General features: G+C 36.5%; 1 protein-coding gene across 1 annotated transcript; it reads right to left on the reverse strand.

Moving 5' to 3' along the window:
- Positions 1–13,194: 13,194 nt before the first annotated feature.
- On the reverse strand, positions 13,195–14,457 carry LOC127080254 (uncharacterized). Its single transcript, XM_051020582.1, has 2 exons — positions 14,286–14,457; positions 13,195–13,709 (listed from the first exon to the last, which is right to left on the reverse strand). Exons 1-2 carry the CDS (start codon positions 14,455–14,457, stop codon positions 13,195–13,197), a joined length of 687 nt encoding a protein of 228 aa, XP_050876539.1.
- Between the last annotated feature and the right edge of the window lie 57,632 nt (positions 14,458–72,089).

Genomic DNA, 72,089 nt, shown 5'->3' on the forward strand with positions numbered 1-72,089 from the left:
TCCAAGTACTCCAGCTAGCATACCCAGAGCCTCAGCAATCGCAGCATCGTCTCTACCTCTTCCAGCCATCTCTATTCTGAAAACCCAACAAGCTAAAACAATAAGTACTGATAGGGTTACACAACACCTATCCCGTACAGGGAAAACAGAATAATTACGACTCGACTCGACCGACTATGCTCTGATACCACTAATGTAACACCCTTCTAAAATACCCCAAATATTAAATTAAAATAACAACATATAAATCAGAGTAGTCATGCAATTAAGGGTGTCACACAATATTTTCACACCATTCATCAAAGTAGCTTGTCATGCTCATTATTTAACTCAAAACATAAAGTATTGCACAATACGCAGCGGATAGAGATCAAATCGATCATTCAAAACATGTAACATACTACATGTAAACTGGTTCAACAAACATCAACAACACAATTAAAATGTTCCCTCCCGATGTTACATCTATCAGAGCATGACCCACTAAGGAGACTACACTAGACTCCAAGCATTAGCTTCTATTCAATCACTGCTCGTTACCTGAAAAATAGTTGTAAGGGTGAGTTCCTCAATCGATATAATAAGCATTATAGAATATAATGTCATGTTAAGTAATTTAACACATTAATCACCCTAATCGTATCACACATTCAGTAACGGCACATCAACTCAAATATCATACTCAATATCAACCCAATTCATACTCATGTTCAATGCCAACTCAACACACGTATAACATTGGAATACATCCATTCATATTATACACTACACATATATTATGCAATGAGACTCCATGCATGCGGTACCGACTATTCGTGAACATCTAGTTCAACCTCACCGATCAAATCCAGATACGGCTACCAAGCTCACTAGTCCCACTCATTTGAGACCTAGTGACTCACATCACTAATTCCTCACCATGGGAATTAGCTACCACCCCAAGGGCCATGCTATGCACGCTAATTCACCTAGCATGCAAACATCAAAAACAGTCCAAATAACTAACATCACTAATTCCTCACCATGGGAATTAGCTACCACCATAAAGGCCACATTATGCACGCTAATTACCTAGCAATGCAACATCACAACAATAATCCCCAATGGACCGATGCTCACTCTCTAAGCCATAAAACAGTCCATTCGCAACACATGCATAACATACACATTCACAACATTATGCATACCATCATACATTATCAACACATGTATCAACACATCATATCATGTCAAATAATTAAACACAGTATTAGCACACTCTACTAATACCTATACTGCTCAAAACAGCGGGAAATAATCCCTACTATATCACACACCGATATAGGCAACCATCAATTAGGCACACAACATTTAGATTAACCATTTTTCCACTCTGCAACAGTGTTAACCGGTTAACGTCCTGGGTTAACCGGTTAACGCAGCACAAACACACTTTCTGGCAAAACGCAACAGTGTTAACCGGTTAACGCCCTGGGTTAACCGGTTAACGCAGACAAAACAGCAGTTTTTCACAATATATAACAGTGTTAACCGGTTAACGCCCTGGGTTAACCGGTTAACGCAAGACAGAAAGTTGTTCCTGCGCTAACACAAAGCAGAATGCAGAATTCTCCGCATTTTCCGCCGTTGGAGGACTTCCGGACCTCCGATTCTAATTCCGTAAAAAGCTACACATCCAAAAATTTACGACACACACCATTATCGATTCAAGTACAGTTTTCACACAACTTATTCATCACAATTTCTCAGCATTCCAAATCCCAATTAGGGTCAATTCAACGGTTTATCACTACCCATTACATGCTAACCCATAATACCCATTAAACGACGATAAACCCCCCTTACCTGAGTTAATCCGGCAATCTCTAAGCTCCAAGCTTTTCTCTTCCCCAACCTTTGCCCTTGCTCTTCCTCTTTGCCCTTTCTCCTCTTTCTCAATCGCTTCTCTGTTTCACGTGAAAACTTTCTTTTCCAAATGAGACTCTTTTTCCTTATTTCACACTTATATATTTTCCAATAATTATTATTCCAAAATAATAATAATTCAACAATTCCAAATAATAATAATAATAATAATCCAATTATCTAATTAAATTAATAAATATATTATTAACTTAATTCAAATAATTATCATATTATTATCGGGGTGTTACAGCTTTCGAGTTCGGTTTATTTCAGTCCCGTGACTTACTCTTGGGCCTTCTTACAATGAACTCTTTTCTTTTTCCGTGCTCGCATATACTTGTATGCATTTCAATTACCCTCAAATCACTTCAAATCATTTTCATAAATAAAACGTGAAGAAAAAGATGATCCTGGAGGGAATATCCAGTTATAATCCCGAATATTAGGCTCAAGCTGTAAGAGCTTGCAAGCCATAAATATTCGTCTTCCCTTCCACACTCTAATATTCAAATCTTTTCCTGAATAAAGTTGGAAGAAAAAGATTATCCTGGAGGGAATATTCAGTCATAATCCCGAATATTAGGCTCAAGCTGTAAGAGCTTGTAAGCCATAAATATTCGTCTTCTCTCCAAATTGGTTATGAATATCTAAACCATTTTCTTAATAAAGTTGGAAGAAAAAGATTACCTGGATGGAATGTCCAGTCGTAATCCCGAATATTAGGCTCAAGCTGTAAGAGCTTGCAAGCCGTAAATATTCGTCTTCTCTTTAACACTCCAAATATTCAAATCATTTTCTAAATAAAACGTGAAGAAAAAGATTATCCTGGATGGAATGTCCAGTCGTAATCCCGAATATTAGGCTTAAGCTGTAAGAGCTTGCAAGCCATAAATATTCGTCTTCCCTCCAAAACATTCGTAAATATTCGAATCATTTTCTTAACAAATATTGGAAAGAAACAGACTGCCTGGGTGGAATGTCCAGACGTAGTCTCGAGTATTAGACCCAAGCTGTAAGAGCTTGTAGGTCACAAGTACTCGTCTTTCAAACTTCAAGATACCTAATTCCTACCTTAATACTTTGCCAATAAAGATGGAAATGGAACATGGTGTATACCGTGCACTCCTGAGGCTAGGATTCGAGATGTATATCTCGCTCATCCAAGTTCTCGCCATCACTCAAAATACATCCAACCAATCAAACTCTTTTCTCGCCGCCGTGCGATTGATCTCTTAAACCTTTTCACAAACGAAAGGTACTTTGTTTCAAAGCAATGCAAGGCAATGTTTTTCCACCTGTTTTGGGTAGTCCAACAATGTTTTCGTCGATTTGACACAAAGTAGCTTTCGCTAAAATCGACCAACAAACAAACATTTTTCTACCCAGAACTACGTAAGCCTTGATTTCTCTTTTGAGATACGTAGGAGCAGGATTTGTAAATCTTGTCAGGCCCACTAATAAAAAACTTAGGTTTAGTCCTTCGTCAAAAAAATTCAAAAACATTTCTTCTCTCTCTTCTATTCTTTCTCTCCCTCATTATAACTTGAGAAGACTAACATAAGCTAACATTCAAAAAGAAACTAACTAAGCGGTTCCCGTTGAATACAACGGACGTGAGGGGTGCTAATACCTTCCCCCTGCGTAACCGACTCCCGAACCCTAATTTGGTTGCGACGACCAATAATCATTGTCGTTTTGTCTTGGGTTTTATCGATATTTCCCCTTTCCTTTTTAGGAATAAATAAAGTTCGGTGGCGACTCTGTTTAGTCCATCAATGCGAGCGTGCGATCGCGCTTCGCTTTAAAATCGTATCCCCATTTTTCGAGGTGCGACAGTTAGCAACATTGTCAAGTGTAGGTACTTTACATATTTTCACACAACGCCTAAGTATGTGTTTGGATCGTTGGTGAGATCTAGGCTCCTTAGCTTGTGCGATAACACCATTGTTATCATAATAGAGACCAATGGGATCCACAATGCTAGGGACTATGCCAAGTTTATTGATCCAAACAGCTTCCTTTGCTGCACTTAAGGCAGCAATATACTCGGCCTTAGTTGTAGAATCAGCAACTGCATCTTGCGTTGAACTTTTCAAGCTCACAGTGCCACCATTTAAGAAAAACACATAACCAGATTGGAATCATTCATATTAAAGCGTCTCAGTACTTTGTCTATGTACTCTGACTTAGGCTAAGCATTTCATGATCTATCTCTATAGATTCTGATAGGCTGCTTCACCCAGGTCCTTCATAGGAAAGCATTTCCCCAACCAAGACTTTACTTGTTGCAGGGTAGGGATATCGATTCCAATGAGTAATATGTCATCTACATATAATACCAGGAATACGATCATGCTCCCACTAACCTTCTTGTAGACACAAGGCTCATCTTCGTTCTTGATGAATCCATACAGTTTTACTGTTTCATCAAGGCGAAGATTCCATGAGTAGGTCACAGGCTCATCTTGATCCATGAGTAATACATCACCTTGATCAGATATCCATATATCTCAGGTAGGTGACGTATCCTGCCTGACCTACGCTGGTCTTGTTCTACTTGAGCAGGTTGCTCTTACACAACTACTTGTGTTTCCTGCTCTAATTCCTCCATAGGTGTATCGATGCTTTGTGATTCTTGAATTTATTCAAGCTCTACTTTCCTCCCACTGGTTCCTTTGGAATTAAAATCCTTTTCTAGGAAAACTCCAGTTCGAGCGACAAACACTTTGCCCTCCGAAGGATTGTAGAAGTAATATCCTCCTGTTTCTTTAGGATACCCCACAAATAAGCATTGGTCAGATTTGGGCTCAAGCTTAGTTGAAATTTGTCGTTTCACATAAACTTTGCAACCCCAAATCTTCATGTAAGACATACGTGGTCTCTTACCACTCCATATCTCATATGGTGTCTTTTCAACCTTTTGGATGGAACTCGGTTAAGTGTGTAAGATGATGTCAATGGTGTATGTCCTCAAAAGGAGTTTGGAAGATTGGTGTGACTCATCATGGATCGGACCATGTCCAACAGGGTTCGATTTCTTCTCTCAGATACACCCTTCCATTGGGATGTTCCAGGAGGATTCAGTTGGGATAGGATCCCACACTCTTTCAGATGGTCATCAAACTCTAGGATTAAATACTCATCACTTCGATCTGATCGAAGAGTTTTAATATTCTTACCTAGTTGGTTTTAACTCGTTAGGTTTCACCCTTTTGTATTAATGTTATTAATAGGCATTTCAAGATCAAGAACATATAGTCCATTGCAGTAGCATAGAATATATCATTCAAATAAATTGAGCAACAATTGTTCTTTATTATAAATGAAAAACCAAACTTGTCCAAACAAGCAATGGAAATAATATTCCTGCTAATTGCAGGTACATAATAACAGTTCTCTAACTGAATTATTAAACCACTAGGTAAAGTCAATACAAAAGTTCCTATGGCTAAAGCAGCAACCTTTGCTCCATAGCCAACTCGTAGGTCGACTTCACCTTTTGCCAAATCTCTACTCCTTTTTAGTTCCTGCACATTTGTACAAATGTGAGAACCGCATCCAGTATCTAATACCCATGATGCAGAAGTAGATAAATTAATAACAAAAATACCTGAAGTTGAAGTCTCTACTCCATTCTTCTTATCTTCCAGGTACTTTAGGCAGTTCCTCTTCCAGTGTCCGGTCTTACCGCAATGGAAGCAGGTGCCTTCTTTTGCTATGCCTCCACTAGGCTTCAAAGCAGCAGTGGATCTGGGATTGGCAACTTCCTTGCCCTTCCCCTTATCACTTTGCTTAGTGGGCCTTTTGTTCTGTCTCTTTCCATTTCCGATCATCAGAATGGACTTCCCTTTTGACTTCAGATTCTGCTCGGCAGTTCTTAACATGGCGAGAAGTTCAGGAAGAGATTTGTCCATATCAATCATATTGAAATTTAGGACAAATTGACTGAAACTATCTGGCAACGATTGCAAGATCAAATCAGTTGCAAGTTCCTTTTCGAGGGGAAAACCCAATCTCTCAAGGTTTTCCACATACCCAATCATCTTGAGTACATGGGGACCTACAGGGGCTCCCTCAGCTAACTTGCTTTGAAAAAGGGCTTTTGAAACTTCAAACCTCTCATGCCTTGCTTGCTCTTGATAGAGCAACTTCAGGTGTTCGATCATATCGAACGCTGACATGTTCTCATGTTGCTTTTGCAATTCTGAGTTCATGGTAGCTAGCATGAGACAAGCAGTTTCATTGGCATCATCAACATACTTCTTATAAGCATCTCTTTCTGCCTTAGGTGCAGAACTAGGAGGTTCCTCTTCAGGAAGAGGTGTCTCCAAGACATACAGCTTTTTATCATGTTTGAGGACAATCCTCAGGTTTCGGTGCCAATCCAGGAAATTTGTCCCAGACAATTTTTCCTTATCAAGGATTGATCGCAGGATGTTGTTAGAGGTGTTTGCTGTCATGGTAATCTACATAAGGATTAATGAAAATATAAGTATCATTGACATATTCAATTAGGCCTTTAATTAAATATGCTCCCACTATTTTACTCAAAACAAATGACCCTCATCATTTGATTCGGAAAATCCCGTTGGAAGATTTTCTAGTGGGTCGAGATCCATATTTCACTTCGTTCTAAGTCCGCGTAGGCGGATTACACAAAACTAGGTTATTTAGGTAGGAACTCCTTCCAATTGTATCTCATACAACTCTCGAAAATTTCAATTGGGTGAATAACTCCTTATTCCAATCCATCATATGGATTATTCCCAACTCTTGCTTCTAAACATATATAAGAAAATTATAATCAAGTTTGACTCATCGTTTTAGCAGTTGGATATTACAATTATCCCATCGCACCTTAACTAATACAAAACATGCACCTCGCGTAGGCGAAACCTACATTATTCGATATCAGTCTTGATGAGTGCTAAAACTTGGAAAGCAAACATATATAATATTCTCATAATTTGTTTAGTTAAGTTTGACCCATTGTTTTAACAGTTGGATATTACAATTATCCCATCGCACCTTACTAATATATAGATCATGCACCTCGCGTAGGCGAAACCTACATTATCCATTACTAGTCTTGATGAGTGTTAAAACTTGGAAAGCATAAACTTAATATTTAATTTGAGGGAATTGCAATTTTTCTGATCTCACCGGCTTGTTTATCATATAAACCGTCTCTCACATGCATCAACATACATTCACATGCATCAACATACATACATACATAATGAAAAAGTTATGGCCCCTAGCGCAATTTTCTCCCAAGCCAATGAGAGAACCTAAGCTAACCTACAACGATCTAAGCTTCTCCAAGCAAGATCTTCAAGGTTGTCCTCCTTTGGCACTGACTTCTTTGCTTTCTTCATATCATTACATTACATGAAAGAAACTCGTTTTACATACGAGGGAGTGAGATGAGAAAAGAAGTTACATTTGGGAGATTAAGAGAGAGGCACGACACGCAGGTCGTATTTTAAAAACCCAAAACAAAACAAAGGAAAACTAAGGCCATAACCGATCACCACAAGACAATAATAAACACTTTATTATTATAATTATTATTAATTCCTTTAATTAATTAAAATCAAATTAAATTTCGACGACCGATCACACTACGCAGAGTTAGCCGGGGGTCCGCTGCCCGGACAGCAGAAACGGGTGAATTTTTCCTTGCGTTAACCGGTTAACACTGTTTGAAAACTTTTAGAAAATTCTTTTCTGCCTTGCGTTAACCGGTTAACCATATGCGTTAACCGGTTAACACTGTTTGAAAATGTCTTGGAAAACTGTTTTCTGCCTTGCGTTAACCGGTTAACCAAATGCGTTAACCGGTTAACACTGTTTGAAAATCTCAAAACATTTATTTCGCATTCCGTTAACCGGTTAACCATATGCGTTAACCGGTTAACACTGTTCCAAAAATGTTTAGAAGGTTGTATTCAGTTTCTCGTTAACCGGTTAACCATACGCGTTAATCGGTTAACACTGTTCGGAAAAGTGTTTAGAACGCACAACTCTTGTGCAGTCAAACCCCAATCGCATAACTCTCTGACAACACAACCCTTGTGCCGTTACTAACCCTGATGCACCAATTTCAGACCGTCAAACACATCTCGATTGTTAATTCAGTATGATTGATCAACACGTCATTGCTTCACCATACTAATGTCGGATCAAGAAGCAAACGACCATTGATCGCTCAAAGGAAAACAATCATCGAGGGTTTGAATGAACGAAACGAGAACATTATATCATATATAATGTATTTTGCATCAGGATTACATATATCTCATATATGTAACTTGATCGATCTCAATTTAACCTTTGATTCATTCTGTCTTTAATCATATTATTACAGAACAAAAACAAATATCAGATTCATGGTTTCGTAAGTGGCTCTGATACCACTGAAGGAGAATTGTCATCCAAGTCGCAGCGGAATTTAAAAATTTCTCCATTTAGTGATCCTTATGAATGGGCATGATCAGTGATAGAATCGTTACCTCTTGTGGCGATTCAAACCTTTGGTGCAGATCTCTGATAATGATCAAAACCTTTGATACAAATCCACGGGGAGATCACGAACGTTGAACGATGACAACGTCTCTACTCAGTCCACACGAACGGATTCCTTCAATCGTAGTGCTAGCTGTTATGAATGAATGCTTTGAGTGAGAGAGAGATACGAAATTCCAACTCTTCAGTTGTGTTTTCTGTCTCAGTCAGTTTCAATGCTTCTACCCAACGGGTTCTATTTATAGAACCACCTGTGTGGGCTTCAAGCCAAAAAGCCCACTTAAGTGCATTTTGGCCCATATCTCATAAAATGCCAAAATCACTTAAGTTATTGGTACCTTACCATATTTCGTATTCTACTTAAGTACACCGTACCTTACGATGTTCCTTAATTATTCTATCTCTCATCAATCCGTCCTTTGTGTGTGACCCTATAGGTTTTCGCGGCGTTGGCAATTATATTAAATCACGCATTTAACATAATAAACAGTGAGCGGTATCTAGCAACACATCACTGCTACCCAAGTCACGAAAATGTCATGTGATCTGACAAAACCTCTTGTGATAATAATTATGTGTATAATTACCCCTTTTCCCTTATGTCTATATTGAACACAAGGTATAGACCGTGTCACCCTTGTCCAGTTCAATATTGGGCCCATAGACATTTATCCTGTTACGCAGGATTGGCAAATTCCATCTAGGACACTCATGTCCCTCAGCATGCTTCGTGGAGTACCCATCAACTTTCTTTATGGTTATCCAGTTACGGACAACGTTGGATCAGCAATAAAGCACTCGACTCTACATCTAGGATCCATAGTGGTTTCAGGTCGAAGAGTGGTATACACTATTATCACCATGAGAATAATTTATGACACTTTGCATAACTTTCTATATAGTATTCTCATAGCGGGTCAATCCGGTATAAATATTACTCCTAATATTCATACCTATGTTTAAGACTTGATAACTCTTTATCCATGATCCATGAGATGTGATCATCAGTCTACAAACATAATAGTCTTAATGCTTTAATGTTATCCCACTTCACACTAAAGCTCGACTACGGATACTTTAAGAATAGTGCCCTTATGTTTAATGTGTTCTCATGATTAAGTCACACTTAATACATTAAACGGACTATCTATTCTAGGGACTTTATTAATCAACCATAATAAAGAAAACGCCTTTTATTATTAATAAATAATTCGATACAAGTACCAAAAGTATTGGCCTCTAGGGCTTACACCAACAGTGCCCTCATTTGCTTCTATGCCTTTCCTTAATTGATCACCTCATCATTCATTAATCCATTCACATCCAATTCAAACTAATTTCAACCATCATCCACCAAACATACATCCATTTCATTCATGATACAAGTGAGGATTTGGTTTTGAATCATCAACTTGAAGTCATTGGTTTCATCCACAAGCATGGCCTATAATCATCCTACAAAGAATCAAGGCTTGTTTTCTATCTACACATGTTCATTTGGGCTTCAAACATTCATCATGGTGCCTTGGAAGTCAAGAAAAACTCAAAGTTTCATATTTAGGGCATGTTGGTTGGTCATGTTTTGGCAAGTTTGGCTTACCATTTAGTCCAAACCTCATAACTTTTTCATCTTTCAACCTTTTAAGGATATTATTTGAGCCAAATGTCCTAAATGAATCCCTCTACAACTTTGTTACAAGGCCTAATACCTAAATCAATACATAAGGATCTTAAAATTGGGATTGACCAAGCTGGTCAAGTTCCATAGTCAGGCCTAAAAACATGTTCATGACCTCCACTTTACATCAATTCCATTTCCACATCACAAATCCTTTTGACCTGGTTCTTTTTGCAACATGTTAAAGATATGGCAAAGTTCAATTGGATTAATTTTCATTCAAAATGCATAAGTCAATTTTAATTGGCCCAAGTGCAAATTGGGGTTTCATCATGCTGCACACCACCAGACACACTAGCCAGATCATGCCAAATTATGTCTCAAGTCTTTAATCCGTGTTGTTTCATTTTTGGACCATAACGCATGCTGAAAACATTAAGGACACATTTGCAAGCCAATTCAAGTGTAACCAAGTCACATGGGGGAGTAAACCGAGCAAAAGTCAAAAAGTGAAAAATTTCCCAAAATGGTAACAAGCAAAAGGGACCTCAGCATCATTGGAACCACCCATCATTAACCAAAAGCATGCTAACTACAAAACCAAGTGTAAGGAGGCGAATTCCAGACCAAAGAGCAACCACACTTGGCCAACAAGTTCACACTTTTATCACTTTTCAGGTTCAATGGAAATCAGACGTTCCCACTCAAAAACTCTAACCTAATCACTCCATAAGCTTCCCTATAAATAAAGGACCATGCTACCTTCATTTTCCAAGTTTCCAAGCCAGAAAACCTCTATAGAAATCACATTCCCTTCCCTTTAAAAATAGAGTTATCTAGTTTGGTCTTTCAACTATTTTTGACACCACTTAAACACTTAAACACCTTCCCCTAACATCCCTGAAGCTACCTGAATCATTGGAAGTGTTTGAAATAACCTCACTTGAGCTCTCCATACTCATCGGAACCACTAACTGAAACTGATTTCAACAAGGTAGTTAACTTCATTATTTCCATCCAAACATGTTACCATTCCACTCCTTGTGATTCACTGATGTTAAGCCCCATGATTTGAGCTTTGATTGTTGAACATACACGATTTTATTTTATTTTTAGGGTTGACTATTTGTTCGAGTTCATATGAAATACTCCATACTAAGAGCCAATCAATGGCTCATAAGTATGAAGAAGGAAACGATGACCTTAGTTTAAGTGGAATCCATGTTTGATTCCACTAAAACACTCGAGTTGTAGAGGTTCAAATTTCAGAAATCCAAGGTTGAAGACGATGATTGGTTCGTTGCTTTGTGTGTTATTTTGAGTTTAAATTCAAAATTTTATGTGGTCTCGTTGTCATTGGTTGTTGTGTGTGACTTGGCCTCAGTGTGTGTGTCTGTGAGTTGGTAAGTCAACGCATGCGTTTGTGCGCCTCATCATGACCCTTCCTTTTGTTTACTTTTATTATTTAATTAGATCATGTGGCTATGATTTGTCCATGTGGTATCTCTGATTGGATTATATTATTTGTTTTCACGAATGTGTTTGTTAACAACTAAGAACACTTGGTTCAGGGGTTGGCGTATGGACCTGTGACCCTGGGGTCAAGGGTTTAACCCCTGGCGCCCCCTTTGCACATTTTTTCTCCCATTTTTATTTTATATGTTTTTTTCACCCTTTCTTCCATTTTAATTTCTTTTCCCTCTTATTTTATTTTATCCAAATATTGTTGTAAATACTTTTCATCAAACATTTGTTTTATTTTTCCATTAATCATTTATTCTTTTTATCATTTTATTTGGACATTTTTACCCTTGTATTTGATGATGGTTGCTGAGATTCTATTGATCATGGTACTTGATTTTAGGGTTGACCTAATATTCAACATTTCAAACATGTTAATGAATGATCAATGGATCATTCATGAAACTTTGAGGTGTTGATAAATTGCCCCTATTTGAACATGTTTAAACCATATGATGCATAGATGAGAGAAATTTGAATTTCAAATGAGGTACCATGATTTTTGCAATTTGAACCATGGATTTTAATGCCTTGTCTTGGATTTCAAGAAAACCCTAGCTCCTTGTTGATCATAAATATCAAAAGCCTTTGAATCCATGATGTTTTATGAAAATTGTAAAATGAATGTGTTATGATGCTAATCCATAATGCATATGAAAATGGTAAAATAAATGTGTTATAATGCTAATGCATATGCTTCAACGCACCTCATAGACCCATCTTCGAGGCATTGCAATACACCACAAAAGACTCACTGGGATTCGAAAAAATCAATATTGGAGCCAACATTAACTTCTTCTTAAGTTCTTGGAAACTCTCTCCACACTTAGCATCCCAAACAAAAGCATGGCCCTTTATATTTAGCTGAGTCAACGACAAAGCTAACTTAGAAAATCCTTCGATAAACTTGTGATAATAACCAACTAACCCAAGGAAACTTTGAATTTCAGTGACAAACTTCAAAGTCTCCCATGCGTCACAACCTCTATCTTCGATGGATCAACAACAATACCTCCACTAATTATGTGGCCAAGAAGACTCACTTCTCTTAAACAGAACTCACACTTAGACAATTTAGCATATAACTACTTTTCTTGTAAAATATTTAACACAACTCTCAAATGATCTGCATGCTCTTTATCTGTCTTCGAATAAATTATAACTTCTTCGATAAACACCTTCACAAACGTATCGAAATATTGATGAAAAGTTATATTCATATACTCCATGAATACTCTAGATTTATTATATGCACCTAAAGGTATTACTGAATACTCGTAATGATCCTACCATGTCCTAAAAGGTGTTTTTGGAATATCCTCATCCTTCACACGAATCTGATGATACCCAGACCTCAAGTCAATCTTACTAGAAACAGACACACATACAAACTGATCCATCAAATAATCAATTCTCAGAAGTGGATACTTGTTCTTGATAGTCACTTTGTTCAACTTTCGATAGTCGACATGCAAATGCATACTACCATTTTTCTTCTTTACTAATACAACTGGCGCATCCCACGGAGAAACGCTCGATCAAACAAATTTATTCTCAAGCAAATCTTCAAGTTTTTTCTTCAGTTCACTCAACTTTGAAGTGGACATCTGATACTGAGCCATCTAAACAGGACTAGTGCCAGGTACTAAGTCTATAGAAAACTCCACCTCACGCTCTTGCGAAAAATCATTGATATTGTCAGGGAAAACATCTGGAAAATCACAAACAACAGATAGTTCTCCAATAACTCCTCTACCTTTTACATCCAAAGAAGCTAACATCATAAGCACGAGAGCATCATTCTTCATAGACTCATTCACTTTCTTAGTAGATACAAACATATCTTTTTCTCCCATGAACTCTGTAAACATCACCTTCCTAGCATAGCAGTTGATATGAACACGGTCGAACTCCAACCAGCTCATCCCAAGGATAACATCCAGTTGTACTAATGGAAGACGAACCAAATCTATTATGAAATCTCTATCAAAAATACTTAGCGGATAATTCAAACAAACCATAGATATAGTTACCGAATCCATAACAGAGGTATTAATAACCATACTCATACTCATAAATGATAGCTCAAGATTCAACCTCATTGCACAATCCAAAGAAATGAACGAATGCGTCGCACCTGTATCGATAATAGCAACTAAAGGAATATTATTAATAAACATGCACCTTTGATCAATTTTTCCTCGATGGTAGTCGTTGAGCCAAACAAAGCAAAAACCTTTCCTCTAGACTTTTCCTGCTTAGGCTTATGACATCGAGTGCTAATATGACCTTGTTCTCCATAACTATAAAAAGTCACAAATAGTACTCCTACCCTCGGCAACTCGATGGCATGACTTCTTACACTTGAAGGAATTATGAATAGAACTCTTACACTTAGAAATTTGGTGCCCAGACTCGACGCATTTTTAGCATCTTAGAGAAGTAGGAGATCTTCCCCCACTTTGACTCTTATGCTGAGTTTTCATCTTGTCCTTACTATCTGAAACAATGTAAGGCTTCCCCCTTTTCATATCACTGGAACTCTTGTAATAAGAAGATCTCGCACGATTATCCTTATCATAGATACGAAATTTATTTACTGGTACGGGAAACTGATGACATGGTACCAAATAAACTATTTGATATCTGGGTGTAGTCCACTCAAATTTGATGCACTTGGATTCTTCAGCCCCTATCTAATTGTAATGAGGACATAATTTGGATAACTCCTCAAACTTCACAGCATAGTCCTCCATAGTCATATTTCCTTGTGTCAGCCCAATGAATTTAATCTCTTTCTTTATACACACATCAACAAGAAAATATTTATCCATAAATGCAGTCTTGAACATTTCCCAAGTAATCTCAGCACCACTAGCTTCCATTCTCTAATGTGAGTTAGTCCACCAATACTCAGCCTCCTCTGACAGCATATCAGAACCGTAAAGCACCTTCTGAGCATATGTGCAAGCCATGACTCTGAAGATTTTCTTGATCACTTGCAACCACCGATGAGAGCCTTCCGAATCATACCTCCCTTTAAAAGTTGGCAAGTTATTCCTATGAAACCTTCTAAATCCTCTACCCTATGCACCCTCAGTCTGCTAATTTTGTTGAGCGTTGAAAGCTTGCTGAGCCTGACCCATCACGTTGGCCATAACTTCTAAAGTGTTAGTGATATCGTGATCGTTTCTTCCAGCCATATCTCTACATGTAGGAAACCATGTTATAAGAAACAAAACATCAATAATACACACACATTAATCGACATCCCAGGGACTAGACAATATACAAAACCTGGTCGGACGGACCAACCTGCTCTGATACCATTATGTAACACCCTAATTTCCTCGTGTGTAGTATAACGAAATAAATCAAGTATATATCACATATGCACATTAGGATGTCACGCATCTCAAATCACAACATGTTCTGTGACACTTATAATTTATAATAAAACATCCAACACCTGTCATCGCATACTAACCTTCACTTAGGGTACCATCGCATCAGAATTTATCAAATAAGTATGATTCACAATCATATAAGTCTCATAAAAATATTTTATTAAAACTAAAACAATACAGTAAACGTCTATGCAAATCAATGCAAACATCAAAACGTCAAGAGTATAACATCAAACTCTTTAATTAACACAAAATAGAAATAAAAAGCCTCGTTCGTCCCGCCCAATATTACAAATTAGAGCAACATTATTCTAAGAACGCAAAATGAAAAAAAAGGAACAACACAATGCCATGCTCCAGATCTAAGCAGCTACTCGGTTACCTGCTTATATGTACTCCGAAGAGGAGCACATGCCATAATAACAACCGAGTGGTGAGAATTCACATCAATAAATTAAGCGGTTTAAACTATAAGGTAGAACATGTACAACTATACATATTTCACAACAATCACACAATAACATTCTCACACCCAACCCAACATCATATACAATCACAATTAAACATATGACTCATTATGAAACATGACTCAACTATGTAACTCGATGCATATGCATGTGGTACAATCTCAAGAAAAGGATCCTCGTTCGAACCGGGTCCTGCAACGAACCCTGAGCCATGCACCAAGCTCTCAGCCCCAACACCGAGCTTGAGACAAGTCACAAAATCCCGCATCAAACATGTGAACTCATCTCTTGCATAACAATAGCGACTTACGATTCATGTCATTCGAGTCAATGCAATTCAACAAAAACTACAACCTTTAAGGTCCACACCGATCGTAAACAACATGCATTGACAATAACATAATAATACCGCTCCAAATTATTATTTCACGGGTACAACAAAAATGCATAATCAATCATCACGAAATCATCATAAAATATGCACACCTCATCATAACCACATGTTCAAAAACATTCAAAACACTTCCATCATTCATCGATTATTTCGTAACTTCAATCAAATATATTTGATCATCAACTCACATCACAACAACATCAAATAGTGACAAATAGTGTCCAAATAACCAACAAAATTTGAAAAATCAGATTCTGCACTCCAGTACAAGCAAAACAATCAATTACACAAGTTACATGTGCATCACGACCATGGGCGTCATTGCCATGATGCCCGTCATGGACATTCAAAATGTCAAAATGCGTCTTTCGCAATGGAGATCAATGCAAACTCCCATTCTTTCACTCCCGACCATCAAAATCAACCAAAAATAATACATACATGACATATAATCATCCATAGAATATTATTTGCATGGTTTAGCACATTTAATCCATCAATCCCTCAAAATCATATTTACCACAAAACCTCCAAAACTCTTTAAAATGGTGGAAAACATCAATATCTGAAAACAAAAAAAAATACACATATATGCACCCGAAATTCGTCATTTAAAAACAACCAATAACATCAAAGCATTATAGAAATTCAGAATTCATCAAATACTAATTACCCTATTGGAGGTTAAGGACTCCTCATTCTACCCCTTATGTATTGTACCATTATTGAATAAATTCTCCCCCTTACCTTAGATTCTCTAGCTAAAATATTCAAAGCTCTTTCAATGGATGTTCTTCCTATGCCCTAGCCCCTGGCTCTTCCTCTTTCCACCAAATTCTATTTTTACGTAGAAACTCTCACAACTCTTTACTAACTTTTTTAGTAACCTAATCCCTCTCAAATAGTGAATTCTAAAATTACCCTCACTTACCTCCCCTTATTTAATCAATATTACCCAATAATTAAATAAATACATAAAATCATAATAAATCAAATAATCACAATAAATCAAAATCTGAGGTGTTAAAGAACCTGTATAAATATATAGTGCACTCTATCTAACTCTATCTTATTAATTTATGTCATTTATTTTTATTTCCTCTATAATTTCTACTTCTCCCTCTTCACCGCTTCTTTATTTATATTGAACTAATATAAACATTTTTCAATAATTTTTAAAAAAAATATTTTTTACTTCTAATTATCTCTATCTACCCCCCTCCTCTCCCTGTCTTTTGTGTCTAGAGTCACGTGGCCAATATGTTATCCAAAAAATAAATGAAAATAACATCTCTACTAATTGGAGGCACATAATAATAATTCTTTAACTTAATTATTAAACCACTAGGTAAATTTAATACATAAGTTCCCATGACTAAAGTTGCAACCTTTTCTCCATTTCCAAATTATAAATCAACTTTACCCTTTGTCAATTCTCAACTCCTTTTTAGCCCACCACATTTTTACAAAAGGGAGAATCACATTTGGATCCAATATCCATGATGCAAAAGTAGATATGCTTGTGTTTGATAATTTCCTTGCCTTTCCCTTTACCACCTTGTCTGTTGGGCCTTTTGTTCCACTTATTAAAATTTCATTATTGACCATGAGAATGGTCTTCCTTTTTTATTTCAATTTTTCTATGCATTTTGTAACATGCCTAACAACTTTTCCCAATTTTTGTCCATATAATTCATATTAAAATTTAGTACAAATTGGATGAAATTCTTCAGTAATGATTTTAAGATCAAATCAATCGCAAGCTCTTTCTTGAGAAGAAAACTTAATATATCAAGGTTATCTACATACACAATCATCTTGAGAACATGGTGACCTAGAAGGGGTTCCATTGGCTATATTCCTTGGAAAAAAGGGCTTTGGACACTTCGAGTATTTACTGCCTAACCTGCTATTTATATAGCATCTTCAGGTGTTCGATCATATCAATCACTGCCATGTTCTCTTGTTGCTTCTACAATTCAAAGTTTGTGGTAGCTAGCATAACAAATAGTTTGAAAGGCATCATCAACATGCTTCTTATGAGATCTATTTTAGCCTTAAGAATAGTACTGGACAAGTCCTCTTTAGGAAAACGTCCATCTAAGATATACAACATTTTTCATGTATTAGGACAATCCTCAATTTTCATTGTCAATCTAGAAAATTTATCCCAAACAATTTTTCATTGTCAAGGATTGATCATAAAATGTTATTTAAGGTGTTTGTTGACATAGTAACTATATTTAAGAAATTTTAAAGATATAAATATCATTAAAACATAATTTCATTAGGTCTTTAATTAAATATGCTCTCAATATTTTACTCCAACCAAATAACCCTCAACATATTATGTGTTGAAAGATTTTCTAGTGGATCAAAATCCATATTTCACATTGTTTTAAGTCATCAATAGACTGATTACGCAAAAATATGTTATTTAGGTAGAAACTTCTTCTAATTGTATCTAGTACAATTGTAAATTTCATCAAGCTGGTGAATAACTCTTTATTCTAATCCATCACTTGGATTATTACCAACTGTTTATTCTAAACATATCTAATCTTATTATAAATTTAGCAATTGAATGTTACATTTATCTCATCACACCTTACTAATATATAACATGCCCCTCATGGTAGGCAAAACCTACATTTTTTGAAACTAGTCTTGATGAGTGCTAAATATTGAAAAGATAAAGCTTAATATTTATTTGAGGGAATTTGTAATTAAGTTGATCACACAATCTTATTTATCATATAAGTTATATCTCACGTGCATCAACATACATAAAAAATAAAATGATATGATAATGACCCTTAGCATAATTTTTCCCTCTAGCCAATGGGAGAACCTAACGTAAAACTAAGAACAATATAAGCTTCTATAAGCTAGACATCCATGGTTTTTCTTCTTTGATCTTGTATTCTTCTCTTCTTTATTACATTTTATAAGATAATACTCGTGTTACATATGAGGGGCTGAGATGAGGAAAAAATTTACAAATAGAGTATTAAGAGAAAAGGCTTGACATACAAGTTGTATTTAAAAATTCCCCCCAAAAATAAAAATACTAAGGCCATAATTGATCACCACAAGATGATCATTTGATCAAACTTGTTGACCCTAGTGTAAATGATAATTTCTTCTATCTAGGTGATGATGATCATTTGATCAAATTTGTTGATTTTGGTGAAAATGACCATTTCTTCTATATGGATGCATATGATGATTTGGTTAAACTTATTATTTATTCCTATAGATGGTTGCAAACTATTCTATACCTAGAAACAAATACATCAAAGTATCCACCATTCTTAATTATATTTCTATAATAAACACTCTACAAATGGATATTATTGTTCTTCAAACCATATTTGGTTCAACAAGATATAGAATATATGTTTTCAAGGTTCCAAACCTTAGTATCTAAGTTTAAGGTTTTTGTTAAAAGATATAAGACTTTTGGTCACATAAAAAAATATTCTTAAAAGTTTCCCTAGAAGATGAAGAATGAATATTACTATCATTTAAGAGGCAAATGACCTTAACAAGTTAGCTCTAGAAGATTTTATAAGATCCTTCTAATTCATGAGATAGAGTTAAATAAGAATTAGTCTAAAGGAAAACCTATGTCTTATTCCATCATATATATAAAGGCAAGAAAGTTATGATAAATGCTCTCTAAGATATGGGGTTAAAGTAAAAAGAAGCAAATGGTGGAAGTTATACATTATATAATGATACATTTTTACTCTTTTCTAGAAAGGTTCAATGATACATTTAAAATAGGAGGAAAATAAATTCTCAAGGTATAAAATCAAGTACTTCAAATAATATAAAGAGAAGAAAATATGTGCATATAAGAAAATCATATACTATAACGGCAAAAATTCTAGCCACTTCAAAAACTAATGTCATAATCTCGGAAAAAAGAAGCCTAATAAGAGTGGTTCTAAGAGCGAGAAGAAGTGTATTGTGACAACATGAGACAACTTAAGTGATTCCTCTAATGAAGATGGGAGCGAGAAAATATAGTTTTCATGGAAAGAATATCTTTTGGTCTTAATCTGAAATATTCATCCGAAGATCATATTGATAATGAGGTATTATCTCAGTTATTACATAGTGAATTAATTTTATCATTAAATAAACTATTGAGTAATACTCAAAGGATGTATAATAAATAACAAAATTGAGAAAAAGTTAACGATATTTAATTAGAACATCACAATATCTTGGAAAATGAATGTGAAACTTTAAAGTTTGAGTTTTTCTAAAGAAAAGAATTTTCAAAGTCTACTCAATTAAGTGTAGTACAATTATTTGGAGCATGAAAATTATTTACAATATTCTATAAACAAGTGCAAAATGAGAAAGATTTTACTATTGCAGCAATTAGGAGTGTTCATGATCATGAATCTAAAAAAAAACCTTTTGGATTTTTTTTGAAAAAAATGTATTTTTTCTGATTTCTCCCCACATATAACTCCACAAGAAAATGAAATTGTAGAAAGTGAAATCGATCTCTACCAGAGATGGAAAGAACCATGTTGAAGGGAAATTATGAGGAAATACATAGTGAAAAACAAAAGTTTTTCTTTGGTATCCTTACGAATCAACATGATTAGTGATTGAATGATTACCTCTTGTGGCAATTAACCCTTAATGTCAAATTCAAAGAGCGATCATGAGAATTACACAAACTTAAACACCTATACTCGCTCCACATGACCATGATGTCTTCATTCTTAGAGCTAGATAACTCAAATGAATTCATTTGGAGTGATAGAGAAAATGAGATTCTTGGTTTTAGAAGTGCTAGAGTTTCACAAATCGAATTTTTGTCAAGTGTGAAAAACATCAGCATAATAGTTCTATTTATAAAAGAGGTTGTATGGGATGCATGTTGAATAATCACACTTAAACACATTGTAACTTATGATGTAATTTATTTCACTTAAGTATGTCATATATGTCGATGTTCCATATTTCACTTAAGTACACCGTACCCTACAGTGTTACGTATTGCATTCAAGTACACCATACCTTATGATGTAACATGTCTCTCTAATTAAAACTAATGCATTTCAAGACTTCACAATCAAATGAGCTTCACTTATTTATTTTGTCTCTCATCAATAGTTTTTATGCGAGTGACCAGGTAGGTTCTCGCAATGTTGATAGTTAAATTAAATCACAAATATAATATCATAAACAATTATTGATATCTAGCAACACATCACTACTACCCAGGTGAGAAATATGTTATGTGGTCTGATGAAATATTTCTATGATAATATTTATTTGTACAATTACCATTTTTACCCCATGTCTATATTAAACACAAGTCATAGATTGTGTTACCCTTATCCAGTTCAATATTGGTCCCTTAGACATTCATGTTGTTATACAGGATGAGAAAATTCCATATAGGTCACTCTTGCCCATCAATATGATAAGTGAAGTATCCATCAACCATTTTTATGGGCATATTATTATGGGCAATATTTGAAGGACAATAAAGTACCTTACTCCACATCTATGGCCCATAGGGGTTTCAGGTTGAAGGATGATATACACAATTATTACCATGAGAATAACTTATGACAAATGCATAATATTCTATGTAGTATTTTAATGGCGGGTCAATCCTATTTAAATATTATTCCTAACATTTGTACATATGTAAAGACTTGATAACTTTTTATCCATGATTGATGATAATAGATCACTAGTATATCCACATAATAATCTCAATGTTTTAATTCTATCCCACTTCACAATAAAGATTGACTGCTCATACTTTAAGAAAAATGTTTTTATGTTTAATATGGTCTCAAGATTAGTTCATATTTAATGTTTCATCAAACGGGCTAGCTATTATAGGATATTTATTATTTGGAAAAATAAATATAATAAAGAAATATGTTATTATTATTAATAAATAATTTAATATAAGTATCAATTTCTAATAAAACTACTGGTCTCTAGGATATATACTAACACATGTTTCATGAGAAGAATGTCGCAAAAAACTTTTGGGTAAAAGTTATAAACTTTGCATTTTTCATAATTAAATTTATACAATGCCTTTTTTGAATAAGAATTCATATGAATTGTGGAAAGGAATAAAATAAACATTTCATACTTCCATCAATTTCTTCCTATATTATTTTTATATTTTAAATATCAAGGATCACTTCATCATGTTTTAAATATCAATGATTTTAATGCACAAAAGTGTATCTTTTTAGGATTATATACTCTCAAAAGCATATAGAGTATATAATTAAGAAATATTGATCGTAGAAGAATCAATACACGAAATGTTTAATAAAAAAGAGTTTGATCATAACAAGTTAAAGGTAGTATAAGATTTTTTAGATAACATAGGAACCAAAATTAGTTCCTTATAAGGAATATCCCTATAGTAAAGTAAACAAACCTCCTAGTAAAGTGAACAAACCTCCTAAAAACTTTGGTGAAAATGAAAATCATCTCACCCTGAAGATTAAATAATTATAAAGAAAGAATTTATTGTGAGGACAATCTTCCTTCAAAATTTAAAAATCTATGGTTGAACTTATTTTTCATAATAGAAGGAACATCAACAAATGAAGTCATATCAAACGATGTCTGCATAATTTTTATTTGAGAAGAACTCAACCCATTTCATGGAAATAATGAATGGGATCTCATGCCACAACCTAAAGGAAAAAACCCATAGAAACCAAATGAATTTTCAGAAACAAATTAAAATTAAAAGATGTAGTGGTAAGAAACAAAGCTTGACTTGTAACTCAAGTTTCAAATCAATAGAAAGGTATATTATATTGAATTTGTTTTCACTCGTAGCTAGATTTAAAGCAATGTGATTATTATTTTCTTATGCTATTAATCATAATATTAGTTTTTATCAAATGAATGTTAAAAAAATGTTAAAAAAGATGTCTTAAAGGGATTTATTTATGAAGAGGCTTATCTGAAGAAATCACATGTCTTTGAAGATACTAAGTATCATGAACATGTTTTTAAACTAAATAAATCATTATATGACATGAAAGAGACTCCTAAAACTTGGTATGGTAAACTAAAGCATTTTACTTTTGGAAAGTTATTTTGTTACAGTCCAAATGGATGCAATGCATTTTAGAAAATCATCTAAGAATGAAATGTTGGTCGTTAAAATTTATGTAAATAATATTATCTTTGGATTTACTAGTTCTAAGTCTTGCCAAGATTTTATGAATAAATGGAGAATGAATTTGAAATTAACACGACGCTAGAAGTAAAAAAAAAAAATCTTTGAATCCAAATTTACCACCACACACGTGGAGTTTATATTCATCAAATTAAGTACACAAAGAAACTATTCAATAAGTTAACTCTGATGAATTTCAAACAAATGCTCACTACAATGCATTTGAATTGATTTGTTAAGTAACAAGGTAAATAAAAAGTATAGAGACATATGATTGGTTATCTTCTCGATCTAACAACTTCAATGTGTAAAATTTATTTAATGTATGCTTATGAATTAAATTCCAATTAGAACTTAGTGAGTCTCGCTTAAGTGTGGTTAAAAGTATTTTAAAGAGAGTACTAACACTAGTTTTGTATAATAAATAAAATTATTACAAGTTAGAAGGGTTCGTTGATATTGGAGATAGAATTAAAAGAAAACCCACTTGTGGTAGTGGTCAATTCTTAAGTGAAAACCTAATCTCTTGGTCAAGCAATAGACAAACGACCATTGTATTGTCATTAACAAAAGTTGAATACATATAAGATGTAACTGTAAGTTGTAACACTTAACTTTTGTGAATGAAGTTTCAAATTGAAGACTATTAGATTAAATAGAGTAACATTTATATTGTATGTGATAATACATTAAAATTAAATACTATTTTATTAGAGTCTATGTTCAAAAAAAGATTTTTTGAAATTTAGTATATTGATATTATCATCAATGAGATAATATCTTAAGAAACCTATTGTTGAAAATAAATTTATTTTATAAAGAAGAATTTAAATATTCACTTTGAAAAGTAATGAGTGATAAAGCTAAAAATTATAATACTTTAGTGAAAAATAACTCACATTCTTCGTATGGTAAACCTGATGTCTCCCCTTTGGTGAATACATCATCTTATGAGTCACGATATTGGTTTTACCATGATGGTAACTCAAACCAAAACCATAATCCTTCAGAAATTCGAGTCATCTTCTCCTCCTCATATTCAACTATTTCTGATTGAATCTTGTGGTCACTAAACACTTCAAATTTGGAACTAAATAGATAATGCCTCCAAACTTTTAACATAAAAGCACCATAGCTGACAACTCTAGATCATCCGTAGGATAATTTCTTTCATGAACCTTCGATTGTCTCGAAGCATAAGCCACAACTTGACCATTGTGCATCAACACACCACCTAGACCGATCTTCAAAGCATCACAATACACAACAAAGGACTCACTTGGATTTGGAAAAATCAAAACTGGAGCAGGCATCAATTTCCTCTTGAGTTCCTGAAAACTCTTTTCACACTGAATATCCCATATATAAGCTTGACATTTTTGAGTCAATTTAGTTAAAGGCAACTCCTACTTCGAAAATACCTTAATAAATCTTCTTTAATAACCATCCAAACCAAGAATTTTTTTAATTTTAGCAACAGACTTCAGAGTCTCCCACTATAACACATCATATATATTTGATGGATCCACTACAATACCACCACGAGATATCACATGACTAAGGAAGCTCACTTCTTTCAACCATAACTCACTCTTAGACAACTTAGCATACAACTTATTTTCTCTCAAGGTCTTCAATACCACCCTTAGATACTCCACATGCTATCCATCAGACTTAGAATATATTTCAAAATATCATCGATGAACACAATCACAAATTGATATAAATAAGGATGAAAAATCCTATTCATATATTCCATAAATTTACCTGGCACATTAGACACTCCAAACGACATGACAGAACAATCATAGTGACCATATTAAGTCCTAAATGCAGTCTTCAGAATATCTTTTGGTTTCACACGAATCTGATGATAACCCAACGACAAATCAATGTTACTAAATACACAAGCACCAACCAACTGATCCATTAAATCGTCAATTCTTGGAAGAGGACACTTATTCTTGATAGTAACCTTATTCAGTTATCGGTAGTCAATGCAAAATCTCATCCTACCATATTTCTCCTTGACTAGGAACATCGATGCTCCCCACGGTGAAACACTCAATCGAACAAACTTCTTCTTAAGCAACTCTTCCAATTATTTCTTCATCTCACTCAGTTCAGTAACAAGCATTTTGTACAAAGCCATCGCCATAGGACTAGTACCGGGTACTAAGTCTATAGCGAATTTCGCCTCTCGCTCCGATGGAAAATCACTGATATCATTTGGTAACACTTCTAGAAAATCACACACCACTAGTAAACCACTAATCTTAGCTTTGCTTTCAGCCTTCATAAAAGCTAATATCATAAACATCTTAGCATCATTTTTCACGAATTCATCATCTTGCTTAGCAGACACACAAACTCGTTACTTGCATAAAATTCTGGAAATGACATTAACTTATCGAAATAGTTGATATGAACATGGCTGAACTCTAACCAGTTCAGTCAAAAGATAACATCGAGTTTATTCAACGATAGAAAAACTAGATCTATCCTAAAAGTCTTATCATAGGTAGTCAACAAATAATTCAAACAAACCTACAAAGTATTTACTAGACCTAAAGCTGGAGTATCAACGATCATACTCCCAACCATAGAAGACAATTCTAGGTTCAACCTCTCAACACACTAAAGAGAAATAAAAGAATATGTTGCACCTGTGTCAATAATAGCAATCAACGAAATACCATTAATAAAACATATACCTCAAATCAATCTGTCTGTGCTAGTAGTTGTCATACCCCAAAATTTGGCCTACCTGATTTCATTTTTATCTAAATTTTGACCCTAAATTGACTTTCACACTCATGTCATATACATCGATTCACAGTTGAATTCTTCGAATAAGCATCGTTGATTCAAGGGTTGATAATTATGATACAAGGGTGATGTTGGCACAACAATGATGGTTGGTTCATTCCTTGTGAAACAAGTTTATGGAATTAAAATGTTTGGTATATGCTTTTGGTTATGTTGACTACATCATGACATTGGATATTGAAGTTACTTAGCAATTATCTTGGGCTTTGATTAGTTTGATTTATGGTCAAGTACTTCATTCAAGTGATTAAGAGATTCAAATTTAAGGTTCATTCAAACTCATGTTCAAGGAAAATTCAAATATTCAGAGATGTAAATTTGGAAGGAAACCTTGCTTTCTTGAAACACAACTTACATACACCATTCATTTCAAGAAAATCCATTTCATTTCAAAAAGCCATTTCATTACAAAAAATCCAAATTACAAGTTTACATACAAAATTTCACCTTTTGGCATACAGTTGACTTTTGGTCAACTATTGACTTGTTGGTCAAACAGTTGACCAAAGTCAACTTTCCCTAAACCCTGGTCTATTTTCTTATTCATGTTCAAGGCACTTCACTTCTTATGCTTAAAAGCCTTCAACCCTCCAAAACATCTTCAAGAGCTTGGATCCATGCCTTGCCAAATCCACATGTATCGCCAAATCTTCATAGGACAAGTTTCATGGCAAACATGTAACACCACCCCTACAAAATCCACATGTCTTGCCAAATCTTAACAGATGATGTTTCATGGAAAACATGTAACACCAACACTACAAAATCACATACACAATAAGAAAAAGCTAAGACCTTATACTTCATACATGAGCCAATGCATCATAACATGAAGAAAAAAAAGACAAGTTTCAGTTCTGGTAATCGGTTACGCAAAACCTAGTAACCGGTTACACCTGTATCAACACACCAGGAAACCATTTCTTCGTGTTGGTAACCGGTTATGCAAAATAGGGTAACCAATTACACCTTCTTTTTACAGACACTCAACACCTGCAGAACACTTGTTATCGCATTGGTAACCAGTTATGCAAAACCTGGTAACCTGTTACACCCGTGTTTCATAACCTCATTCAGCACCCCATAACACTTTTTTTTTTGTTTTGGTAACCGGTTACTTAAAACATGGTAACCTGTTAGACCTGCTATTTTTGCAATTTTCAGCTTCAATTCCCGCATCACAGTCCCATTTTAAACACTCCAAAGCAAGTCCAATTCACATAATATATAGTAGTTGATGCGAAATTATGCAACAAAAATACTAGCAACTTCCTATTTTGAACCCAAACATTACAACACTAGCATTCACCAATACTTGAACTACATTAACTCACTTAATCCTAACCTTACCAAACTCTCATAATGGTCCCTAAATACACTTTAATAACAGTTTAAACTAACAATTTAACAACTCACCAACACTGTTAACTCTTGCAACCAACTTACTCATGGAATCATCTAACCCTAACTGCTTCCCTAACTTCTAACAGAGCTGCCCAGAAAAGTTAACCAAACTATTGGAAAGTTCATCTATATAAACTCATCACTCTCTTCAATCTTCAACAACAATAATAATAATCACCATAATCCACTGCAAATTTAGAATCCACTCTCTCAATTCATCTCCCTCACCACACCAAAGCTCTACCACCATTGGAGCAAGCTTCACCTTGAAGTTTATCATCATTTGAGCTAAGCCTCCTACACTCTGCACTACTCTCACACTCATATAATCAACAACAATAGCAACAATTTTTTCAGTTTAGAATTTTATGGAGTCGATTCTTAAGAAGAGGAAGTTTATTATAAAAGAAGGAGTTTAAAGTATCAAAGTAGCATACCCCTGGTTTTCTTCATCTTCAGATTCCAACAATTTCCAAGACAAACCCCGTCTTACATGTCGGTGAATTATTTACTTCCACTGTTTGCTGAACTTTTGATACAATAATGTAGCTCTTGCAATGGAGAATAAAAGCCCCGAGGTTTGTTGATTTGATTCTTCTCCTCCATCATTTAATTTTTGTTTTAGAGGTTAGGGTTCATCACTTTTTTAATGCAATTCTGAAATTTGGTTTAGTATTGGATTAAATTGATGAGAGATTAAGAAAGAAGAGGTTGTGAGGATTAATTTGGTGGTGCTATCTAGTTATTCCAACGACGGAGTAAAATTCCAGAAAAAATGTTCTTGAGAGAGAGGAGTCAAAGTTCATTAGAAGAGGAAGATGAAGTTTCTGAGTTTTCTTCTTTTCCTTGGCAAATTTGGTTGGGCCTTAGTGCATAAAGCCACTATTTTGCTATTTACACACTATTTTCCTTTGCACACTTCCCTATTAAGCACAACAATTACACTTTGCATCGGGTCTCAATCTGTTAGGTCCAACACCTCTATTTCTAGGCCACTCTCCCTTTTGGCCTATACACCCCTATCTAGTAGTAATTTTTGTTGAATTGATACTTGTTTGCTTTAATCTCCTTTCTACAATTTTTCTACACCTTAATGCATTTCTACATTTTAATACACTTTATTTCATATTAATTCATGTTAATACTTTTTTCTACATTTTATCTTGATATGAAAAATACTTAGAAAATTCCATAATAATACTTATAGTTTAATTGAATTTTAATTGATTTTACTCATTAATCCATTTCTTGAAAAATAATAATAATCCTTAAGAAGAATTAATGTTAGTTAATTCTTTATAAATTAATATGCATGCTAATACTAAAATTTCTTTATAATTTTAGTCCTTAATAAAAATCCATGTGCTTGTAGTTCTTGATCATATCCCCGATCAACCCTCTTTGATCAATTAATCACTTGATTCATCTTATTCCCCTATCCAATCAAGTGATCAAAAGTCTCTTGATCACTTGATAGGATTAGACATTTGTACTTGCATCACACTGGATCCTAAGTCAAACACAAGTTCAAGATCGCATATTCAAAACATTGAAGACAAAGGGACATCAAGGATGGATCACTTCATCATCAAGTACAATAAAAAGATTCGTCTTTCAACATTTTTCGGTTATGATACGAATTGTGCATCACGAGCCTTAAGTAGTGGAGACGGGATGAAATGAAGTATTTCTATCCTTATTATGAATATATTTGGATACTGGACGTCTGACCCAGTTTTTCAAAGTATTCACCTCCACTCATAGACTTTAGTGCAATTCAAATTGGATAACTGTCAAGTCTTCTTCCTCACATACAACACTTCAATAATCAACATCAACAATACCCATCTCTGCATCATATTTCTCTGGTTTAAACACCACTCTTTTTCCTTCTCTTGGTTTAAACACCATTTTCATATTCTCTTTGGTTTAAACACCACATTTACTACTGCTTTGATTTAAACACCACATTTACCACTGCTTTGGTTTAAACATCACTTTCATACCCTCTTGGTTTAAACACCACTCTTTTGACTTTAACTACTTCTTTGGTTTAAACACCACTCTTTTGACTTCAACTACCTCTTTGGTTTAAACACCACTCTTTTGACTTCAACTATTGCTTTGGTTTAGACATAATTTCTATGCTTGATTGATTTAAACACCACCTTTATGATCCCTATTTTCCTATTGGTTTAAACACCACACTTCTATTTTCTTCTTCGGTTTAAATGCCACATTTATATTTCCAGTTGATTCAAACACCACTTTCCTTTCTTCTTCAGTTTACACACCACTTTTATTACTTACTTGGTTTAAACACCACTTCTACTTTCTATTACCCCTTTTGGTTTTAAACATCACTTTTATTCATGTTCTTGGTTTAAACACCACTTTTTGTTACTTCTATTTCCTGGTTGGTTTAAACACCATTATCCGGTTTAAATACCATTTCATAAATCTTTCCTCATTGCATCATTTCTTTAAAAATTCAAACGACACTTTTGCAGTCCAACGTAAGTTCTCTTTCTTTATTTTATTTTTATTCAAGCAAATCTTTCTTTTCTTTTATCACAAAAAAAATGTCAAAACAATTTCCTTTTCTTTTCATAAAAGAGATGTTATAATCTGTTCCTTAGCAGTCATACAAAAAGCTTAGAGCATCCGAATAAGGACCAGAATCAGCTAACGTCTATAAACTTCTAGGATGCAATTATAATTGTTCCCTAAAATCAACCAACAAATCGGTATTTTCTATCAAGAACTACGGAGCTCTGATTTTCTCATTGTACTATGAGAATATGTAGGCACGAGGGTTCGAATCCTCGGAGAGCACACCAATTAAAAACTTATTTTTCCCCTTTTATCATTGCAAGTAACTTTTAGATAGTAACACCCATCTGCAAAAAGAACAATCAAAACGGTTCTCGTTGAGTACCACAGGTGTGAGAGGTGTTAATACATTTCCCTTGTATAACCGACTTCCTTACCTTTTTTCTCTTCCTCTTGGGTTTTATCGATATTTTCTTTTTCCTTCGGGAATAAATAAAGTTTGGTGGCGACTTTGTTGTATCTTCGAGCGTGCGATGCACTTAGGTATTTTTCGCGACGCAGTCTAGTCAAAGCAAAAACTTTTCATCCATACTGAACCTTCTCGGGTTTCTAGCAGTGAGTACTAGTGTGACCTGGTTCCCCACAGTTGAAGCAAGTCAGTGAGCTACTCTTATAATCAGCCATAAGATGTCTAGTCTTTCCATACTTTAAGCATCTATTCTTAGAACTCTTGAAGTCATTGGCACGATGACCCGTGACCCCACACTTAAAGCACTTAATGGAAGTGGGAGTTTCTCCCCCACTTGGTCTTTTCTATATGGAGCCTTCTAATTCCCTTTGTCGGCAAGAGCACGATACAGTTTTCCATGATTCTGATTCTTCCCTTTCTTCTCACTAAGACTATTATAGTGAGGAGTTCATACTCTTCTATACTCATCATAAATCCTGAACTTATTCACCAACACAGAAAACTAGAGAATCTCCTAATACCCAATACCTTACATGATCTCGGGACGCAATTTGCTTTCAAACTTGATACACTTCGATCCTTCAACTTCCTTATCATTATAGTATGGACAAAACTTCACTAGCTCTTTGGACTTAGCAGCATACTCATCAATTGTCATATTTCCCTACTTTATCTCGAGGAACTCGACTTCTTTCTTACTACGCACGTCCTCTGGAAAATACTTCTCTGAAAATTCAGCCCTGAACATAGTCCAAGTAATCTCAGCACCATCAGCCTCCAGTCTCTGACGCGCATTATCCCATCAGTCTTTGGCCTCTTCTGATATCATATGAGTACCAAATTACATCTTCTTAGCTTCAGTGCAAGTCATCACTAAAAAAATCTTATCAATCTCTCTGATTCATGTTCGTGCACCCTCTGGAACATATTTGCCTTGTGGTAGTTTGATTGGTTTCAGATGTAAGCAAGAATACCCAAGGACTCGCCAAGGGAATCGAACGTTCCAGGCTCATCGGAAGAAGAAATTTGAAGGTATAGTAGCCCTGAGACGGCCACCCGTGTTGCCTAACACGGCCCGTGTCAGGAGAAGGGAAGCCAGGTGCAAAAACAGGGAGTTGACACAGCCCGTGTCAGCAACCCTGGAAGGGGCGTGTTGGAGCCAGGGCATCAGTCAGCCAACACGGTTGGTCATGTTTCTTGACACGGCCAATGTTGGCTTGGACACCTCATTTTCTATTTTTTCCTGTGTTTTGCCCTTGCTGATCCTGGATGGCATTCTGGACATTTGCTACATCAAATATTTGATCAGTAACAACCTTTTGACGCAGAAATCGAAAGAACGTTGCGGGCAAGACTTAGACAAGATCGATTGGCAAGACTGGAATCAGAAGAAGAACAACCTTCCATTCATTCAGGTTCAGATTCAGGTTCAGAGAGAGAGATCGAAATAATGGGGGAAAATCCACCGCCACCAGAAAGACTGTTGGGTGACTACGGAGGTAGAAATGCACCAACCGGCAGATTAACAATGTCAACCAACCAGTGAATGTGGCTAATTTCTAGTTACATCCTAGTACTATTAATCAACTTGAAAGGAAGCATTTCACTAGAAAGGTAAATGAATATGCAAACAAGCACTTGCATAGGTTTCTAACCATGAGCAACACTCTAAAAATTATTGGTCACACCGAAGAAGCTAATAAGTTGAGAATGTTCCCGTTCACATTAGCGGAAGAAGCTGAAGAATGGTTCTATTCTCTACCAGCCGATAGCATTACATCTTGGGAAGAAATGGAAAAAGCCTTTCTGAATGAGTATTTTCCAGCGTCGGTTTTTCTAAGGAAGAGGAATGAAATTCTGAATTTTAAGCAGAAGGGCGGGGAAACTTTGGGAGACGCCTACAAGAGATTAAAGAGAGTCCTGGTAGCCTGCCCAACTCATAATATGGATCCAACAGAACAAATTCAGATGTTTGTGAATGGTCTCAAAATAAAGACCAAACAGTTGATTGATACCGCAGCCGATGGCTCTACTAATTTCTCAACATCCACCGGTATCAAGAAGATCATTGAAGCTATTGCTGCTAATGAGCACATTGAGCTGTACGATAGATGTCAAAGTAAACCAGAAGGGGTTATCAATTTAAAGCTGGAAACTAATAAAATCCGTATCAAAGATACTATAGCTGCTGAAGTTGAGAAGAAGCTGAAGGCGATGAATATAGGTACCCAATAGGTGGCACAAGTCCAACCTGCTCCTATTGTCTGTTGTGAGATTTGTAATGGTCCACACCAAACAGTGTATTGTTTTGCAACTCCTCAACAAGTTAAGGAAATCAAACTTTTGAAGCAGAGTAATCCCTATTCCAACACGTACAATCCGGGTTAGAAGAATCATCCCAACTTCTCATGGAAAGACCTGAAAGGAAACACTCCTCAACACGGTCAATACCAAAATCAATATCAACAACAGCAGCAACAACAAGCCCCTAAGAAAGCTGATTGGGATATTGCCATTGAAAGAATGGAAGCTCATAATGTTCAATTCCAAGAAGAAACCCGAAACAATCAGAAAAACACCACTGCATCCATAAAAAATCTTGAAGTCCAGATGGGTCAAATAGCACAGTAATTAGCCTCGAGTTCTCAAGCACCAGGTGCTCTACCTAGTGCAACTGTGACAAATTCTAGAGAGCATAATAATGTGAGCACCGTGATAACAAGAAACAATACATCTCATGAAGTACTTGAGGAGATGGCTGAAAAGGAAGATCAATTGATCGAAGTGGATCTTGAGATCAAAGAAAATGAAGTTGTGAGGGAAGAAGTGGTTGCACCGAAACCAACGGGGCAAGAAAAAGTCATTGAGCCTAAGCCGGCCATTAAGCTTCCTTTTCCCACCAGAAACAAGAAAAAGGGGCAACATGAGAAAAACTTTGATAAGTTCCTAGAGTTGTTCAAGAAGCTAGAAATTAACATTCCGCTTTTGGAAGAACTTGAACAAATGCCTACTTATGCCAAGTTTATGAAGGACATCATTTCTAAGAGGCGTGCCATCGACACCAACCCGATTATTCTAACCGAAACTTGTAGTGCTATTTTGCAGGGTATGAAGATCCCAATGAAGAAGAAAGATCGAGGATAGGTCACTATGCCTTGTACCATTGGAGATAGGTCATTCAAAAAGGCTCTTATAGATCTAGGAGCAAGTGTGAGTCTCATGTCGTTATCCATTTACAAGAAGCTTGGTATAGGGGTTGTGCAAGATACCAGGATGACACTCCAATTCGCCGATCATTCGGTTAAGAAACCTTATGGTATTGTTGAAGATGTTCTAGTGAAAATTGATAAATTTATATTCCTGGTGGATTTCGTGATTCTAGAAATGCCTGAAGATGAAGAGATCCCTCTCATTCTTGGGCGACCCTTTTTAGAGACGGGAAGATGCTTGATCAACATAGAAGAAGGGACTATGACGTTGAAGGTTTATGATGAGGAATTAAATATTGATGTTCGAAACACCATGAAATACAAAGATGATATTTGCACCAGTCATACTATAGAGGTTTTGGATCAAGTGATGACGTATGACAGTCCTTTGAATGCACCACAGTTACCTTTGGAAAGAGTGTTGAGTTTGTCCATTTTCGACAGTGATAAAGAAGTAGACAACGTGGAATTCAAAGTGATGGCCATGATGGGCGCACAACCCCCTTGGAAAGGATCTCGACCACACCGGTGGGAAGATTTACGATTACCTCAAACTAGTGAGGAGGATAAAGAACCCAAGAAGGGAGCGAAGTTGAAACAACTTCCTCAAAATCTCAAATATGTCTTTCTCGATTCTGAAGGTAAATACCCAACTATAATAAATTCGAGCCTCAAGAATATCCAAGAAGAGAAGCTCATCCAAGTCCTGAAAAAATACAAAAATGCTATTGGATGGGAAATTGAGGATTTGAAAGGTATTAGCCCTACGGTGTGCATGCATAAAATTCTCATGGAAGACGACCACAAATCGGTGGTCCAACCGCAGAGAAGACTCAACCCAGCAATGAAATAAGTAGTTCGGAAGGAAGTGGTGAAATTGTTAGATGCAGGTCTTATATATCCTATTTCTGACAGCCCTTGGGTGAGTCCAGTGCATGTGGTCCCAAAAAAGGGAGGGACCACCGTAATAAGAAATGAGAAGAATGAGTTAATCCCTACAAGGAGAGTTATAGGTTGGCGCATGTGTATTTACTACAAGAGGTTAAACATAGCAACTAGAAAGGACCACTTCCCGTTGTCATTCATTGACCAAATGTTGGAAAGGCTAGTCGGACATGATTACTACTGTTTTCTAGATGGATACTCCGGGTATAATCAAATTGTAGTTGCTCCGGGAAACCAAGAGAAGACAACATTCACATGCCCTTATGGCGTGTTTGCATACAGAAGAATGCCATTCGGGTTGTGTAATGCTCCAGCCACTTTCCAACGTTGCATGACATCCATCTTCACTGACATGCTTGAAAAGCATATGGAAGTATTCATGGATGACTTTTCGGTCTTTGGATCCTCGTTTGATAACTGTTTAACTAACCTTTCTCTTGTTTTAGACAGGTGCCAGAAAACAAATTTAATTCTGAACTGGGAGAAATCTCACTTCATGGTACGAGAGGGTATAGTCTTGGGTCACAAAATTTCCTACAAAGGAATTGAAGTTGACCCAACAAAAGTTGAAGTGATATCTAAACTCCCGCCTCCGATTAACGAGAAAGGTATCAGGAGTTTCTTAGGACACGCGGGTTTTTACCGCAGGTTCATAAGAGATTTCTCTAAAATCGCAAAACCGCTGACCACTCTATTGGTCAAGGTTAAGGCTTTTATGTTCGAAGAAGAATGCACCACAACTTTTGAGACATTGAAAAACAAATTGATTTCAGCCCCGATTGTTATTTCCCTAGATTGGTCTCTTCCATTTGAGATCATGTGCGATGCTAGTGATATTGCTGTAGGGGCAGTTCTAGGACAACGAAGAGAGAAGTTGCTACATGTCATTTACTATGCTAGACATGTGCTAAACCCTGCATAGATGAACTATGAAACCACTGAGTAGGAGTTACTGGTCGTGGTTTATGCATTTGACAAATTCAGGCAGTACTTGTTAGGATCGAAGGTTGTCATTTATACTGACCATGCTGCTTTGAAATACTTGTTTGCTAAACAGGATTCTAAGCCGAGGATTCTAAGGTGGATCTTACTCCTCCAAGAATTTGATGTGGAGATTAGGGACCAAAGGGGACGTGAAAACACCATAGCTGATCATTTATCCCAAATGTCACCAATTGAAGAAACGGAAGAAAAGAGTCCGATAAAGGATGAGTTTGTTGATGACCACATCCTCGTTGTCATCGGTATCCCGTGGTTCGTAGACTATGTGAATTATTTGGTAGGTGGTGTAATCCCTAACGATTTTGATTCTAACAAGAAGAAAAAGTTTGTTCATGATTGTAGGTTCTACTTGTGGGATGACCCATTCCTATACAAGAGAGGAGTAGATGGGTTGGTCAGAAGATGCATCCCGGAAGAGGAACAAAGGGATGTCCTCAGAGCTTGTCATGACTCGGATTATGGAGGACACTTCAGTGGTGACAGAACAACAACTAAAGTCCTTCAGTCAGGTCTATATTGGCCCACATTATTCAAGGATGCCCAAGACATGGTCAAGGAGTGCGATAAATGTCAAAGAACGGGGAATATTTCTAAGAGAAATCAAATGTCGCAAAATGCTGTGTTGGAAGTTGAATTGTTTGATGTATGGGGAATAGACTTCATGGGACCGTTTCCACCCTCATTTGGAAAGAATTACATCTTGGTAGCAGTGGACTACGTACCAAAGTGGGTGGAAGTGGTGGCATTACCCACCAATGATTCTAAAGTGGTTGTGACTTTTCTGAAGAATAATATTTTTTCGAGATTTGGAGTGCCGAGAGCACTTATCAGTTATGAAGGTACTCATTTTTAAAACAAACTAATGGAGAATCTGCTAAAGAAATATAATGTTAAACACAAGGTCGCCAGTCCGTATCACCCTCAAACGAGTGGCCAGGTCGAAGTGTCCAACAAGCAGATAAAGCAAATACTAGAAAAGACTGTGTGCGCATCTTGAAAAGACTGGGAAGTGAAGTTAGAAGATGCAATATGGCCGTACAAAACGACATTCAAAACACCTATAGGTATGTCCCCATATCAGTTAGTTTACGGAAAAGCTTGTCACTTGCCACTAGAGTTGGAGCACAAAGCGTTTTGGGCATCCAAATTCTTAAATTATGACCTTACCAAAGCTGGTGAATCCCGAATTCTTCAACTCTATGAGCTAGAAGAGTTTAGGAATCAAGCCTACGAGAATGCCAAACTCTATAAGGAGAAGACAAAAAAATAGCATGATCAGAAGCTACAGAGAAAGGAATTTGTTAAGGGGCAGTTGGTGCTCTTATTCAATTCTAGGTTAAAACTCTTTCTGGGAAAGTTGAAATCCAGGTGGTCAGGTTCGTTCTTGGTTCACAAAGTGTTTCCACATGGAGCAATAGAACTTCAAAATCCTAGTAACGGGGATACATTTAAGGTGAACAGGAAAAGATTGAAATATTACTACAAAGGGTAGGAAAGTGGTTTGATTGAAAATATTCGTCTCCGAGGATAAAAGGGACGACCGTCGAGCCATGTGACGTTAAAAGTAGTGCTTCGTGGGAGGCAACCCACGCTGTTTAATTCTAAGAATTTCAGTTGTTTTGGTGTGGTTGAATTTTTTGTGTGTAGGTTCACAAAAATAAATCGCACAGGACGGAAGGAGAGGTTTGAGCTCAACCTATAGAAGACATTTTGCTAGAAGAGCAGGGAGAACAGATGAAAATAATAAGATTTTTTGGATGAAAAAAGGGGCCTGACACGGGTGCCCGTGTCAGGCAAGGCGCCCAAGGGTCAAGATTTTTCCAGTAGGCTGACACGGCCGCCCGTGTCAGCTGACACGGCCCGTGTCAGATCTACTGTACAAGGAGTTTGTTTATAGCGTCCTGACACGGCCGCTCGTGTCACGGGACATGGCCCGTGTCAGGCAGCACGGTGGAGAAATTTTGAATTTCAAAATTTGTTTTTTGTGGCCCCCACTCGGTTTTTTCACCAATTAAAATCCTTATTCCCCTCATTTAATCTCTTTAATCAGATTTTTACCTATTCTCTCTCCCATTTTCATTAAACCCTTCTTATTCCTCCATTCTCTTTCCGTTTTTCTCCATAACCTCACCAACAAAAGCTCAATCCTTTACCATATTACGTCTTCCAAATCGCCGAATCACTTCACAAAAGTTGCTCCACTCTCCGTCCTCTACAAGTACATGGTAATCTTTTCTCCTTTTTCCATACTTTATTTTTGTTCATAATTTTTTGCAGGAACCAATCATGCTGCCAAAGCGAATTGCTAAGGGGAAGCAAATGGAGGCTGAGCCATCAAGGCCTCGGAAAAGGACCATCCGCCATCCAATATCGCACGCCATAATTTTCGACAACCCGGAGCATGAAAGACGTTACTCATCTCACATCAAGCGTAAGATAACACCAACGAGGTATTTATGCTCTGACACTTTAGATCAATTGGGTTTGTCTGCGGAATTGGATAGGATGTTTCATGTGCTAGGAATGCTTGAATTTGTGCACTGTGAGGTGCCTACATATGAGCGCATTACTTTAGAATTTTTTAGCACTATTGAGTTCAAGATAAAGAAAGGATGGACATGTACCACAATGTACTCTGGTGGAATGATGTATTTCAGGTTATATAATGTTGACCACGAGTTAATAGTGGAGCAATTGGGTGAGATTCTCCGCTTACCCCTGTATGGCCCCGAAGTCGTTTTGGATAACTTTGATGCTAAAACCTTTTGGTTGGCCATGATGGGGCGAACCGATTATGTGGCAAAGGGGGATAAAGCATATGGATTCAGAACCCCTGTTTCAGGTATTCTCAGAAGGTACTGGCTTTCACGCTCTTCGGTAGGGGTGATAGTACAAGTGTGGCTACCCAGAGGGAGTTTTTCTTTCTGTTTTCCATGGAAAACCGAGTTGTTGTGAGCGTTGTAGTATTTGCAGCAGACTACCTCGATAGAGTGGGCAGGGAGACTCAGGGGGGAATTCCATTAAGGGCATAATTACACAGATTGCCTACCATTTCGGTTATGACCCTGCTGCACTAAATGAGACACCTGTGTTAGGTAAGATAAGTTGGACATGAACGCGCTGGTTCAAAAAGGTATGATATCCCAAATCACCAATTATTATGCTTTGATGAGTTTTAGTCAGTTTATCATGGCACTTCCTGACCCTGCAAGGATAAGTATTGCCAACACTGCTAATTGGCTATATGAGAGTGCCATCCAAGACGATATGGACGAGCACAATGCTGACCCGTTTGTTGCAGGTGATCAACAAGAGGAAGAGGTGCAGGAGCAGGAGCAGTTTATCCCTCCGCATGAGGACACCACACATACATATGTCGGGTCGTCATACATGAAACCGGACCAATGGTCGTGGGTGCAGACTGAGATCGGCAATCTCCGAGCGGAGAAAACACACCAAGGAATAAAGCAAGCTCGTTAAGGGACTGTTATGGATGAGATGCATGTGATGATGCAATGACTGATGTTACAATTTCCTCCACCGTAATGAGGCTGTGTGAGTCCCCCTATATCTTGGATTAAACATTACGGACAATGTGTGGTTCAAGTGTGTGTGTGTCTGTGTGTGGTGGGGGGGGGGGGGGGGGGGGGGGGGGGTTATTATTTGTTCTTAGTATTTTCAGCATTTTATTACTTTTGTTTAAATAATTAGTTGTGTGGTATTTTGTGTGTTATAGATAGAGGATATCCGTGTCGGATGAATGATGAGGCTTGGAGTGATTGGATGAAAGACACACCCCTCTACTTGCTCTTCTGGAAACCCCCGAAAGTTGATGTTGCTAATCTGAATAATAGGACGCGATTTTCTGTCACTAGACTACACATGAATACTCTGTACCCGAAGCGAAGACGAAGCTACACCACACTGAGAGGTATCTTGGAAACTTGTATGCTATACCAAACATGGTGAGAATTACAAAAAGCCAAACACTTATCACCATGAGAGCTTTTCAGGTATGTCTCTGTAACTCTGAGTTTGCGCAATAGATATTGGAATTTCATAACACACATGTACACGCTGAGGCAATTTTTTTTGTTTTAACCCCGAGCCTTTCCAGCCAACCTGTCATTATTACCCTTAGTTTACCCAATTCGATCCATATCTCCTTTTGTTTGTTTTTAAACCGCTGTAAATAATCGTAAGCCTAAACACTACCTTACCTTGCTTGGATAAGTGTCGTTGACTCCGGATCTATGGAAAATCCTAAGTTTGGGGTTTCTTAAATTTTTATGGACACCAATGAGAACTAGATAAGTGCAATTGGGAAAAAAATAGAAAAGTTCAAAGAAAGAAAAAGAAATGAAAAAAATCGTGAGAAGTAAAATAAAGCACTTATCTAGAAATATTGAGGTTGGCAAAAAGCGTGCTAAAAAGAGCGCATAAAAAAAGAGAGAAAAATAAGAGCCAATGAATCCTAACAAGAACGGTGTTCAAAAGAAAAACCTCTTGATTGAACGATGAAACACAGTGATGAGGATAACAACACGAACTCTGAGCCTAAACCACTAGTTTTCCTTTTTTTTATTAGTTTTCCCCACCTTGCACCTAAGCCCTGTTACAACCTTAAAAGCCCTCGAATAGCGTGTGTGGTATGTTTTTGTTATGAAGATATCTGTTATTCAGACCTAAGAGTTGACTTTGCATGCTCTGTTTTTGAGTGAAAACACTTTGACCCCGAGAGATTTGGCGAGAGTTGAAAAGCTACTGGTAAAAAAGGTGCATCGATGTGAAAGTGTAGCGGAACGTCGGAAGTCGGGGAAGAGTAAAACAGTGAATGAAAAGTGAAAAGGGAGTCACGAAAGATCACAGTAGTATTGTGGAAGAGAATTTGGGGGTGACCGTCCCGATGTCCCGTACATCACTTGAGGACAAGCAATGAGATAAGTTTGGGGTTGTGATCGGTCTCCAATTCTACTTGTTTTCTGACAATCATTCGACACAAATTCACGAAGTCGGTAACACATTATACTACCTGTTATTTTATTTTGTTTAGTAAATTAGATGTTTGCATTTTTATTTGGTTTTGATGATTATCTTTGGTTTGCGTCATTATACTTCATTTTATGTCTCCTTGTGGTAGTTTGATTTGTTTCAGGTGTAAGCCAGAATACCCAAGGACTCGCCAAGGGAATCAGACATTCCGGGATCGTTGACAGAAGAAATTTGATGGCACAGTAGCCCTGACACGGCCACCCGTGTTGCCCAACACGGCCCGTGTCAGGAAAAGGGAAGTCAGGTGCAAAAATAAGGAGCTGACACGGGTGCTCGTGTCAGTTGACGCGGCCCGTTTCAGCAATCCTGGAAGGGGCGTATTGGAGTCAGGGCATCAGTCAGCCGACACGATCGGTTGTGTTACCTGACATGGCCAGTGTTATCTTGGACACCTCATTTTTTATTTTTTTTCTGTGTTTTAGCCTTGCTGATCACGGAGGGCATTGTGGACATTTGCTACATCAAATATTTGATCAGTAACTATTTAGGGGACTTTTGGAGACAGAGAATGGGAACTTTTAGAAGATAAAGAATTGGTACGATCGAGATAAGCGATCAAGAGTTGAGGAGAACAAAGGTCCTTCAAGAGTGGATGCGATTGAAGATCACCAGGACTCCCTTATTCTTTTAATGTGTAAATTTTATATTGTATCTTATTTGAATAATATGAGTGGTTAAACCCCCCAATGCCATGGGGTGTCCGTGAATTGATCGTTTAATGACTCTGAATTGATAATTTCCTTAATACGATGTTTGTTTGTCAATTTCATTGTGCAATGTTTTTAATGCTTTCATTATCAGAAAATAAGGATTGTTATATGATTAACAATTTACCCCATTGCAATTGTTAAAGTTTTTGCATAGTGAAACTGTAGTAGATATCACCTAGGACTAGGGTTACCCTATGGTTATCGGTTATATCTCGTTATTTCAAAAAGATTGGTTTCATTTTAATCGCCTAAGGACTTAGAGATTAGAATGAATGACCAAAGGTTTCCTTCTGAGGTCTTAGAGGAAACAATTTTAAGATCCGGTAATTACAATTTTGAACTGTTTAAGAAGATATACATTCAAGGTCATTACGGGAGATATTCATACACCATCCTTGGCATAATATTATAAATTGTTAAAAATAATTATTCCTTTTCGTTTCTCATTCCATTATACAGTGACTTATTACAAACCCCAAATTATTTGTTTTGTTCAATTGAATCGCAATTTAAGCTCATATTGTTGCGCATTCCTCGAGATCGATATTTGGGAAACGTCCCTATTATTACTACATTGACAAAATAGTACACTTGCTATTTTCCCGATCACTGAGCCATTACTTCCAAAGCATCATCGATCACTCAGTCGTTTCTTCCTCCTGCCATATTTATGCACACCATTAAACGACTATTAGAATAAACATGCATTGACGATGTTCAAACACATGTCACATACTAGCCAATAACAACATGACAAAAACCTGGGCGAATGGACCAGCCGGGCTCTGATACCACTAATGTAACACCCAAAACTCTTAAACCTATGTAAAAAGAATTGCTCGACAATTTAAGGTGTCACAACGATAACCAACCAACAAAACTTCCAAAACATTTATCAACATGTAGTGAAAATCAACATAGTAACAACTCCAAATTCAACTTCTCAAATAAAGTATTAAACTTCAACATCACGATTCAAAACCAATTCAAAACATAACAAAATGTCACAATGTAGGTGTTTAATTGGCTGCATTATATGGTAAAACACTAATGTCTTGACTGATGTCATGACATGTATATGTGACTACATTGTAGTTACTGCAGGACTAGCTAACACAGGATTATTGAATGCTGTGACATTCATACCTGTCAACAGATACTAAGGAACAGAAGTTCTGTTAGAACTTAGTATGCATTTGCAGTCTGGTTATCAAGGAAGAACCAGACCTGGCATAAGGCCTACTGACTGAATGTCAAACTGGATGTTGTGACATTCATCATTGACAGCAGCTACTGAAGATTAGGCAGAGTGGTGTTCTGCTATACTTCAGCATGTAACTTAGTTTGTTCTTCAAGAGAATAACAGAACTAACTTAAGGCCAAATGTGTAAATGTTAAGTTGGACACTTTGACATTTATTAATGTAAGTTGTTACTGTAGTATGGTCATTTTGATCCTGTACAGGTCAGCAAAATTGTACAGTCTGTTTTCTGGAAAAACAGACTCAGCATATGGACCTTGATGTCAAGCTGAATGTCGTGACATTCATGCCTGACAGCATATGCTAAATTGTAGGTTGTGCAGTTTTCTGTTTCAGCTTTTTCTTGGGCTATTCTTCAGGAAGTCAACAGCTTAGAGAAAATCCAGGAAACCAACAACCAAGCTACAATTAAGGAACCTAACAAATAGCCTATTTGTTAGCACACTAATATGTGGAAATTAGTTAGAATCCTATGTGGCATTATTTGTGGAGGTCTTGAGATATTTTAGGAACTAAATGTGGAGATATTTTAGGAACTAAATATGGAGATATTTTAGGAACTAAATTTGGAGATATTTTAGGAACTAAAAGATTGAAGACCTTGTTTGTAGCAGAAAGTTTCTGCTGATGTTGTAACAGCAAAGGAGAAGTTTGCTGCGATTTCTGAAGGCCCAAATCCACTTGGGTGATTAGGTTATAAATAGCTGATTGTAATCTAGTCTTTGTAAGCCTCTTAGAATGAATTTTTAGGGGTGTGTGTAAGGTAAACCTCCCAATCTGTGGGAAGGTTACCATGTGTCTCTCAGTGGTAAACCTGAGAGTGTTTGTCACTCAAAGCCTGTAGGCAAGAGTGATTATGTTCTTGAATGAAGCTGTGAAGCAAGTTCAAGGTGTTTGCACATTACATTGTATTTGTAGTGATAGGAATGGAAACTGGAGGTTTCTATCTAGGAGTTCCTAGGTATAGATTGCATTGGGTAGGGATTAAGTGATAAGTTGTAAATGGGGGAGTTTAACTCTGAATTGATACTACTAATAGTGGATCTTCTTCCTGGCTTGGTAGCCCCCAGATGTAGGTCATGTTGGACTGAACTGGGTTAACAATTACTTGTGTTTTTACCTTTTGCATGTTATAATTGTGCCAGTTATAAAATAAGGTAAACCTGTAATGCTGTAACAGATGATGTTCAAATCAACAGTAAGACATCATGCTGATAACTATGGAAGAAAACAACTGAAGTGAGTGCTAGGTTTGACTTCTGTTGAGTCTTTCTTCCTGAAGCACAGAACCAGGGGTTCATACATTCTAGGGCGACATAGAATGAGATGTCGTGACATCTGTGAACCTGTGCATATTAGTACAGTGGTTAATAACTATCTTGCTGTATTAGTTACAATGTTAGATCAGATGTCATGTCGTGGTGGATAACATCTGAATTCTGACTACACCAGAATTTCAATTGGTATCAGAGCAGGCATCCTGTTCTGTCTCTGGATGAGATCCATGGGTGATACTTTCTGGTATCTTGCAAGAAGTTATGGTAGTACTAATGTTGGAACCTGTGAAAGGTTCTGTACTTTCCCTGAATGGTCCCTTGAAGTAGGTGGATGGACTGTTCATGACAGGAATGGTGTGTACCTGTCTCTGGAGGGTGGCAATTGGCCTGTGTGTGGGACAGCTGTGCCAGTATTGAATCACATTCAAACGTGGTATGGTCTTGGAGGCTGATCTGGTGAAGTGTGTGTTCATAGGTTGAGTTGTATTATGATTTCCGCTGCATAATACCTGGCAAAACTCAAACTCTGATGTTGTTTCCCCTCATGTGGATGTAAGGCTGCTGTATTCAAGATCTCATCATAATCTACTGAAGATGTCAAAGATACTTGAGTCCCCTCAAGTCCACTCATCATGACGTTCTCACTTCAGGATGGTAAGAATCACTTAATCACTGATTCTTTTACTCACTTGAGTAGGGTGTATGAAGACCTTGAAGACCTTCAAGGAAGGTTTGTTCCAAGGAGGTGGAACTAATGTTCTATGCGATGTTAGAACATGTTGTTCAACAAGTATGCAGCTACTGGTTGAAGAGCAGATGTTTTTAGGTATCAAACAAAGGGATACTTCTGTTTGGAACCTACTCCTGACCTGGAAGAGGAGACATCTGTGTGTGCTAAGTTGACAAGGGAAGGGTCAACTGTATGTGTGCTCAAGAAGGTCACCTTTAGAAGGCTGATCTCTAAAAGTTGAGCTGGTTGAGATGTGGCAGTGTGCAATCTCCTGCTGTTTGGCATATTCCTGTAGATTGAGCAGGGCTGGATAGGTGTTCCCTGAAGTACTATGCTGTGTTGGAAGACAAGTCCCCTGGATGTTAGCAGTCAATAATGGGGTAACCTGAGTGCTGTATCATCTACGAGGATTGGAACCATGAATCATGTTATTCAAACACCACGTGCAGAAGTGGCAGTTCTGTCAAGGAGTAAGAATATGAAGATTCAGAGGTTGGTTGAAGTAGTATGCCCTGGCAATGCATAACTACTATCGACTGGTATTGTGTGTCTCACTAGTACTTATGGTCAGCTGGAGTCTGATTGGAGGAGTTAGTTGCCACTGGTAGGGATAGTGTATGTCATGTTGAGACATATGTGTACAATGCATGGATATTGGTGTGGAGTATCCATGATTGTTAAGTTGAGGGGGAGTTTTGGTTAACCTCCTCAAGTCTGGTCAGCCTAGGGTCTGGTTGGCTGTTGACCTGTGTCACATGGGTTCTGGTGGTTGTGTGACACATTTGCAAGGAAGAATTCATCTCTCTCATTCCTAAGGGTGAATTTAATCTGGGAAGACTTTCAAAATTGTCTAGGTGCTTGCAAGCAGAAGATGTTGACACAAGAAGAGTATTTTCAAAGTATTCTTATGGTGGAAGTATCTGAAGGGATGATTGGGAAAGGATTTAAGATCAATGTCTACTTGTGCCAAGTGCAAGTGTTTAATTGATTATCCTTGGAGCTCAAGATAACTGATGTTCTTAAAGATGTTGGAACATCACTTCTTCAAGACCCTGTGCAGAATCACAGGAAGGACAGTACATTGGCTTATGATCTATCTCTTTGGTGGCAGCAAAAGCATATGATCTCTGAAAAGGTTTCCTGGCAAGAAACATGTTCAGCCTTGGTATGTACAAGAAGAAGAAGACATCATAGTCTTGATGGTGGTTACTTGGATCAGTTTATTTCTGATCTAGGTAAGGAAGTGCATTAGCTTATGCACACTGTGAAGTCAAGAACAAGTGGCAGTAGTCTTGACATCATGGAAACAGCCTTGCCTTAGGATGTGGAATCCTTGGTAGAGCTGAAGGGTTAGTTTCTAACTGGTCCTTCTGAAGACTCATACATCAGAGTGTCTGATGTCTTTGGAGAAGAAGCAGGGATTCATCAAGGTGTGAGCTTGGATGACTTAACTGCAAACCTGCAGGATGGAGGTTGTTTACTCAAACTTGGTTCCACAATCAAGTCTATGAGAACATTGAACTCTTGTTCTGTGAAGGGAGGAAGTTCTTTCAAGTGGCAGAAGAAGGAGCTGAATTCAACAGCTGGATGTCAAAACACAATGTTGTGACATTTGGTTCAACATCAGATTCTTAGTTGGTGAAGTGGCACATCAACTTGAGATAGAAAGGTCTACAGGGTTGTAGATTGGATACTTCAAAAAGCTTGAAGTTCAAGTCTCACTTGGAAGGTCAGAATATCTTTGGGAGAAGTCTGATAAACTTGGGGAGGTCAAAAAGCAGCATTTGACCTTGTCATATGAGGATTCATGAAGGAGGTAATCAACCAGTGGCATTTGGTCTATCTCAGGAGTGAGTTCGAAGAATCAAGATAATCCATATGGCAGCTGATTATTCTTGAGGAAAGTCTGAGACAAATTACTTTTGAGCAGAAAAGTAGTAAGTTGAAGACTAAAGGAGGTGTTTTCTATTCATCCCTTGGAGCTTGTGGTAGGAGTTCTGAGCTATCTATGGAAGATTATCTCTTGTAATGGGATGAAAATGTATATGTCCCAATGTATGTCTGGGTTCTTCTTGATCAACCCGGTGACTCAGTGATATCTGAAGACTATCAGATGGTGTGCCTTGTCCTGTTATGAAGGATGTCCCAGCTGATGTTAGAACATCTTGTGAAGTGGTCTTCTGTTCTGGTTAGAAGAGAGATTGACACAGAGTGTGAATGTGTTCAGCTAAGAGGGTTGAACAGAGGGTGCGCTCTTGAAGACATGAAGATGCGTCTTATGTTTTCCATTCATCAAGTGGTCTGGAGTCTCTTTGAATCAGGAAGTATGTGAAGGTCCAACTTTGGGATGTTGGATATGCCCATGTGTGATCTCCAAGCTTCAAGAGGAGAATGGGTTGTTCATGACAGGGGGAGTTCTGTCCTTGCACTGCAAGTAATCATCAAGCTTGTGGTCTATGTGTTCTCAGATAACAAGGTTTGGAAACCTGTTAGATAGTGGGATAAAGTTGGTATGTGTCAAGGCTGAGTGAGCAGAAGAATGTCTGACCGGATGTCATGACAATATGGAAGCATATGCCAGTAGGACATTCTGGCTGGTACAGGTGCTGGAGTTACAGCAGCTGTTATTTGATGAATGCACAGATTTAGGGGGAGAAGAAGTACCCTTGTGCATGTGTATATTACTAGTAGCCATAACTAGTAATTGTTTTTGCTCCTGCTGCTGACTAAACTACTATTATGTGGTTTAAACTGCTGATAGTTTGCCTTGTTAACAAAAAGGACAGAGTATTCACAAGATGTCTTAACATAAGATATCTTATGTGCCTGCTGGAGTTCAAGAAAGTGTTCATGCAGGAGTGGATCAAGATGTCAGACTCAAAGTCTTGGAATCTGATATGGTTGTACCTACTGTAGAGCAAAAGTGGGTGATTACTTGATCGAAGCTGTGAAGCAAGATCAAGTGGATGTGAACTTGGTTGAAACTGTGAAGTAAAACCAAGTCTGGAACTCTGTCAGTGTGCTCTGGCTATGTTGCTGGCCTTGGCAACATTTTTGACAAAAAGGGGGAGTAATAACCACCAATACCCCTGACAAACAGAGTGGGTCTCTACAACAGACTCTCATGACAGATCTGAAGATTCCCCCCTGCAGCTGATGTTGAAGTTTAGGTGCAACTTCTAACATGTGTGTGCTGCTATGCGAAGTTTTTATTTAACTTCCATGTGTGTGAGTGTGCTGCCACTCTGAGTGTATTAGCTAGTAGTAGTCCGCTGCCATGAACTCTGTTATAGGGATCAAAGTGTTTTAGCCAAAAATTTGCCAAAGGGGGAGTTTGTAGGTGTTTAATTGGCTGCATTATATGGTAAAACACTAATGTCTTGACTGATGTCATGACATGTATATGTGACTACATTGTAGTTACTGCAGGACTAGCTAACACAGGATTATTGAATGCTGTGACATTCATACCTGTCAACAGATACTAAGGAACAGAAGTTCTGTTAGAACTTAGTATGCATTTGCAGTCTGGTTATCAAGGAAGAACCAGACCTGGCATAAGGCCTACTGACTGAATGTCAAACTGGATGTTGTGACATTCATCATTGACAGCAGCTACTGAAGATTAGGCAGAGTGGTGTTCTGCTATACTTCAGCATGTAACTTAGTTTGTTCTTCAAGAGAATAACAGAACTAACTTAAGGCCAAATGTGTAAATGTTAAGTTGGACACTTTGACATTTATTAATGTAAGCTGTTACTGTAGTATGGTCATTTTGATCCTGTACAGGTCAGCAAAATTGTACAGTCTGTTTTCTGGAAAAACAGACTCAGCATATGGACCTTGATGTCAAGCTGAATGTCGTGACATTCATGCCTGACAGCATATGCTAAATTGTAGGTTGTGCAGTTTTCTGTTTCAGCTTTTTCTTGGGCTATTCTTCAGGAAGTCAACAGCTTAGAGAAAATCCAGGAAACCAACAACCAAGCTACAATTAAGGAACCTAACAAATAGCCTATTTGTTAGCACACTAATATGTGGAAATTAGTTAGAATCCTATGTGGCATTATTTGTGGAGGTCTTGAGATATTTTAGGAACTAAATGTGAAGATATTTTAGGAACTAAATATGGAGATATTTTAGGAACTAAATTTGGAGATATTTTAGGAACTAAAAGATTGAAGACCTTGTTTGTAGCAGAAAGTTTCTGCTGATGTTGTAACAGCAAAGGAGAAGTTTGCTGCGATTTCTGAAGGCCCAAATCCACTTGGGTGATTAGGTTATAAATAGCTGATTGTAATCTAGTCTTTGTAAGCCTCTTAGAATGAATTTTTAGGGGTGTGTGTAAGGTAAACCTCCCAATCTGTGGGAAGGTTACCATGTGTCTCTCAGTGGTAAACCTGAGAGTGTTTGTCACTCAAAGCCTGTAGGCAAGAGTGATTATGTTCTTGAATGAAGCTGTGAAGCAAGTTCAAGGTGTTTGCACATTACATTGTATTTGTAGTGATAGGAATGGAAACTAGAGGTTTCTATCTAGGAGTTCCTAGGTATAGATTGCATTGGGTAGGGATTAAGTGATGAGTTGTAAACGGGGGAGTTTAACTCTGAATTGATACTACTAATAGTGGATCTTCTTCCTGGCTTGGTAGCCCCCAGATGTAGGTCATGTTGGACTGAACTGGGTTAACAATTACTTGTGTTTTTACCTTTTGCATGTTATAATTGTGCCAGTTATAAAATAAGGTAAACCTGTAATGCTGTAACAGATGATGTTCAAATCAACAGTAAGACATCATGCTGATAACTATGGAAGAAAACAACTGAAGTGAGTGCTAGGTTTGACTTCTGTTGAGTCTTTCTTCCTGAAGCACAGAACCAGGGGTTCATACATTCTAGGGCGACATAGAATGAGATGTCGTGACATCTGTGAACCTGTGCATATTAGTACAGTGGTTAATAACTATCTTGCTGTATTAGTTACAATGTTAGATCAGATGTCATGTCGTGGTGGATAACATCTGAATTCTGACTACACCAGAATTTCACACAACCACAACGTTACAAGATCAGAGCACTAAACCACTAAAATTCAATAAAACGATACGTAAATAAAGAAGAGTTCCAACAAGCCACCTTCCACACACAACAACAACTCTACTCTTGATTTTCTACAAGATGTCCATTGTGGACAATATAAAGGAAACGGGGTGTGAATAAACTTCATATAAAAACGGCGTAAAGAATACAAGGGTAGATAAACACACAACATATTATACATTCAATACACAAGTAACGTCATCACAATCTTACACCTATTCCACAATAATACACACATATATACAATGAAACTCACGACACAACGTGACACTACACATGTGGTACCAACTTAATATTTGGTTCTCTCGGGAATCGGTTCCCCCCTTCGCAACCAGTGAACCCCCCCTTCTGAGCTTGGGACAAGACATTAATCCCCCCCCCCCCCCCCTCTTTCTGAACTAGTGTACATGCCTCTTTCAACGAAACGGCACAATTATGCATGTCAAAAAAATCAATGCAACAACAATAACTATGCTTACGGTCCCCTTCTGACCATAACCAACATGCAATGACACACAATAGTAATTCCCCCTTCTGAACTACTATTCAACAATCATAAAAATAATGCATACAAGCATACAGATAGTCCCCTTCTAAACTATTTACCATCATGTCAACAATGCATAATTAACCACCATACAATCATGCAATTAATCATAACACTTCACATAATTCCAAATAGTGCATGTCAACATCCATTAATCACCAAAACAACACACTGTCACATGAATTACCTCGAAACGGTTCAATTCTGCACGGTCACCCTCGTTAAGCGAGTAGCTCGCTAAGCCAAGCCCATCCTCACTGAGCGAGCATCTCAAAACCCAGAACCCATCGCTCTATCACTCTCGCTAAAAGAACCCAGTAGCTCGCTAAGCGAAGTTCATCCTCGTTAAGCGAGATTGCTCAAACATAATCTAGAAAATGAGATTTTTCACCATTTGAGCTCCATCAAAGCTCTGATTTTGACTCCAATCGAACCCAAACACACGAAATTCAATCATACATGTTAGTACAGTATTAAAACATTCAATTAGGCAAACATTAACACATATTACATCGATTTGATTCAAATCATCATCACCTCCAACCATTGCAACACAATCATAATAACACCAATTTTCAGAATTTACTCACATAGTTTCACATGAAATTAACATGAAACCAGTACACGAATTTCACACAACAACCTCAATTAAAACAAGATATACATGTATTCATAATCAATAGTTCACACATAATCAACAATGACAAAATAGGATAAAACCTAGAAGAGGATTAATGATCGCACTACCCTTCATCAATTACACCAATATACGAAACACTCCTCCTACCTAAGATTCCTAGTAGAAATTCTAAATTTGATTAAGTTTGGTGGGTTGAGTTCTTCCCTCTTTAAGCCCTAACCTCTTTTCCTCTAAAATTCTAACTTTACGTATCCTCCCTCAAAAGCTCCACCAATCCCTCTTTATTTCTAAAATCTAATTTAATCTTTTACTAATTATACTATGACCCGTCCTTTTATAGTTCTCACAATTTCTCTTATTTCTTCTTAGCTTTTATTTTCCACATAGAGCCTCTATTTTTATTTATTTTCATTAATTTAAAACAATTATTAATTTTGAGGATTTCTAATTATTTTAATCATTATATCAACTCACCAATATTTTCACTACACCCTACCATACACCACATACATATACAACTAATAATATATTTAATTAAAAAAACATCAAATACTAAATAATTAAATAAAAATGTGAATACTTTGATTAAATAAATTAATCAAATTTTGGGGTGTGACATTTGTCCATGTATCAAAAGAGCTCATTCTTCCAACTCCTCATTTTTGTTGTTTTGTCTTTGTTGGATCGTGAGGAGGAGCATCAACATTGAATTAAGAGCAACACACAAGTGAGAGAGACACCACATATTCACTCAACCTAAAGGTGATATGTGTATGAGTTCTCCCACTTATAAATACTTAAGTCTCCACATTTATAATCAATATGAGACTCAACCTCACAATTGACTTGTTATTCTAACAAGGAACAATGGCACCATGTCCTTAAGCCTTGACTAAGGGGCAATTGTTCCGGACTGACTAAAATAGTCGCACATTACTTAAAATCGAGGCTAATGATAATTTATATACAACATATATAACCACATTATAATCGAGACAACTTTTATAAATATCAAAGTCCAATGAGTCTCGCATCTAAATCAGATCATACCTCAATCACAGTTATGTGAATTTGAGATCCATCGAAACAATACACAATTGTTGTAATTTTGAACCATACACTAAATAATTCAGAGAGATAAACATCTATCATTAAACTAAATCATTGAGAGAGATAAACATCTATCATTAAACTAAATCATTGAGAGAGATAAACATCTAACATTTTGATTCGTTTCTTTCTAATATATGTAAAATATAAGGTGATAAGCATAGTATTTAGAATTAGTGATACTGTTGTCGGATTATGAGGAATATTGTCGGCAGGATTTGTGGCAGATACAAAGAAACGGGTATCCTAGTCTATCTAGTGTCCGAAATTTTGGAATAGGTTGGAGAGGATGATTCTTTTAATGGCTAATGCTAATCCTAATAAAGCATATCTATATGAGTATAAGCAATAAAGGAACGTCAACTGGCCTTTTACTTTGTCTTTCAAAATACATGCTCTTGATTCTCCAAATCTACAGATATGAGACTATATCACCCGTGACCAACATTACAATCGATACAAGTGCACTTTAATATGATACTCCATTTGCTAACCAGAGAAATGCTTACTTAAACACCACAAAAGATGTTTGCACACACAAATAACAAAATGTAAGACTTGCTCCTGTTAATAAAGCATATCTGTAAGCTGAGATGAATTGATAGCACGTTGTTAAATTTAATATTAGGACACTTTTAATAAATTTTTATTATATGTATAATAAAATTACCGTTAAATTAAAAACAACTACTGTCATAAAGATTATGCATGTAAAATTTTATATTAATAAGAAAACATTTGATATATGTGACATATATCAACCTTAATTTTCATGTAGTTCATTTGAAATCAATTGATTCCGCTTAGTTTTACATAAGACACATTTGATAATTCTTAATTTAATATTTGTATTATAAAAATCATACTTAAATTAAATTAAAAACTATTATTATATAGATTATATTTATAAAATATATAATTAATTAAAAATAATTTAATATGTCAATGAAAATTATTGTTTTACAAAACTTTATCAAATAAGTTAATTTTGATGTATCTTATTGGTATATCAAATGATTTTTAAATTAATATACAGTTTTACAAACATTATCTTAGTTTTCAATTCAATCATAATTTTTTTAATATAAATATTTTGAAAGAGTTATCAAAGGTGTCATAAAATAATATAAATTCAATAAATATTTATATAAAAAAAAATTGTTGAATTTTATATATGTTGTCAACAAATCTGACTATATGTATTCAATTTCAATAGTTTGATGGGTAGATTTATATGGAGGAGTAGAAAATGTTATAGGTCGTCCATAAGATCCATGACAAAAGGCTCTAGAGCGAATTTCAACTAGAAAGAGGAAAAAAAAACAAGTAAACATTTACTCTAACTTGAAGCAGACAATTTCTCCCGCCAAGACATCAATCGTCGTCCAATTGAATCAGTTGAATGTCAGCATAACACGCAACATCACAACCGCTCTTGATATATAAGGGTAAAGCGCGTCATTTCATGTATTAAAATTCATTCTCACTCTCACATTACTTATGATTCTCACGCTGAGTTGGTTGTTAGAGTGGTAACCTTGCAGATTCGCCTCGCTTCGTCGCATCAAAAGTCTTGCTCCATTACATCAAGACTCTACTCCCTCAATTCACCAAACATTTTTGGTTCTCTGGCGGAACAGTGACGTCGTCTATGGGGGTCAATTTCAAATTCCTGCTAATTTTCACGAAAAACTACTATTCCTCCACCAATGATCCAGATCACCGGTCTCCTTTCTTAAAGCGCCAATCTCCTCCTCAAACAAGTCTATTATCAAACTCATCGAGTAATGTGACATTTAAAGTCACTCGATCTACCACCCAACAACAAGTTGTTATTTCGGCCGCTGAAGCTTCCAAAGCCGCGTCTCTTCCCCCCTTTCTCCAATGAAAGATAATCCAACTCTGGTAGCATCTCCATTGGCCTTATGCAACAATGTTTCGTTCTTCCAAGAGTTGATCACGGAGCATTCTGTAGCGGGAAATTCATGATCATCAAGCTATTGACAAGCTAGAGATCAATTAACAAGAGTCGCCACCACGCTTTTATTGTTTCCAAGGGAAAAGGGGAAAAGTACGAACAAAACCCAAAAAGTAAGAAGTTTTCAAATAAAAACTAATAAAAGTCAGAGATCACAAGTAAGGGGGTTGGTTACACATAGGGAAGATGTTAGCATCCAAAGTGTCCTAGGTACTCCTAGGGAGCCCTTTTTGTGTGCATATGTATTTTGTACAAAGTGATGTTTACAAACAAATAGAATGGGGGGATGAGAAAAGAATTCATTAATTATATTTTTGTGTTTGACAAGACCTTCGGACTTGTGCCTACGTACCAACATAAAAATGAGGGATCAAAACCTCATAGTTCGTGATACAAATTTCAAAGTGGATGCATTGATTTTAACAAAATTTAAGTTTGAAGGGAACCAAGGCCTAAAAATGGTTTGAATGAGTTAGTTCTTTTTGGCTTTTTGAAAGTTTAAGTCAAGTATAGTTAAGTTTATTCACAAGTTTGATTTAAGAAAAAAAATTGAAAATGCAATGGCATAAGGCCAAAGTTTCTATCTTTTTGCAAAAGGTGGTCAAAGTTTAGGACAAAAAAAGTTCACACAAAGAAGATTTTGAAAAAAATGGAGGGAGAGATTTTGAAATTAAAGAAATGGGGAGAAGATGAAGAGACTATCCTATGTACACAATTAAAAGTTTAGAGTTGAAAAGATCTGACCAAATGGGTAGCAATCCAATAGACAAGAATGTCAATAGAAACCCAGAATTTCCTTGGACTTTTTAGAATCAAGCAACACACAATTGCACAATTATATTATCTTAAAGAGCAAGGCATCAAATAAAGATGGCCTCATCCAAGCTTATCCATTCCATGATCTGCTTCAAAATAGCCCATGCAACAGATGAATTCCACAAGTCACGAGTTCAAAATAACAGCTTCACAATGATCATGTTGCAGATGAATCTTAGAGGGATCTTCAAAGATGTATCAGATGGATTTCAAATTGCAAATACTTGGTTCTTCAACAAGTTGGCATTGGCCAAGTCCATTAGCATAGGAAGGTTGCCTAGAGTCTAAGTCCATTTGTCCAAGATCAAGCCAACAGTCCACTCAAACATTTTTTAGGGTTTTTTGTTATTATTATGTACATTAATGGTCAAAGACGACACAAACAAGCAAAGTATACACAAACAAAATATATCACACAATATGGTCCAAATGGACAAAGTGAAAATTACATTAACATAAACAATTAGAATGATATGAACAATGGAAAATGAAATAAAATGCTAAAAGTAAATTGCATTAAAGTGAAAGCTTGAAATTAAAAGTTAGTAGTTAATAGGTTAGAAGTTAGTATTATTTTTCTTTTCAAAACTTTCTTTGGAGAACACTCAACCCACTTATCACAAGCATGGATCCTTGAGCCAAAACATCTTCCAAAGGAAGGAAATAAGGCCAAGTTTCCATACAATACCATGAAAGAGGGGAGACTTACAATCTCACTAACTAGAATGCTTATGCCTTTTATGTCACAAATTTAGCGCTATGTTAAGCAATCGTAATTGGACTTATGTAGAAGTCATAACTATTTGAGGTCGGGCAATAGAATTTTGGTGTTAATGCATGTTAGAGACATAATATAATGGACTATGCTCATGAAACATACCACACACGAAAAGAATATGCAAAAGGTGTGGCCTAATCTCATCCATACTCATGTTAATTTTTCAATCAACTAGCATTATGACTTTGAGATGTCATAGGCCAAATGGAATGAATGAATGAAGAAGAGGAATGAGATGAAGTGGGAGGGGGATGAATGAAATCACAAATTGGTCAAAGAAGGACTTTTACCAAATTAATATCATTCATTCATTTTGGGGGATGGAATGTACATTCCATCAATCCCCTAAATCCAATGATATTAATTTGACAAAGTCAAATCAACCTTGACCAAGGCCCAACAACAAGAGGCAAACTCAAACAAGTCAATACAAGTGGTCAACAAAAATAATTGGCATTTATTCAATTAAAAATAATAAAACAGTGCATTTAAATCAAATATGGTTTGTCCAATTCCTAAAATCTCATCAAAACACCAAAGAAATGGCCATGAGATTTATCATAGGTCAAACAAAGTCAAAGGACCTTGGAGAAAAAATTTCATAATTTTTGGTTATTTAAAAATATTTTTAAACAATTAAAAACAAATGCAAAATCAATTAATTCATGAAAAATATTAATAATGATCCAAAAAATAATTTTATTTCAGAATATGAAAGAGAAAAATATTTGAAATTTTATGGTGAAAGACCCATATATTTTGGATCAATATTGAATTTAATATGAATTATTGTAAATAATGCAATTAAAATGAAAATTCAGAAAATCAAAAATACGTGGAAATTCAATCTCAAATTCAAGAGAATTTTTCAGGCTTATCCTTTGCAAAGTGAGGGTTTGAGATGGGGGATCAAAGCTGGCGCGAATGTGTGTTTATTTCTGAGCAATTGAAGCTCTATTTATAGCTGAAACAGTTGATAATTGCACACTTCAAATCACTTTCCAATTTGGGCAAATGGGGATGCAAGTGTGCATGGGCGCGTACAGGCCCATGAAATGATTGCTTGAGGTCCACAAATGAATACCAGATGGTCTGAATTGAGCTTGGATTGCAAGGCAAGTGTGCATTGTTGTTTGAAGTTTGATTCTTGCCAAGTGATGTCACCATGTTCATGCCATGTGCAGCCTATGCATTTCTTGTCCAAAATGAATGAGTTTGAGCTCTTTGGAAAGGTGAGATCAAAAGGAACAACTTTCATGTTCAACACTTTTTCATTTGGATCTTGGAACTTGGAGAAATTTGAGGTGGAAGTTTGGAAATTTTTGACATACCAAAATTTTTCTAAGTGTCAAGCCATATGTCTCAATATTCCACCTTGCTTAACGTTTTATAGGAGCTTCAAATGAGAAAAGTGTCTTCATAAAAGTTGTATATCTCTCAAATAAATTCAAAATGGTCACAAATTTTATGTAATTTGGATTTTAAATGATAGAGTTATGCATTTTTGAAGTTTGGAAAAATCACTTGATCAATGGTATAGGTCAAAAGTGACCTATAATGTAACCTCATATCACATGCTCAAAAAAGTTGAATTATCCCCCACTCCAAACATGAAAGTTGAATTAGACACGCTGAATTTGATTATGCAATTTGTAAATCTTTCATATCATAAAAATTGAGCAAGTTATGGCCTTGGGAAGTTGACTTTCAAATTAGGGTTTAGACAAAATGACCTATAATGTTTCAACATAGAAAATGATTTTCCAAGCAAAACTAGCTCTATGTCTCAACATGAAAGTTGTTTGTAATGTCATTTAGAGTAAGTTTTCTCTTGGAATCATTTTCATATAATGAAAATTCTAGGAGATAGGGTCTAGGGAGACCCAGTTTTGATCAGATGAATTCATCTGGCCAACCACCACCAACCAACTTGCTAACTTCCAATTATCTTGACTTTCTTGGCTTACGGTAGATCATATATGCATAATATGATGATTTTTGAAGTGTCCCTTGATAAACTTGATCAATTGGTGAGATAGCTTGTTGGAGAAGTTACTCAAGATACCTAGTTAAACTAGGGTTTCCAAGGCAAATCACCCTCAAACTCTTGAAGAAAGCTTGATCAATATAACATGTAGAGATCATTGGGACTCATATATGATGCTTATAACCATTCTTGAATCAATTCTTGGTTGTGCTCTTTGTTCATGAGGGTCTCAAACCCTAGATGTGAACTTGATGAATCAATGGAATCATGCCCTTCCTACAAAAGAGTTAGACAAATGCAAAGACATATTTTTGGTATTTTGGTTAGTGAAATGATAAAATACAAGTATAATATAATCACAAAGGGCTTGGTGATCTCTCCCAAAACAAACTCAATGAAAAAGGGGTAAGGAGGATGCCAAGACATGATCCCAATGCTAATGCTTATGATGAAATTGCATGAGGGATCTTAGGGTCAAAATTGGGGTCTTACAGCTGCCCCTATTTAAGGACATTCTAACTGAGGAGGTGAAGGTTAAAATCTTCATGTCGACTCAGTAGAATGGGATTAAATAACAACATAGAAAAACAAATTTTGGTCCCTAAGAGACCTCATGATGCATATGATGTGAATGCAAAAGTAAGTTCTTTGTGGGGGGGAATATTGCCACAAGGGAAAAGAAATCAGAGAGACCGAAAGTCCGCAGGAGTATAATGCATTCTATAAGGAAGACTCACTGGGGAGATAGAGACTTTGGGGGATAAAAAGGAGTTATGTGTAGGCCAAGCTACGACTTAAAACTACTGGGAGGACTATAGGAATTCCACACAAATATGGAAAAGACTCAACCGGGGAAACAACAACATCTGCAGGGGATACAAATAAGTCAGGATAAAACTGAGGTACTCGAATCATGCAGGGGAGCGATTTCACTAAGGAAATGCGCAATCAACTCAACTGGGGAAGATAAACTTCAAAACAGGAGGAGCAGAAATCTATTATCTACTACCTGTTACTGGATAAGGAGATAATAAAGATCTGTCAGAGAGACCATCCATCATCGGTTAGGATGAACATATCAAGGATGACTCGCTGAGGATTCCAAAAGAGGAAAATCATTACCGGTTACTGAGTAAGAATATCTTGCTGGGGAAACTGCGGAAAATAGGATTTACAACTACCAGTTACTGGGCAGAAGACCAAAGATGAGAGTATCCGTCATCGGTTAGGATGAACATATCAAGGATAAACTCAACAGGGAAGAAAATCTGTCATCGGTTAGGATGAACATATCAAGGATAGACTTGCCTGGAAATGTCAAAGAGGATACCCGTCATCGGTTAGGATGAACATATCAAGGATTAACCAACTGAACAAAAAGGGGTAAGGAATTACATCTATCAAGAGCTGGATAGAAAACCTTTGGAGAGAAAATCCATCACCAGTTAGGATGAGCATATCAAGGATAGACTCTGCGAGGGGACAAAGTAGGGTTTACAATTACCGATTACTGGGTAGAAGACCAATCAAAGAGAAAATTCGTCACCGGTTAAAGTGAACATATCAAGGATAGACTCTGAAAAGGGGATTAAAAATAGGGATTACATCTATCAGTTACTGGATAGCATACCAAAGAAGAGAAAATCTGTCACTGGTTAAAGTGAACATATCAAGGATAGACTCCTCACAGGGGAAAAGTAGGATTTACAACTACCGGTTAATGGGTAGAAGACCACCAAGAGAAGGAAACCCGTCATCGGTTAGGATGAACATATCAAGGATTAACTCTCTGAGGAACAAAATAGGGATTACAACTACCTTTTTACTGGGTAGAACACCGAAAATGAGAATATTCGTCACTGGTTAAAGTGAACATATCGAGGATAGACTCCTGTGGGGGAAGGAAAGATATCCGTCACCGATTAGGATGAACATATCAAGGATATACTTCCTGGGGACTCCACTGAGGAGAAAAGGGGTACTTTTTCCGGGTATTGGGCAAGAAGTAACAAACTGCAAACTAAGAAGAATATTACCAGCTATTGGGTAATAGACTCTGATCAAAACTGGGTCTCCCTAGACCCTATCTCCTACAATTTTCACCATATGAAAATGATTCCAAGATCAAACTTACTTTACATGACACTCCGAACAACTTTCATGTTGAGACATAGAGCTAGTTTTGCTTGGAAAATCATTTTCTATGTTGAAACATTATATAGGTCATTTTGTCTAAACCCTAATTTGAAAGTCAAACTTCCCAAGGCCATAACTTGCTAAATTTTTATGATATGAAATATTTCCAAGTTGCACAATCAAATTCAATATGTCTACTTTAACTTTGATGTTTGGAGTGGGAGCTAATTCAACTTTTTTGAGCATGTGATATGAGGTTACATTATAGGTCACTTTTGACCTATACCATTGATCAAGTGATTTTTCCAAACCTCAAAAATGCATAACTCTATCATTTCAAATCCAAATGACATGAAATTGGTGACCATTTTGAATTTCTTTGAAATAGCTACAACTTTGGTGAATACACGTTTCTCATTTGAAGCTCATATAAAATGTTAATCAAGGTGGAATATTGAGACATATAGCTTGACACTTAGAAAAAATTTGATATGTCAAAAATTTCCAAACTTCCACCTCAAATTTCTTCAAGTTCCAAGCTCCAAATTAAAAAGTGTTGAACATGAAAGTTGTTCCTCTTGATCTCACCTTTCCAAAGAGCTCAAATTCATTCATTTTGGACAAGGAATGCATAGGTTGCGCATGACATGAACATGGTGTCATCACTTAGAAAATATCAAACTTCAAATCCAAATGTACACTTGCCTTGCAATCCAAGCTGAATTCAGACTATCTAACATTCATTTGTGGACTTATGGCAATGATTTTATGGGCCTATGTGCGCCCATAGACCCATGCATCATCAATGACCAAATTTGGAAAGTGATTTCAAGTGTGCAAATATCAATGGTTTCAGCTATAAATAGAGTCTCATATGCTCAGCAATCAACAAACATTCGCGCCAGCTTTAATCCCCCATCTCTAACCCTCACTTTGCAAAGGATAAACCTGAGAAATTCATTTGAATTTGAGGTTGAATTTCCACTGTTTTGAAATTCAAATCTCCAAGAATCCACAGCCTTTTAAGCATTCAATCCTTCTTCTGCAAGCAAGTGGAGTGAGATCAAGCACAAGCAAGATCAAGATCAGTTGAATCCAGACCTCCATTGAAGGTATTTTCCAGAAATTTTGATCTCTTCGATTCTCTCAAATTCTTGCTCAATTCTATTGATTCTTTGGTTGTCTGAAGTCCTACCAATGTAGGAAAGAAGATTGAGTTGCTTTGAGGCCAAATCAAAGCAACTCAGTTCATGTACCTCAAATTTCAACTCCATGTATCTCTCAATATACTTGGAGTTAGAGTGAATTGAGGCCAGATTCGAGCTCAGTGCCATTTTTACTTTGAAATCATGTCCTTGTTTTTAATTTTGGTGATGGTTGATGGTGGACCAGTCCGGTGAGGTCCACCGAAGAAGAAGATCGGAGCTACAGCTCCGGCCATGCGCTAGCATGTCTCACAGCCACATGATCCTCTTGATTTGTTTTAATCTAGAGTGTGCGTTTGAATTACCAATGTTATGGCGCACTGACTCATGTGTACGGTGGAACGCGTGTTTTGATCCACTTGATCTGCCACCTCAATTAATGAGGGAGATCAAGTGGTCCACGTTTTATCTGATATTTTAATTTTCATTTTATTTGCATTATTTTCAATAATTCATATTAAATTCAATATTGATCCAAAAAATATGGGACTTTCACCAAAAAAATTCAAATATTTTTCTCTTTTATATTCTGAATTAAAATTATTTTTTGGAACATTATTAATATTTTTCATGAATTAATTGATTTTGCATTTGTTTTTAATTGTTTAAAAATATTTTTAAATGTCCAAAAATTATGAAATTTTTTCTCCAAGGTCCTTTGACATTGTTTGACCTATGATAAATCTCATGGCCATTTCTTTGGTGTTTTGATGAGATTTTAGGAATTGGACAAACCATATATAATTTAAATGCACTATTTTAGTATTTTAATTTGAATAAATGCCAAATAAACTTGTTGACCAATTGTGATGACTTGTTTATGTTTAACTCTTGTTGTTGGGCCTTGGTCAAGGTTGATTTGACTTTGTCAAATTAATATCATTGGATTTAGGGGATTGATGGAATGTACATTCCATCTCCCAAAATGAATGGATGATATTAATTTGGTAAAAGTCCTCCTTTGATCAATTTGTGTTTTGATCCATTCCCCTCCCACTTCATCTTACTCGCCTTCTTTATGCATTCATCTCATTTGGCCTATGATATCTCAAAATCCTAATGCTAGTTTATTGAAAAATTGACATGAGTATGGATGAGATTAGGTCACACCTTTTGCATATTATTTTTGTGTGTGGTATGTTTCATGAGCATAGTCCATTATACTATGTCTCTAACATGCATTAACACCAAAATTTTATTGTCCGACCTCAAATAGTTGTGACTTCTACATAAGTCCAATTACGATTGCTTAACATAGCGCTAAATTTGTGACATAAAAGGCATAAGCATTCTAGTTAGTGAGATTGTAAGTCTCCCCTCTTTCATGGTATTGTGTGGAAACTTGGCCTTCTTTCCTTCCTTTGGAAGATGTTTTGGTTCAAGGATTCGTGCTTGTGATAAGTGGGTTGAGTGTTCTCCAAAGAATGTCTTGAAATAAAAAGCAAAAGCAAAACAATACTAACTTTTAACCAATTAACTACTAACTTTTAATTTCAATCCTTTACTTTAATGCAATTTACTTTTAGCACATTATTCATTTTCCATTGTTCATATCATTCTAATTGTTTATGTTAATGCGATTTTCACTTAGTCCACTTTGACCATATTGTGTGATATATCTTGTTTGTGTATATTTTGCTTGTTTGTATGGTCTTTGACCATTAATGCACATAATAATAACAAAAACCCTAAAACGTGATCATTGTTGAGAAACCAAGTGCTTTCAAATTTGAACTTCATCTGATACATCTTTGAAGACATCTCTAAGTTCATCTGCAACGTGATCATTGTGAAGCTGTTATTTTGAACCTGTGACTTGTGGAATTCATCTGTTGCATGGGCTATTTTGGAGAAGATCATGGAATGGATAAGATTGGATGTGGGCATCTTTATTTGATGCCTTGCTCTTCAAGATAATATAACTGTGCATTTGTGTGTTGCTTGATTCTAAAAGTCCAAGGGAATTCTGGGTTTCTATTGACATTCTTGTCTATTGGATTGTTATCCATTTGGTCAGATCTTTTGAACTCTAAACTTTTAATTTTGTACATAGGATAGTCTCTTCATCTTCTCCCCATTTATTTAATTTCAAAATCTCTCCCTCCATTTTTCAAAATCCTCTTTGTGTGAACTACGTTTGTTCTAAACCTTGACCACTTTTGCAAAAAGATAGAAACTTTGGCCTTATGCCATTGCATTTTCAAACTTATTTTCTTAAATCAAACTTGTAAATAGACTTAACTATACTTGACTTAAACTTTCAAAAAAGCCAAAAAGAACTAACTCATTCAAACGATTTTAGGCCTTTGTGCCTTTCAAACTTAATTTTTGCTAAAAAAATAATGCATCCACTTTGGAATTTGTATCACGTACTACGAGGTTTTGATCCCTCATTTTTATGTTGGTACGTAGGCACAAGACCGAAGGTCTTGTCAAACACAAAAATATAATCAATAAATTCTTTTCTCATCCCCCCATTCTATTTGTTTGTAAACATCACTTTATACCAAGTACATATGCACACAAAAAGGGCTCCCTAGGAGTACCTAGGACACTTTGAGTGCTAACACCTTCCCTCTGTGTAACCAACCCCCTTACCTGTAATCTCTGACATTTTATTAGTTTTGATTTGTAAACTTCTTACTTTTGGGTTTTGTTCGTACTTTTTCCCTTTTCCCTTGGAAACAATAAAAGCGCGGTGGCGACTCTTGTTATTTGATCTCTAGCTTGTCAATACCTTGATGATGATGAATTCATCGCTATAGAAATTAAGTGGCGACTCTGCTGGGCAGTAGTCTCCAGTGGGTTTAGCCTACTTTTTGTGTGTATATTTGTATATATGTGATGTTTGTATATATGTATGTGTGATATAATCTGCTTGTTGTGCTTGGTGATCTCTGAGTGGTGAGATAAGTTCTAACCCGAACTTGAGTGCAATTAAGATAGAAGGATGGTATAGTCATGTTCGACTTGTGTGGAGTAGTCCTTAACAAGTTGGCTTGAGATCCATCTGCTCAGTGGAGACTCCTTTGGATTTGGAAATGTCACATAAGTATTTGTGGTTAGGAATTACTATTTCTAATTGGGTTCGAGAAGCTGAGGACCTTAGAACATTTAACCTATCTTGGCCTATTTAAGACGTAATGCAGAAACTGTTCAAGTGTAGACTTGATAACAGTTGTTACGCGATACTACACTCAGACGAGTTTCTCTTGAGAATATTATGGGTCGATGAGTCAGTCATCTTAACCTGTAATATCCGATAGATGGAATTAAGACTCTGTGAACATTTTAGAACATGATCTACAGGTTTTTATCCTTAGTTCACTCCTTTGGGATGGTTCTTACCCAGACTCCATGCTCGTGACTTACAACAAACCCTTGATTCTTGGTTGATCCAATCAAGTCTTGTTAATATTGTAGCGGGGTATTCGTTACCATTAGACTTATTGACTAAATCCAAGGTAAACCATACAAGTCGAGTCGCCACCGCACTTCTATTTATCCAAAGGAATGGTTAGAAAGTGAACAAAAACCTAATAGTTTTATCAAATCAAAAACTAGTAAAAATGTCAGAGATCGGGGTAAGGGGTTGGTTATGCAATGGGAAGGTGTTAAGCACCCAAAACATCCTAGGTACTCCTAGGGAGCCCTTTTCACACTTGTTGTAAGGTTGGTATTTTGTGAAAAATTTGTTTGTGCAAACATGATTGAAGAGATGAGAAGAGAATATACAAGTTATTTACAATTTTGTGTTTGAATGGATAAACCCATTGCCTACGTACCATCTTAAAAAAGATTAGGATCAAAACCTTGTAGTTCGGGGTAAAAATTTCAAAAAAACAAGTTGGTGAATTGATTGGTCCAAAAGCCTTAAGGTATTTTGTTATCCAAGGGTAAAAACTCAACCTAAAAACCACAAATCCACCATGTGAGGATAGCTTCAACATGCTAGTGAGGGGATAACCCTATAATAAGCATGGAAGACTCATTGTCCATCATTAAGGATATATGTGAGTATTATATCTATCTCAAGGATAACTCAAACCTAATAGCTAAAGGTTATGAAATTTTTTTGATAAGAAAGTGGCCATTGAAACCACAAAAAGTATTTGAATGAGTTATATTTACCAATGAAAAGTATTTACAAAATATGGTCACAGTTGACTTAAAGATTCAATTCAAAATAAGTGTTATGAAAAGAAAGTTTGAAAATCAAAAGCATAATTCTTAGGTTTCTAATGTTTGAAAACAAATGTTAAATGTTTGCACAAAAGTTTTGGCTTGGGTTAGATTGGAGGGAAGAAGAAGAATGGCTAAGTCATAATCATACAAGAGATGAAGGAGAAGAAATAAGACCACAAATGGAGTTCCTCTCTTGAGATCATATTGATGATCCAAGTAGCTCCCATCCTTTGGAATAAGCAAGCAAATAAGTGCAAGCTCAAACAAATCAATCAAGCAAGCAAAGCTCTTAGAAGATCCCCAATGGCTCTTAGATTTCTCTCTTTAGAAGCTCATGACAATGGTTCTTCACTTAGGCTCAATGTTGGAATCCCTAGCACAAGAACACACACATCAAAAAGTTCTATCAAACAAACAAAGAATGAACAAGAAGAAGTTTAGAAATTGGTCCTTTCAAAGTTCTCTTCAACATTTATAGCACTCTAAAGGCCCAATGCCTAGTTGCTCTTTGACTTTTATAGCACTCTAAAGGCCCAACGCCTAGTTGCTCTTTGACTCCAATTTTGCATAGGGAATGTCCTAAAGTCTAAGTCCTTTTTGTCCATTTTTGCATTTGGTCCACAACAATCAAAACAAAACACAAGCACAATAATATATACACAATTATGTGCTCAAGTGAGCAAAAGACAAATTGCATTAACATAAACATGTGCTCAAATAAGCAAAAGAAAAAGCAAAATGAATAATATGTACAAGAATAGTAAATTGCATAATTGTAAAGAGCAAGAATTAAATGTTAATGGTTAATGGTTAGTGTTAGAGTTAGTGTGCCATAAGGCAATTTAGCGCTATGTTAAGCAATCGTAATTGGACTTATGTAGAAGTCACAACTATCTGAGGCCGGTCAATAATAATGTAGGCAACAACACAAGTTAGAGATTTTGATTAGTGAATCAAACTCCTACAACTTGCCATGCCAAAAAGAAGATGAGAAATGATCTTGTATTGATTTAGGTTCTTTGCTTGATTAGGAAGCAACCTATCCTTAATGCAAAGCCATTCACTTTATCCATGATCAAGATGAATTAGATTTGAATCAAGGAAGGTTAAACCTCCCATGTATCAAGGCTAACCACCAATCTTTAACTCATTGATCAAAAAAGAAAAAAGAAGAAGAAGAAGAAGATGAATATTAAAGTACATTAATGGAAATGGAATGAGATAATCAACAAGCATTGACCAAAGATAGAGAAGATCAAGGTCAAACAAAAGTAAACAGAAGCAAAATGAAGATTAGAAGTCAAGAAACAAATAAAATATTTTTGGTATTTTTCAATATTAAAATAAAACTTGAATTAAAATAATAAAGAAAAGGTCAAACTTCAAACTCACTTCAAATCAACTTTGAAAAGTCCAAGTGAATTATCCCAAGTTCAAACAAAGTTTGACAAAAAATTTCAGCATTTTTAGAAGTCAGAAACTATTTTTAATCAATTAAAATGCATAAAAATAACCTAATTGAATTAAAATCTCAAATAAATCTCAAATCAATTAATAAATTGATGAGAATATTTTTCATAGATCTATCATCATTCAAAGAGGTTGGAAAAATATTTTTGTATTTTTTGAATATCAAAAACTATTTTAAATGAATTAAAAATAAGCAGAAAAGAGAAAATTCTAAAAAAATATCAAATGATAAAATAAAAAATATTAAAAATCATTTTTAGAAACAAGAAATTAAAAGAAGAAAAATGCAATTGGTCTCATATTTTTTGGACCAATAATGAAAGAGATATGAATTTTTAAAATGAAATGGAATTAAAAGAAATAAAAGGAAATTAAAACCAGAAATTAAAATGATGGAAAAACGTGGATCGTCTAATGAGATTTCATTAATTGACGTGGATCATCACGCGGCCAGGAAGCGTGCGTTCACCATGCACACTAGTCAAATGAATAACACCTGGCCTATGGAAAAGTCATAACAATGTATGGACTGGATTAAATCTGGAAAAAGCGTTGGATGGCTCAGATTCAATCTGGAGACCAGACGGTGACCAGCGCCACCGTCTTCTCCGGCCAGCTTCCGGCGAGGCTTAAAATTGAAGAGAAATAAATGTGCACCAAATGCCACGATCTTGGTACCAATCGAGAGCTGGGGTGATGTACATCACCCCTATACCAACCAAATCCACTCTAGGTTTCTACATTGAGAGAAATCAGAGATGGAATTTCTGTGGTGTTCAACTGAACTTAATGGAATTTAAAAATTCAAAGCTCTAAAATGTTGCCTCTATGCAGAGGACTTCAGATCACACAACAACAGCAAGAAACAAGCACAATATAAGCTGATTCGAAGAAAATAAAGTGTGAGGTAAACCTCTGATTTGTAGAGTTTGAGAGCATAATTCCTTGCTATGGATGCTTGCAGTTTGTACTTTGGATCAAAGGGAAGAAGGCTAAGGAACTTTAGATCTGAAAATCAATTGAGGAAATTAAAATTCAGATCTGAAAATTATGAATGAAAATGGTGAGTTCCTTTTGAGTGAGGTTGAGGGATCAGTTGTGCAACATTTGGGACGCCTTTAGGTTGCTGAAATGAGAAGCATGAGCAATGTATTTATAGGAGAAAGCAACTGATATGCATGAACATTCCATTGCATGAATGGAAAAGGCCTCCATGCATGGGCCTGTACAGGCGCATGGAGGGCCCAATTCCACTTGGATTTGGTAGCTAAGCATCAACATATGCAAACTAGACGTGCAAATTATGTAGTAATGGCTCATGTAATGCAAATTTTATTGATTTTCCAAAATTGTACCAATATGTTCATGTCTTCGAAAATGCCATGTCCAAACTTGAAACACAACCTTATGAGTAATGGTTGGAAAGCTTTTTGCATGAGGATCATTTTTTATGTTGATCAAAACTTCATTTGACAATTGGAAATTGATGAAAAGTGGACATGAAGTGTAGGGTGCAAAACATGTACAATTGAGATTTTCAAAAATGGCCAAAGTTCAAGCCCTTCTGTTTCAATGATGCAAGCTCCAAATGACAAAATCTTCAACATCAAAGTTGTATATCTTTTCAAGAAAATAAATTTGGACTTAAACTTTGCATCATTTGGATTTTTGATGAAGAAGTTATGGGCACTTGAAGTTGGACTTTTTCACATTTCAATGCATTTGGTCCAAAGTGACCTATAATGTTTTGCATTATCACATGTATTTATTTTAGGATTTTGAAATTTTTCTAAACATAACATTTGAATTAGACATCTTAAGCTTTCATAACATATGGTTCTTAAGAATATTTTTTCTCTTGGGTCATCTCCATTTGACAAACACATCAAACGTTAGGTCTCAGTGTATTTTAAAATAGTCAGATGAATTGACTGATCAACTTCTCAAGTCCAAACCTCATATCTTGATGAATTGATGATTGAGGACACTCAAATAAGTTCAAATATGCATTAGATGATGAATTAAATAACTTCCCTTGATTGCATTTGATCAAAGGTTGAGGTTGCTTCATGAGCAAGGCACAGTTGATGGACAGATGAATTAGGGTTTCCTTGGGAAACAAACCTTAAGCCCCTTGGTTTGCTTTGATCAAAATGATGAATTGAGATACTTGGGAGGCATATTTGATGGATGAGATCTTTGGGAACCATTTCCATGCTTGCTTTCATCTTCCCTTGACCATATCAATGCACATAGGATCTCCTAGAAGCTTTGGACCTTGTGACTGCTCAAGCTACAAACAAGAGATATTAGTGACATATTTTTGTGCTTTTGGTTAGTAAATAAAATGAGAAAAGCAATAATATACAATTCAAGCATGCTTGGTGGTCTCAAACCAACTCTCAAGAGATCCCACCCAAAGGTAAGGAGCCAAGATGCTATGATCCTTGAGGCAATATGCAAATGCAATGTTATGATGCCATGAGGGATCTTAGGGTCAAAATTAGGGTCTTACAGATGCCCCTATTTAAGGTCATTCTAACCGGAGAAGTGAAGGTTAAAATCTTCGTCTCGACGAGGTAGGATGGGCTTAAATAATACTAAAGAGACGAATTTTTGTCCCTAAGAGACTTCATGATACAAATGTATGTATGCAAACTGTAATACTTTGTGGAGATATGTGTCCACAAAGAAGAAAAGAAATCAGGAGAAACTGACAATCCATATGAGTGGTACACTCAATGGGACAGAGACTCTGGGGACTATGGGGATAAAAATGGGAATAAAATGCGTGAGCAGGTCACGACTTAGAACTTGCTGAGACACGAGAGGAATTCCATGAAAATAAATCAATGGAAGGACTCGAGCTGACTCAAAGATGCATGTATTGGGGAATATGCCAATACAGCAAAACTATCCATAAAGGATACTTCGGATGAAAATACGGAGTCAGATGGGGAAAATCCGCTAAGGGACTTCACTAGGGAAATGTCCAAACAGGACTCATCTGAGGAAACAACGGAATGAGGTATTACCGGTTACTGGGTAATAAGCTCAAGGAGACATGTGATCAAAACACCGGTATGAGGGTGAGAGAACAACATGCTCAGGGAGAATGAATATCTAAGACCGGTATGAGGGTGATAGATATCAAACATCCAAAAACATCTGAGGAAGACCTAAAAAAGGGTAAGCTTCGACTCAGGAAATCTGACTCCACAGGGGACAAAAGCCATAATAGGGAGCAGAAAAGAGAGGAACACCAGGGATACTGGTTACTGGGCATATAATAGGTGACCAACCAAGGCGTGAATTGGGGAATATTTCCAAGACACTCATCATCCAAAAGGAGGGCTAAAAAGCAAACTCAATTTACAGGATGGACATTCGACTCCGCCAAAGGGGATACGAATCTTACTCGACTGGGGAAGAACAAAAGACTTCGACCAAAGAGTGCATGAGATGTATTATCTATTACCGTCAGAACGTAGATAATATACTCGCATGGAAGATATCCACAACCGGTTACTGGGTTAATAAAGGATAAATCGACCGAAAGGAAAGGACATCAGGATATCGAATACTAGGTATAAAATGATGACCAATCAAAGGGAGAAACGATCATTACCAGCCACGGGTAAAAATGAAAGATGACTCGCTGGGGATACATTGACAAAGGCAATGATTCGGGAGATATATCACCGGTTACCGGGAGATATACTCAAAAAGTGAAGGAATATCAGTACCGAATATTGGGTAAAGATAACCAACAAATAGGGGATTACATCTACCGGATACTGGGTAGAAAACCACGGAAGAGTAACCGTCATCGGTTAGGATGAACAAAACAAGGTTAACTCTGCAAAGGGATAAAATGGGGTTTACAATTACCGGTATGCGGGTAGAAAACCACAGAAATAGGACTTACAACTACTGGTTACTAGGTAGAAGGCAACATACTCCGTCGGGGAATAGATGGACAATTACTGGTTACTGAGCAATCATTCATCCAGACTGCGGAGAACTGCAGGGGAAATAAAAAGAGCAGTCAGTCTAGGAACAAACTAGAGAGACACAATGAAACAAGACACGACCCAATGAGGATATATCTCAGGGGAAAACTCCATCCCAATATATGTGTTGGGAGGAAACTAAAATAACAATCATCCACGAGGACATAACTCAGTGGGGAATATGGGAGAAAGGGTAGACATTTTCTGCCTATGGGGCCGACTCTACATATGGAGAGATCAGACACAAACATCTGCTCGGGGAAATATATCACCAACTAGCAGGAGACAACAATCAAAAGATATATGGCAAAGAATGCAATACGAATATCTTGATGTCAAAATTATGCATGTATATGCGTGGTTTATGCATGATGAATGCTGACAAAACAGACATATCTAACACAAACAGGTCCAAGAATCAATGGACAAACATCCGGTACTACATCTCAGGAGAGAAAGCCAGACCCACTGGAGAACATCCAACCCGATGGGGGCAATAGATACCAGGAAGCAAAGATCTTTTCATGGAAAGGAGAACCCGTCACTCCAGCTAGGGAAAGGATCAACACATCTTCCTCAGAAGCTCTCATGCCACTCTGCAACCAGGCAGAGTCTTGGCTGGGGGATCTACACACAGATGAAATCCTCCATAGAAGCAACTCTACTGGGGAAATTATCGAAGAGAGAAATGAAACTCTGTGGGGAACAACCACCAATCAGAAGGTTCCAATGCCACCACATTTCTTGCACTGCGGAAGAGATCACATCTGCCAAGGAGAAAGGGACACTACTCCGCTGGGGATGGAAAGATAAACATTTGCATCAACCACTCTGCTCGGGAGGAAACTACAAACGGGCTCTGATCAGACAAATCCACCGGGGAAATACTGCTGACAACCGAATCGGGGATTAGCCGTAGGTAACTACTGGGGATACCCTGATGGTGCCCATTCTGGGGAGTAAAAGTGGGATCAACCTTGCCGAGGATGGTCGAGGAGAAAATCTGCTGGAGATCAAAGTAGACAAGTCCACAAGGGAAAAGCTACAAATTAAACTTGATGATGACTCCGCTTATGCTGGGGAATTTCCGGCTTACTCTGGCGAAGAAATTTCTAACTCGAAATGAGGGACGACCCACTCCTTTGAAAAGGTTAGCATATTCAATTTATCAATCTATAAGGTATTTTAGTTCAATCCATGTAAGGGATGACAACCATATAATTGATAACACAAATGCTAAATCCAGACTCACTGGGGTCTAGAAGATTGAGACCGCATCCAAAACTCCAAACTCTGGGGATTTGGTGGGATGTACAACTTTCTTCTGCGCTCGCGGAGGAGACAACCTGAAAGATAATGAAGAGGATACAAGTATGTTAGGAATATGAACAAATGTCTTACCCTTTTGGGAATCATACTATCCTTGGGAGAGCATCGAAGACGTCCCAAGTATCCTTTTGTCATTGTGAATGTTCACTTTGTTTAAAAACAATTTATGAAAATTTTATTTATTTAAACAATGAGATTTTTCAATTAAAACATGCAAAACATTTGTTTGAATAGAAACAAATAAGAGTGCAAAGAATTGGATAAAGGCTCAAATTTATTTGATGGAATGGTAGTCTGCAAATGGCAAGACTCCATG

This window comes from Lathyrus oleraceus, chromosome 5, assembly GCF_024323335.1.
Source record: "Lathyrus oleraceus cultivar Zhongwan6 chromosome 5, CAAS_Psat_ZW6_1.0, whole genome shotgun sequence".
Lineage (NCBI taxonomy): Eukaryota > Viridiplantae > Streptophyta > Magnoliopsida > Fabales > Fabaceae > Lathyrus > Lathyrus oleraceus.

Excerpts from the sequence above, each read along its gene's own strand:
- LOC127080254 (XM_051020582.1), bottom strand. The coding sequence starts at position 14,457 with ATGGAAGCTAGTGGTGCTGAGATTACTTGGGAAATGTTCAAGACTGCA. Across the intron at positions 13,710-14,285 it reads TGAGGAGTTATCCAAATTAT|GTGCGACGCATTCGTTCATT; the intron begins GTCCTCATTACA and ends TTATCGATACAG.